The following is a 72,089-nucleotide window of genomic DNA, read 5'->3' on the forward strand; positions in this document are numbered from 1 at the left end:
ATCCGGAATCGTTGACTGCGACGCACCCATACTTAACAATGGAACGTCGTCGACAACGAATACTATACACGCGTACTATTCAACAGTCACACCCGTTTCCTCTGGCAACAGCACCACGTGGTACGGTTACCAAGTGAAACGTACACAATAACAATAAACACTCAGGGAATTCCCGTACACACACAGCTGTTACACCAGTCACTATATAATCAATATTATGCCCTTTGGCGTAACTATACAGTCACCCACGCTATAATTCTCTATATACGAATTACCCGTCTATAACACACCCCAGTAACATCGTCTTTTACAAATAGCGGTTACAGTACGGTTAGCATAGGTCAAAGCACAAGTTAAGGTCACAATACAATTATTAGTGGTTATGGTGTTAAACATGCAATGGACGACAATGATTAGTACTTATATACAGTGTCAGTAAATATACAGGGTTATGGTACCGTGCACTATAATACAGCAACACACTATTAACACTCTCGCTAGACGGCTGAGCTCGCGCTATCTAACAAGATATACACTTTACTAAAACAATCGTTAACACATTTACAATTCCCAACTAAACTATTGGCCAGTACCTTGAATGGACTACCTAAAACTATATACACCCGTTTTGGTTAGCCACACTGCCCAATCACCACATATATAGCGAGCTAGAGAACCGAATTTACACAGGCGCCTCTTAGTCGCACTATCAAAAGTCTAGTGGGTTCCAAATTTACACGCCTTCCCACTTAGCCCAGATAGGATGAGAACTAGCGAACCGAATTTACACAGGCGCCGCTTAGTCTCCCGGTCCCTCCGACCTAGCGAACGTAATATACACCCTAGAACGCTAGTCTAGACAAGACACCGGTGTCCGGCTAGGGCTATTTACACCAGAACCCCGCCTGACTAACCAAATCAAACGGTCTGACTAAAGAGCGTTCGATCGAGCGGTGCGCCTTCGCTCCTTCCCTCCGACAGAGGGGGCAGATACACAGATTCAAAACCCCTTTGGGCCTACCGCACAATCGGTATACCCCTAGTGGGTCCTGCCGTCTAAAACAGCAGTTATCTTACCTCCTCGTTCCTGAACCTGAGTTCACACTCATCGACGGGGACACCCCAGCACTTCTCACGTAGAGGCCGATGATCTCCTGGACAACGGCCCAGTGGCGCCGAGACGAAGGGAGGTCCACGCAGAAGTTCAGGGGTGCAGCCGTAGAGAACGTGGGCAAAGATAGACCGTCTCACGCCTCTGCCTCTCAGCTACCGTTGAACGATGAGCTTCCCGGCCAATGCACCAAATGATACCGGAGAAACTGACGGAAGCCAAGCACAGAGAGATGGACACAGGTTTCTTCAGGAAGGAAGAGATTCTTTATTGGATCACCGATCGGGACTCAGAGGGACTAATGTCACCAAAATACAGCAAGTTCTGAGCCCCGGACAATAGTGCAGGCTCCTTATATAGGCATATAACTCCTCCCATATTAAGCTCCACCCGCACATTCTCTTAACCAATCAACATAAAATAAGAATTAACTTCCTGTTTGACCGCATGGCTTGTCCAGCACAATGGAGGAGGGGGAATACTATATCCTGTATTCTTGCACATGCTCCGTACACTACTGATCGTATCTTGCCTCGTGCAACCAACTGATCGATACGTCAGCATATGCACGTACACATGCCACGTGGTAATCTCGGCCTACTAAATTTATTTTTACCGAGATTCCACCACAATTACTTGTCGCCATTTTTCCAAATTAAATGTGAGAGTGAGGTCCTTGCGAGCATTGCCAGCAGGGGGACTGCCTGTAATGACAGTTAGTCCCCCTGCTGGCTGGAAATCAAATCAAATAAAGTTAAAGTCAGTGTAAAAAAAAAAATATATATACTTAGATCATTTATATATATTTATATATACAATATACTGTCTAGGTGTATTTTACTATTAATATATATAGTATATATATATATATATATATATATATATATATATATATATATATATATATATATATATATATATATATATATATATAACTGATACTGATTAAATATATATATAATTATTGTTATATATATATATATTTATATATATTTATATATAATATAAAAAATATGTAAATAAGTTAAAAATAAAATTAAAAAAATAATTAAAAATAAATAATTAAAACATATCTAGATGTGTGTTATTTCGTTCTAACTGTATTGTGATATTAATATATATATATATATTTATATAAAAAATACACAGAACGAAATATATATACCTATATACATAAATATATATACGTATATATGACAATATATACCTATATATAAATAAAGATATTTAAAAAATATTATATATATATATCTATACATATATATTTATGTAATATTTTTACATAATTAGGTATTTTTATTAATTACAATTAGCGGGACCTGCCTGACAACCCATGCCGAAAGTATAGGGAATTTAATTTGCTAGCACTATATTTAACCCTATAACTTTCGAAGACACCATAAAACCTTTACATGGGGAGTACTGTTTTACTCGGGAGACTTCGCTGAACACAAATATTAGTGTTTCAAAACAGTAAAATGTATTACAATGATGATATCGCCAGTAAAAGTGATGTTTTTTGCATTTTTCACACACAAACAGCACTTACACGGACGATATTATTGCTGTGATACTTTTTACTGTTTTGAAACACAAATATTTGTGTTCAGCGAAGTCTCCCGAGTACAACAGTACCCCGCATGTACAGATTTTATGGCATTTCATTTTTTTCACATTAAAATTCGCCAGATTGGTTACGTTGCCTTTGAGACCCTGTGGTAGCCCAAGAATGAAAATTACCCCTATGATGGCATACCATTTGCAATAGTAGACAACCCAAGGTATTGCAAATGGGGTATGTCCAGTCTTTTTTAGTAGCCACTTAGTCACAAACACTGGTCAAAATTTGTGTTTTTTGCATTTTTCACACACAAACAAATATTAACGCTAAATGTGGCCAGTGTTTGTGACCAAATGGCTACTAAAAAGACTGGACATACCCCATTTGCAATATCTTGGGTTGTCTACTTTTGCAAATGGTATGCCATTATGGATGTAAATTTTATTCCTGGGCTACTATACAGTCTCAAAGGCAACGTAACCAATCTGGCGAATTTCTATTTCAAATATTATGCTATATTTGAGCCTGTAACTTCCCAAAACACCATAAAACCTGTACATAAGGGGTACTGTTTTACACGTGAGACTTTGCTGAATACAAATATGTGTATTTTATTGCAGTAAAAGCAAACAATAGTTAAAATGTCATGTAGAACTAAAAATAAATAACAAAATTTCCTATTTTCTCCCATTTTTTTCATATTAAATTATGTTTCATAGCTAAATATTTGATATTAAATGAAAGCCCTGTTTCCCCTGAATAAAATTATATATAATAAGGGGGGGTGCATTTAATATGAAAGAGGTGAATTACGGTTGGACAGACATATAGCGCAAATGCCAGGTTTTGTTTCCGTTTTGTTTTGTTCACAACATGTACATTTGGCTCAGTCCTTAAGGGGTTAAAGTTCAATTTAATGAGCAGGAAATACAAACTTCAAAGGTAAGTTAGCATATTATTGAAAACGAAACCATTTTATTCATGCAGGCTGTGTCAGTCATAGCCAGAAGAGGTTTGGCTAGGGCTGCATAAACAGAAACAAAAGTAATGTAACTCCTAAATGGCAGAGAAATGAGCAGTGAGACTACAGGGGCATAATCTACACACCTAAACTACTTCTTTAAGCTAGTTGTTTTGATGCCTATAACATCCTTTTAATTGACACTTATGCTTGATACTTGTATGTTTATGCCCTAAAATATGTAGCCATCAGGAATCTTGTGATTGCATGGAATTATACAAGAAGCACCATGGCTTGAGTTTTCTAAGATCAGAGCACCTATAACGTAAGTGACTTTCCAGGTTCAGGAGGGCAAGCTAAAGTGACAACGCTCCAACCAAAGATGAAAGCATAGGTTGGCTATACCTACAGCCATGCCAAAGTAGTCAGAGGTGTCTAGAGTTGTTTACAACAGCTGTGGACAACCCCCTGAAAATACTGGATGTGTGTGTATGTTGGTCGGTAGGTGTAGTCATAGATCCGTAGTTCCCTTCAAGGCTCTGCTGTGACAGTGCTGGTGTACGTTTATCCAAGACCATCGCTCATCATCTGAAGTCTACTCTCATCTTCTGACACTGGCGTTCAGAGATGATTGTCCGCTCTTACAGTCAGCCAGGGTGGGGTGTCACTTGATTACAAGGTAGGTAGATGAAGTGGAAGGGAAAGAAAAACAAGAGTAACAGATAAGAGTAGGAGAAGCAAGAGGGGGTAAAAAAGGATGGAGGCACTAATCACTCCCATCTGTCAGGATGTTAACCTTACCCAACCTATTACCAGACCTTGAAACTGAATTGTTCTTGTTGAAACTAATTCAGATTTTTGATTATTTAGAATCATACATGTTTTTAGGCACTCAGAAGGGGTTTGGAAATCCTGAAGATGGTTTGTTGCCAAGTCTGCTTTCAATAGCCAATTGTCCATGTAAGGGTCAATGTGAATACCTTCTTTTTTTAAAGTAGCAATCACTTCTAGAACTTACGTAAAAACTCAAGAAGCAGAGGCAAAGTCATAGGGAAGCCATCTGAACTGGTAACGAACAAGTTTAATTTTTATCGAAATACCAAATTTTTAAAATCTACTTTCCTTTGCAATAGGAATACGCAGATAGACATCCTTGAGATCCAAAGAACTCAACCAGTTCCTTTCTTTGATGATATTTGTGGCTGAAACAATGATCTCTCTACCTGATCTTTTCTGTGTAATGTGAAGATGTACTTTTTTGAGATCTAAAATTGGTCTGAATTAGCAGTCTGTTGATGTTTCTTTACTAAAAATAGTCTTGAGTAAGTCCCTTTGAAGTAATCTGTGGGCAGACGTTCTTTGATTAATCTTTTCTGGTTTAGAACTTCTAGATGGAAATTTCTTGACATGATGGGAGATTGAACTGTGGAAGAAATGAACCCACTTTGAGGAGGACTCTATGTAATAACCTCTTTTACCAACTGGGTGTACCCATTCATCGGTTGTAATATTGTGCAATTCTTCAAAAAAACTCCAGTAGTCTTCCCGCTACTGTCAAGGCATCAGAATTTTTGTGCTTTCTGCTTTCCCATGAATGTACCTTTAACTTTGACCATCTTTGATAGCTTTGTGAATTGGTCCTGCAAAATGAATCTCTTTTGTTAGTGAAGAATCGCTTGTTCCAGCGGTCCTTCTTTATCTCTTCCATAAGTGCTTTTTTCCCCCCATTCCGCTGGTTTAGAAAATGGTCTAGTTGGGAACCAGTCTCCCTTGTTTGACTGGCATATCACATAATGAGTGTTTAGATCTGCAGACTATCTTCTCAGCCAGACCATCCTTCTTGTTACTGTCAAAAGTCCCATGGGTTTGGCCACCAGAAGTAAAATCTGCCCGCCCAAAAAAAAATCAGACATATTTTGCAGAAGTCCGCATGTATCATCTTTAGATTCCCCCACATTTTTTCCAGTGAGTACAGCCAGGCTCTATTGTGGCTGTAATGTGGTGCCTTAGCTACAAAAGATCCTTTAGTTGAAACCTTACTTATGCAGCGTTTATTTTAAAAAAAGTGTTTTAAAGCAAATTCAACTTTCTTGTCAATGACATCCTGCACCCTACTTCAGTCTCCAATAAGCAAAGAGGTGTTTTTTTCTATAACTGCGCAATGGATGTCAACTTTCTGGAGTTCTTCCAAATTTTTGTAGTCTTCTTCTTTAATAAAAAATATAGTTTTAAAGTGTTTGGTAATAACAAAGCTTTCTTGGAAGGATATCTACACTCTCTAAGCATGAGATATTTAAGCTTAGGGTGAGATCTTTAATCTTATCATCCATAAGTACGAGCTTATGTAAGAAGTCATCAGGAGATGCAAATCCTTCATCAGAAGAAGCATCCGCGGAATGCAGTGATACAAACAAAATACAAGTGACACCTAGGGTGTATTTTGTTTGTATCACTGCATTATTATTTTTGTCCCTGCAGAAGTCCACATAAAGTGGAAGAAACGCGTTGGAACAAATCTTTTATATATATTTCAATTTTGGAATATTGTTTTTAATATTCATTTGTACGAAATAAAGAATTTTTTATGAAGCTGAATATTCCGATTCTCTGATTTAATCACGGACTAGACCTGCACCAGGAGGGACCAAAAGAAGGTGATAGCCCCCCAGCCTATACCAGGAGAGGCAACCTAAGGTGCAACTTTTCCCAACACACTGTGAATGCATTTTTTTTTAAAGTGCAGTTACATTGTATCCAACAGTATCACACTATGTTTTACCTATCTGTGAATTCTGCAGGCAACATATGCCCTATGCTATGGGAATGAAAAGAAAATATGTTCATTATTATTTTTTTTTTTGGTTTTCTCTGTTTGTATAGATTGATGTGAAAAATTGTACCACATGGCTGCAACAATAAAAATGTGTGTCACAATGAAGGGGTCTAAATACTTTCTGGTGAATATATATAATATCTCACACATCCATTTTATTTTAATCCCAGTTGGCTATGGGAAGGCATAGGTAATTAAATTAAACTGGAAGTAATCAATCCAGAATTAATAACATGCAAATTGAAGTGTTCATCCTAAGTTAACACCTATTTCAACACCTTACTTTATAAAGACTTGATATGTAGGAAAAGTGTACAGGCCTATAATTTAAAAAGAACTTCATATCTTTGGATACTATTTAAATCAAAGTTTAGGAAATTGCTACCCAGCACATGTGCAGCTCTACTCACTATTTTCTGGGATGCGAAAAGGGCCCTGACCTCACAGTCCAGTATATAAAATTAGGTAGGAAGATGGTTCAGCATGCTTCAGTAGTAGAAAAAAAAATATATGCAACATGTCATAGAAATATAGAATGTGACGGCAGATAAGAACCATTCGGCCCATCTAGTCTGCCCAATTTTTTAAATGCTTAGAAAATTTAGTCCCTGGCCTTATCTTATAGCAAGGATAGCATTATGCCTATTTATCATACCCCCCTCCCCCTCCCCATCTCGTCTTTCCACCAAGCTATACATGTTAAGATCATTGAACCTTTCCTGGTAAGTTTTATCCTGCAATCCATGAACCAGTTTAGTAGTCCTTCTCTGAACTCTCTCTAAGGTATCAATATCCTTCTGGAGATACGGTCTCCAGTACTGCGTACAATACTCCAAGTGAGGTCTCAGCAGTGTTTTGTACAATAGCAATAGAAAGAGGGAAGTGCTAATGCTAATACCTCTCCCTATACAACCAAGCATTCTGCTAGCATTTACTGCTGCTTTATTACATTGTCTGCCTACCTTTAAGTCATCAGAAATAATCACCCCTAAATCCCTTTCCTCAGATGTTGAGGTTAGGGCTCTATCAAATATTCTGTACTCTGCCCTTGGGTTTTTACCTCCAAGATGTATTATCTTGCACTTATCCACATTAAATGTCAGTTGCCACAACGCTGGCCATTTTTCTGGTCAACCTGTATCTAGGTTAATAACAATCTTGGCGCTTGACAATGTCTGTTTAATCCTTCAATCAAAACACTGTCCTACCTACTAAAACGGCAATGTCTTAGACTGAAGGGCTAAAGTTAAAGAGCAACTGCAACCAGATGGAGTGGTCTGGGTGACAATCGTGGTTCTTTTGAACTCTGGCACAGTGCTACCACATGTGGATGTATGTACCCTTTTCTCCACATAGCCTCCAGCAGGTGTCTGTGGGGCTTAGTTGCATGTGACATTGCTTGACAGGGGTCGTGTACCACCGTAGCAGTATTTTGTATGCTTGTTCCTGGAGGGCTGTGCATATGGATACTTTTGCATTCGCCTCCCAAATGTCTTGCCAATCTGTCCCCTCCAGTGTCTCACCTAGGTCTGTCTCCCATTTGTCGGTGTATGTCTGTGTGGACAATCGTGGTTCTTTAAGGTTTCAAATTAAACATTTTCTGAAATGCTGTGACTATAATCAGAGCAAATAGATTTTTTACTTATTAAATATACGTTTGTACTATAAGTGTCATTTTTATTTTTTATTTTTTAGGAGCGCACATATTTTCCCATATTGTGACTATAATCAGGTCATGAAACCCAAACATGTCATATATAGTGTAGATACAAAGGCATTATATAACTAAACTTGGTAACAATATTCTGCTTATTTTTATACACAGGGGTGGAACATTGCACTGCATCCATTGATTATGCAAACCTAAAAGGTGCTACTACAATAAATTAGAATAAACTGTAATCAGGCTTGCTCTGTATACAAGGACAAATTCAAGACTGCAAATTTTACATTTGGTATGTTGGAGTCAATGTTTCAGTCAAGGCAGTTTGGCAACGCACAACTGGAAAATGTACTAACCGCCCCCTCCAACACCCCAAAACACATGTACGTTACACTAGGTCATATGCCATGGTTCTCGAAATCTGTACTATTTTCCTTTTCAAGTTTTACACACTAAATGTATAGTCACTGGAGATTTAGAAGACTTTTTAAATATATTGACTGACACAGAGTATTGCAAATACCCCTTGCACGTTTAGAGATTTCACATAACTCTTAAATCTACCTTATAACCACTTCATCTCATTGAAGTGATTACAGTGTCTGGATACCCCGATACCATTCCTCTGTTCAGCATGTGGAGTAAAAAGACGTTGTTGGGTGTGCCATACACCAGTGGAATGGAGTAGATCTCGCCATTTGGAAATCTTTTTTGTTTAGTTAAAGTATCAGCTACCATTTCAACCTTTGCCTGAGGAGGCTTTCTTTCTTTCTCGTGCGGAGAAGAATTTAATTGTTGTAACATTTCATCAGAAATTAGTTTAATAATCATAGAATAAATTGCTCCTGAGGGCAGATTTAAATGTATTATACAGTTTAAATGATGTGTCGTTTTCTTTAACAGCATAAGGTAGGGTAAGAATGATAAAGACACAAAGATAAAGCACCGCGCTTACAGCAGCAGTAGCTTAGTATCCAACAGCTTAAAATACATAGTAAAACCAAGAAAACGTTACCTGCGCTCTGGCCTAAATCCCCATGCGCATTTAAACAAAATGGAGGCTCTTTAGTTTTATTCCAATGGCCATTTGAATATATAAGCTCACCAGCCACGTCAAGGCAAACCTCAATAGGTGAGTTCCTACACTAGCCATTAGATATGCTGATATCAGCCAAGAATCTCCAGTGAGACAGGAAGGGCATTTTATAAACTTTGTTTAAATGCACATGGGGATTTAGGCCAGAGCGCAGGTAACGTTGTCTTGGTTTTACTATGTATTTTAAGCAGTTGGATACTAAGCTACTGCTGCTGAATTTTGTATCACACAGCTATGTTACATTGCTGCCAGCCTCCCCACATTTGTCTTATTAAGACTTTATAATTATGTAGGGGCAGCACCCCTTCCTGTCTCATTAGAGAAATTTGCCTTTTAGCTGATACCAGCAAGATGATTTGTATGTGTTATAGCCCTATTCAGGGTAAAGTATGTGGGGGTTTATAAAACACCCCATCATGTCTCATTAGAGACGTTAAAACTTTGTCTGATACCAGCAAAGTTTATTGAATGTTTAGAAGCCCTATAAAGGGTTAAATGTTAAAGGGTTTATAAAACACCCTTCTTTCTCACTTTGTCTGATATCAGCAAAATATATTGTATGTGTAGAAGCCCTATAAAGGGTTAAATGTTAAAGGGTTTATAAAATACCCCTTCCTGTCTCACTTTGTCTGATATCAGCAAAGTTTATTGTATGTGTAGAAGCCCTATAAAGGGTTAAATGTTAAAGGGTTTATAAAACACCCCTTTCTGTCTCACTTTGTCTGATATCAGCAAAGTTTATTGTATGTGTAGAAGCCCTATAAAGGGTTAAATGTTAAAGGGTTTATAAAATACCCCTTCCTGTCTCACTGGAGATTCTTGGCTGATATCAGAATATCTAATGGCTAGTGTAGGAACTCACCTATTGAGGCTTGCCTTGACGTGGCTGGTGAGCTTATATATTCAAATGGCCATTGGAATAAAACTAAAGAGCCTCCATTTTGTTTAAATGCGCATGGGGATTTAGGCTAGAGCGCAGGTAACGTTTTCTTGGTTTTACTAAGAATGATAAAGAGTGTTGTTTATAAGTAAGTAAGAGAGGGTGTAAAAAAGGAGGAAAGGGATGAAATGTCAGTGTACATGTTTTGTTGGTGACGTTTAACCAAAACTTCTGAAAATAATTGTCCGTGTAAATGTCAAGGTTCTCACCGTGACATCCAGACGTGGTTGCCCCAGAAGTACCCAAAAGGGGATTTGAACTCTGGACTCTTTCTGCCTTAGTCCTGCTGTCTTGCCTCTGGGCCACACTTTAGTTTTTGTTTCTGCCTATGTTTATCCTCACCTTGTCTCCAGCACTGGGGGCTGGACTTTTCCTGTGGCTGCTCATGCCTATCTAAGCCCTACTGAAGCAGTAGGGTTTAGTAGCTGGGTACTGAGAACTTTGGCAGTTCGTTGTTTCAAGTTTCCTGTTGCTTATAGACTGACTTGGCTTGTGACCCCTTCTTCTGGATCTTCGTTATTGCCTGTTCGCTGCCTGCCCTGACCTTTGGAACCGTGTCTGACTACTCTTCTGGATTTGCCCTTATCTGTACTGCGAATTGGAACACCTTTCATGCACAGCCCCCATGCACAGATTCACAGTCCTTGTGGTTTCTAATCTTATCACCTTGGACTGTGTATATCTGCAAGGGTGAGCACAAATCTCTACCTACCAGACTCCCAACTAAGGTAAGTCCTGACAGTAAATAAAAAAATAAAAATTGCTTCTGACAAGCACATGATTTGTGTGCCTGATCTCTTCATTGGCTTTTAGCCATGAACCTAAATGCATTCTAATTCGAAGACAAAACTTTGCAAATTGAAAACACCTAAAAGTATACATTTCTGCGAAGCCCTATATACTACAAATGTTGGTACTTGCAGCTTCTGTACAGCTCTTATCTGAAGTTCAAGTCTTCTTGTATTATGCAGATAACTGTTATTGATGGAAAAACAGGAAAGTTTAACAATATGTAAAAAAAATTAATAAATATTTCTTTATATTCGGTCCAAGCATGCTTCTAGATCAGGCATAGGCAACCTTCGGCACTCCAGATGTTGAAGACTACATCCCCCATAATGCTCTTACACCCATGATGCTGGCAAAGCATCATGGGAGGTGTAGTCCAAAACATCTGCAGTGCTGAAGGTTGCCTATGCCTGTTCTAGATGGTTAATGCTTTGCAAGTCATTCTTAAGTGCTGTAAAGCGATCCTGTAGTTCTTGTTCGAATGATCGCCACTGGCTGGAAGATGTACATCATTTCTATGGAGATCCACAGTAAAGCTACCAGCTACCATAGCAGCATTACCATCACTCTAACCAAGTAAAACCCTGGTCAAACTTGGAAAATCCAAAATATATATAAAAAAATAAAATACAATGATTCTTTTTTTCTTTGCAGAATTCATGTGAGCACTTCTTTAACCTATCTGAACGATGTGTCACTGTGTCAAATTGGCAAATGAAGAATTAAGATGTTTGGCAATTGTTTTAAAAAAATAAAAAATATCCCACAAGTTATTATACAGATTATGGCGATCTGAAAAGATGATAAACATTTATTTAGTAATTGAAATTTAAAGACAAATGTTTAACCTCTTTTTACATTTTCCTCAAGAAACTAGAACGATTGAAGTGGGTTTGGTATCCTATGGTGGCCTTTCAGTACAAATAACATGCAATAAAAAAAAACCACTAAAACATGTTACTGTTGGTAATTGCGATTCCTCCCCCCCCCCCCCATCCAAAATAGCCTGGGACAAACAAACATTCAAAGACGCCGCAGTTTGTCACATCAGCAGTTAACAGGACACAGTGCAAAAGTGAATTGCTTTGGGAGTACATTCATGGTCTCTTCCAAACTGAAAGACAGCATAGTTAAAGACCGGAACATGAGAGCATATTAAACATACAAGCTTTGGAAATCATTGAAAAGTTGAGACTCCTCTTAGGCATGCTATACAGTATAAAGAAAGCAGGGAAAAATATAATTTTGATTATTGTACAATTTTGTTTCTTGCTTTGGCTTATAAACAAAGGAAAGTTTTGATTAAAAGAATATAATTTTACAAAGGTGGAGGGGCAATGACGTTAGAATACAAACTTATTTTGCAAAAGAATGATTCATGGTGAAACAGTAGCAGATACAAAAAACAAACAAAAATGGTTTTGGTGTCACACACTAACTGTTATTCACATAACACATTATACAAAATATGAACTCAATTTAATAAGCTTTCCCATATGATTCAATACAGTTAGAAAATCAAATGATTTATCTTCAAAAAGTCACATGGATACCTGGGGACTTCTGTACATACATCATATGGAAAGCTTATTAAATTGAGACCCAAGTCTAAAAAGAAAAAGTAAGGCTTAATAAACCATTTTTAAAAAAAAAAGAAAAAAAAGAAAGAAAAAGTGGTCTCCAATGCTATAGCTACAGCGTGGCTATTTTACCCCCTTCAATGCTGCCTTTCAAAATTATTGGAGTAAAATTTGGTGTTGGAGAATAACCTTGCCAATCAACGCAAGACTTTTAGGCACTTCTGATTATGGATGGGATAAAATTTACTCAAAAGACAAACAAACAAATTGTCCAGACCATTGGATAAGATTGAAATGTAATTAAAACAGCAAATGAAAGATGTATAACAGTCCAACCTAAACATTTTAAATGTCTACATACATGTTTATTCAGAGATTTTGTTTTCATTTAAATAAAAATCCTGGTAAAATCAGTTTTAAATAATGGAAATGTTTGGAGACTGGAAATTTTAACCTAAAATTTACTTTACATGATTCATCTGGGCCATCACTCAATATTAGGAACCACAAGGAAAGGACCTCCATGGGCACTGAAGGGAGTAGAATATTGTTGAGGGCCAACATTGTGTTCCCAAAGAGCAAAATTGCAAATCTTCCACATCACATCTGGAGGTTCAGCATAAAAGAAAACATTCAGATATGTGAGAGCAGAAAAACTTACAAGGGGATGTGTTCAAAATAAAAACAAACCTCTGTAGGTGTTAAATGCCAGAAAGCGTTAGGTAAATCAATCATTTCCAGTTTGGCTTGAAAACAGGAGTGCATCATTACTCTATTAGGTACAGATACAGATAAACCCCTTACAATAACCCTCCAAAATGGGGTACATGTTTATTCCTTCATGTTCTGCACCAACCCTTGAGGAATTCATGCTGTGGGTGTTTCCTTTGTGAGCACATCCATCAACAAGGTAGGATGCAAAACTAGACAAATGGTGATCGATGGCCACGATGATAATAGATGGCAAAGAAGTGGAGACAGGCAGGGCTGGGAGCGTGTGATTCCACTCCTCTACCTGGTGGTACGAGGCATTAGAGGATGCAGGAATTGAGAGCTTAAGTTCAGCAGCCCCCTGCAGGAGCCACACATGCTCCTTGAGATTTCACTTTATGCCTCTGGCCTCCACGTCGCCTTCCTCCACCTCCTGTTTTGGACTGTAGGATAGAGAAACAGAGAAGTGATAAGAAGATTTGAGAACCAGTAAAAAAAAAAATTCAGTTTGATTAAAGCAGGACTTGTGATCTTCCTTATAAAATGTGGTCTCTTCCATGCTGGTGACAGAAGACTAAGTAATACTATCTTCCCTATGAAGAATGTACATACTAACATGAAGTGGCATCATCATTCCCCAATGGCAATCTCTTGGTAGCCCTTCAATATCATGCAAGCAGATAACTCTCAATCGACATTAAAACTAATCCGCTTTATAAACGTGCATGCAATTGCAACCATATGCGTCTGTGTTTTTTCCCTGTTACCAAACCCATTTGTTTCCCCACAATGATAGCCCTACTAGGACCTGTCATATGCTCTGTAACAATGGAAATCTATACAGATTTTACACATTCAGGACACAAAGTAATCATAAACTCTACTCCTATCATAATCTGAATGAAGACATAGCCCAGCTTTACTTGCATCCACTACACTATACAAATGCAAATATATATAGGAAACGTTATTGCAGTTGTCCAAGAAGAAATCAGTTGTTTGACAGGGTGACAGTCATTCACTCTACATACATAACAAGGGGATGGCAGCCTAGACTATGGATTGCCCAGATCTTCACCCCAGAGGTAATAAACACAGCAATGTAATCTAATGAATATCGGCCTGCAGTCACCATTACAGCAATGACCATTAAAATACTCCACAGGAATATGGCCTGGTAATCCAAAGTGGGTTTATCTACTGAGTACCTAAAGTGTTCAAAAGGAGGGCGCATTTCACTTTCATTGCCTATGGAAGTGCCTGCCCACTATGGGAAAAAGTACATCAGTTTGTAACAAGGATATTGCAATGTCGCTCTACATGAACTCCTTTGTAACCATGTTTGGCTTATTTTGATTAAAGGTTTGAAAACAAAATAAAGAAAAATAAAGAAGTTGGTAAAGATTGTGTTGCTTTAAGTTAATATATGAGCGAGAAAAAAAAAAAAAAAAAAACACACCACTCGACATTTTAAAACATAAGTAGTTTTTACTGAACAATGAGCATTATTGGCTAAACTGCAAGTGTATACATTTTCTGTAGTGTTACCTGTGCTTGCGCTGGAGTAGCTCCTGGTGTTGCTGCAACAGAAGCGGTAGGAGAAGCCTCCTCCACCAAGGCTGCTCCCGGGCTCTGCTCTTCTTTCTTCCCAAGCGGGCTCTTTTTGGTAGACTGCATCTTGACTTGCTGTGGTTTAGAGTTCATTGGCTGATTGTTTGTGCTTTGTAACAACTGCATAAAAATTCGTAGAAAACAAATAAACCGTCTAAAAACCATCTGAATATCTGGTAGTCACCCACACCACATCCAAGGACCACAATGCATTTTCAGAAAACAACAGAGAATACTCAAAAAAGGGATAATAATATTTGCCAGTTAAGGCTTACAGTAGTTCACGTGAGAGAAAAAAGAACCTTGTGAGATGTTGCACATTCCTTAACAAGAGTTTACCCCGTAAGGACGGAGGCAATTGTCTAAACTCTGAACCAAAACAAAACCTAGAATTTTGGCTATAGGTTTGTTAAACCATAATTTACCTCTTTCATATTAAATTGTACACACACTTTTTGTTATTTGACAAGTGCTCAATTAAAAGCCTAATATTGTAGCCTGTCCTACTGGGGTGCAGTTCTAAGCGGGCACTGAAATGGAGGATATGGAGAAGCTGTTAATGCCTGTCCCTCTTCATAATCCCAAGAGAAGCTAGGATGGGATGCATATGCCAGTAACTCCTAATTCTGGACTTTCACATAATCCCCATAACTAGCATCAGCGTCCGATATCTTAATTTCAGTGTGGTTCAGTGGGGTGCTGCATATTGCTCCTGCTGTAGTGAGATTTGGGATTGGCAGCAAGATTTTGGCTACAATAAGAAATTAATTTGTGCAGCAATAAACTCAAAATATGCCATTCGTCATAAACAAATTAAAATAATGTTCTGTGTCACGAATGTCAACTCTTGTTGGGATGCCAGGGATTGCCAAAAATGGGGGGATTTCAGAGGCACTTAAAGGAACACTATAGTTACCTAAACAACTTTAGCTTAAATAAGCAGTTTTAGTGTATAGATCATGCTTCTCAGGTTTCACTGCTCCATTCACTGCCATTTGGGAGTTAAATCACTTTGTTTATGCAGTCCTGACTCTGATTGACAGTCAGAATGGAAAAAAAAACTGGTTTCACTTTCAATCAGATGTAATTTCTCTTAAACAATTGTATCTTTCTCTCTGTAAATTGAACTTTAAATCACATACAGGAGGCTCTTGCAGGGTCTAGCAAACTATTAACATAGCAGGTGATAAGAAAATCTAAATTAAACAGAACTTGCAATAAAGGAAAGATTAACTTTAGATAACTCTTTACAGGAAGTGTTTAGGAAGGCTGTGCAAGTCACAGGGAGGTGTGACTAGGGTTCATAAACAAAGCGATTTAACTCCTAAATGGCAGAATTGAGCCGTGAGACAACAGGGACATGATCTATACACCAAAACTGCTTTATTAAGCTAAAGTGGTTTTGGTGACTATAGTGTCCCTTTAAATTTGGTGGTGCCCAATTATGCTCAGACACAGTGTAGTGTTCTGCACACCTCATGATAGATGGTGTTACGATGGAAGCACCATCACCAGAAGGCTCACTTAGTGCTCTAGACCTGACACAGTAAATGTCTCACTGTCAGATATGTCCAAAGAGTCACATTTCTCAGACGTCAGCATGGTACAAGCATTTTTATACCATAACGTGGTAAAATCCCATGCAGTTCCGGATGTAATGACATGTCCCAACTGCGGCAATTTGTCAATGGCCAAACAAATGCAGCAGGATGGTATAGCCAGATTTGTTCACAATATGAACAACCAGTATGTTCCACTATAGTGATTAAATAAAAATAGGTAGTAATACTACCAGTAGTACAAGAAAAATAAATAAATATGCAAAACAAGTGTTCGAGACAATAATTGATTAAAAGCAAATTTGTTATTCCCCCTATCTAGAAAAGGAAAGGGTGGGTTTTTTTGTATCCTTTTTACATTTTATCCTTATGGAAAAAAAAATAGAATAGTATTCATAAAAAAACTAGTCACCTAAACAGCAACAAGAACTTCAACAACACGAAACCTCCACACTCCCTCTCCTCCCTCCCCACCAAAATAAAAAACAAATGAATGACATTGACAATTGTTCCACCACGATCTACCTTAATTTTAGGATATAGTATCAATGTTTTAAGCTATTTCTCGGGACTTCAGTAAAAATTGTATCAATTAAAAAGCATAAAGAAGTAAAAAAAAAAAAAAAAAAAAATTAATGAAAAACAAAATAGGCAAACTACTTTCAAAACTCATCCAAAACACAGATCCAGAAACGCTTACCTTTGTTATAGTACCCACAGCTTTTGTACGGCCTTCTCTGAACACCAGCCTCTGATCTATGTGCAAATACTCTGGTGTTTTGATGAAACGGAAGTGAACTGTAGCTTTGTCTCCAGTACGCAGACAGTCACGACTCATGCTCAAGATGGTCGCAGTTTGTCTAATACTGCCACAATGAACTAAAGAAAAACAAAAAACATTTGAAATAAATAAATGGATTATATAATAAACACACACTTAAAATGCTTAAAAGTCCTAAGCATGTGTCCATGGCACTTATCACAGGTGAATTTTTCATTCATCAATGACTAGTGGACATTTTGTGCTGTAACAATGGCATTTTTAGTTTTAGATTTCTATGAAACAGGTTAGGAATTTAAAGGCATAATACAGATGAAAGATAAGACCAAAAAGTATACTTCTGTAAGCTGATGAATATCACAGCTGGCTACAAACACAGACTGTTAGCCTTACAAAGTCAATAAACTACTTGTGTTTATATTAAACTTTTCTATTGCAATTATTTCTCTCTCACTGATCCCAATTGCTGCTCCATCTAAGCAGTTCAGGATGGGAAAGAGATCTAAAAAGCGCCGAGCGTATTGCGACCATGTCAGGAGCTTTCCTGCGGCAGTTTCAAAAGGTATATGCTTGCTAAGATAGGGTCAAAAGAGGCCTACTCCTTGGCATCATCGAAGGATGACAATCTACAAGCCTTATTACAGGTGCCAGGCTCCTCAAACAGCCCTCCTGTGCTAAAGGATAGTGCTCCATCTACCAAAAGCATACATAAAAGGCTTTGTGCATGATATCAAAGCCACGTTCCAGGAAGACATGGTGGCAGTAAGGAAAAAGGTCGCCACACTATTCGGCCGCACTGTGGAGAAAAACGGTGTGAACACTACGGTGACCCTAAGTTTTTTACAGGAATGATGCACCTGGAAGATAGGTCCAAAGTCCGTAATTGGGCTCAAGGGACTGAGGGATTCTGACATGGTAATGCTTTAGGGGTCTACTAGGGGATCCCCCTTGTTGTCTTTTGGAGCATCTAAGTTTCTTTTTTACAGAGATGTCCCCGAGCACACATTTCCTATGGCAACAATCATTCCATCTTGTCATTCAATTGCTTAGAGTGCATGAAATTTCTTACAAGTGGGGCCCTCGTCAACTGCTGTAAAAAAAAGCGACAAACATATCCACTCTCTCTCTAAACTATCTATAGCACGTGCTCTTATCGATTTGCTGAAACGGCCAGTGGAGTCTATACCAACTATAAAAACGTTCTAAATTGGACAATTGATTAGAGTAAGCCATTAGTGTCAGGAGGGATACCATCTGGGAAGGATGAGCCCCCAGCTGAAGAATTACTGATCTCTCTCATGGCCCTATTTGTTATGATGTTTATGGTTTTAACTTTGACAATTTTTTATTAAAGTTTTATAAGGGTACAGAAGAGAATAGGGATGGGGAAGCAGTGGTATCGAAAAGTATCGTCTATACATTGACATGAAGACATTCTACTATTTATTGTGTACAGTGTTTTGGTATACAAGCATTGTGTTCCTCTAGGTTAGCCTAGTGTTTTGGTTATAACATTGCAGTGATAAGGTATTATGCTAAACCCTTCAGGGTTCACATTCGCCTGGGTTTGTCTTTGGTAGTGGTTGTAGAGTCTTACTCTTCTATGTACCACCTGGGGGGGTTAACAATGGAGTGGTGGTGGGGGAAACAATGGAGTAGGGGGCGGGGGAGGACGAAGGGGGTTCTCCCAGGCATTCGCTGCCTTGCCGTTACTTCCATTGTACTGTTATACTTTTTTTGCATGTTGTTTTTATTTACAGTTTTCACTATCTAGAAGGGCACAGCTGTTTGCCCGTAGTCACATGCCACTGCCATCTCATTTGGAGGGCATGATATCGGCCCTATGTATAGCTGCCAGGTATCCCAGGCTTGTGACCAGTCTTTTTTGGAGTGACTCGATCGTCTAGCTGCCAGCTCAAAGAGCTTAGTTGTTTCTATCGTTTGTATGCATTCTGTGATTGTGGGATGGTTGATTTCCAGTGTCTGCTAATGACAGTTAGTGCAGCCATAAGTATGTGATAAATTAAATATTTCTGTCTTCCCTGCATGTCCTTCGGAAAACAGCTGGAGAAGGTATGTTTCTGGTTTACGAGGTAGAAGTGTTTTTGTGCCGTCATCTATAATGGTAGTTATGTTATCCCAATAGGAGGTTAGGAAGGGGGTGTTATGATGTTTTGATGTGTGCTTTTATTGATTTACTGGTTCTGCCTCTGTAGGCTACTGTTCTCTATGTAACATACAGCTTAAATCGACCTTACCTTTACTAAACATGCCCCTCCCTTTTTAAGTGGGTTTCATTATTTTCCAGGTAACTTTAAACACACGGATATAACAGATTATGTCCTCTAATATTCTCTGTCTTTTAAAAACAATGTTTCATCAAGATATCGGAGGATCTAATTACATAAAAAGCTTACAAAAACACTTAATTTTGTAAAGTATCTAATTTGTGAAGCTTTGTCCATTTGTTTTTGACATTTTGTGTTATGTGTAATTCTCTTGCCTGCAAAAGTAATAAAATAAATAGCACACTTTTTTTACTCTTGCACCAGAATAATCTATAAATGATAAATATAAAAGGAAGTAAATCAACTAGGGATCAGGTGCATATTTTTATCAAAATACTGAAAAAAGCATCAACATGTTTCCCTGGGTTTTGATTTTATGCAGTTGATATTGTTCTAATCTTTGCTTTTGCATTACAATACCCATAAATACAGTGAACTACTGCACTGAATCTTTTAACAGCTAGACACAGAGGCAGAATAATTACCCATGGCCTGGTAACGAGGGCTGATTGTAGTAGGATGGTGCAACACAAGAATCTCTGCTTCGAACTCCCATGAAGCTTGTGGGTTAAGACGTGGGGAAACCATTACCATTCCTTTTCTGATAGAGGAGCGTTTAATCTGGGGGAAGAGAATCATATAAACAAGATAAAACTAAAAGTTACAAAGTAGACTGCATTATTGGATAACCTTAACAAAATGTATACTGGAAGGCATTGATGGGTATTACGTAATAAATGCAGCCAGTTAAAAGTTACAAATATGATAAAATATACAGTGGTACCTCGGTTTAAAAACGCCTTGGTTAACATAATTTTTAGGTTTACAAATGAAAATCCATTGAAAATAATGCCTCGGTTTACGAATTGTTTTTGCAATACGAAGCAAGTTCCCCAGGATGCACTGTGCCTGCAAGGTTTATAGCGCCGCACCCGTGAATGCTGGAGTCTGTAGGTAGCATGTGGCGTTGAGTGTGGAGGTGTTGCAGCGATTTTTGTATTAAGTATTGGAGCCATTCTGGAAAATTTTTGCAGCCGTTTTGGAACTTATTGGTGCACTTCTCAAGCGGTGGAAAGGTAGGGAGCTGAGCTTTGTCGTTTGCATGCCTTTTACAGTGTGTTCTGCATTGTGGGTTGGTTTCCATGCCAGCTCATTTTGACTTTTTTCTGACCTCCGGAACAGATTGATTAGTTTTCAATGCATTCCTATGGGAAACCACGTTTCGGTTTACAAATTTTTCGCAATACAAAACGTCACAGAGAGTGCATTAAATTCGTAAACCGAGGTACCACTGTACAATAAAATGATCCATTTGCAATTTATACAACTCCTAATGGAAACAACAAGCTTTATAAAAAGAGAATTCCAATTTTAAGCCTTCTATATCACCAGCAGAGTCTATGATAAAATGACAATATAGTAAGCATAAAATAAACATTAACTATTAAATATTTAGCTTAGCGTTAATGTACCCTTTGTACAGCGCTACGGAATCTGATGGCGCTATATAAATAATAAAATAATAATAATGTATTCTAGAAAAAATGAAATATAATGTTTAACAATGGGGACTTTGAGGATTACTCAGGCTGTTTCCTCTTCTCCCCTCCCCAGCTAGATACTAGGTCTGACGATTTTTTTGATCTCTTTTTATTTGTGGTTCTACTGGACAGTTTTGTGCACATTTTGCTATTATTTTCACTGTCCATATCCACATTATTTTGGTGGTAGCACACCTATTTTCCATTTTTTCTTTTTTGGTTTATATTATTTTTCAATTGTGTATTTACATTATTATTTTATACTATTATTATTAAAGGTTAAGTTTTAAGCATTACATCTAGGACGAGGTTTCCTTGTTAGGTTTATCCATCATAAGGGTGTGGAGTTTACTCCTCTACTCTTTGGATTTTCCTTTTTTCTTTGTTAATGTTTAACAATGTCCTTACCTTTTTCAACGCAAAAGATGCAGTCTGTCCACCTCGAACCTCCTTAACTGGCATTCGTTTGCGGTGAATGGACTTTACTGCAATGGAAGTGAAGCTGCCAAGTGGGTCAGGTCCCAGAAGCAGGAGGTCATTTAACTTTATTAGACCTCTCAGTGTTGTTCCAGAAACAACTGTGCCCACACCCTGCAGGGAGAGAAAAACAAACAAGCTTAAGGACATGGAGGTAACTCTCATCAAGTAAGTCAGACTGAACATCCCATGTTTGGACAGTAAAATGAATTACCCCCTCCCCAGCAAAATATAATAAAAATAATATTTTTTCTGGGTGTTTATAGGACAAGGTTTGATCTAGTGGCAGTCTGTATAAGGTTATTTTTTATTTTATTTTTTTTAAATGCATACCGGCACAGAGTAGGTATCGTCAATCTGAAATTCAGCTGGTTCCTCCTCTCGTGAGCTGCTGCGAGGAGAAAGAAGATTCAGAAACATCTTCAGAAGATCCAGGTTTTCCCCTGTAACATTTGAGATCTGGAAGATCGGACACATCCTGTGCAAAGAGAAAAAGAAAAAAGGTTAATAGAGAAATGCAGAATGTTGCTATAGTAGACGGGTTATCTATATTCCAGTCTCACAGCCTCATGCATACAAGACAGGATATCCATCAATGTATGTTTGACTAAAGGAACACTGAACTCCAATTCTAAAACAGGACCAAAAACACAACAGGTTTCTAAACACACAAAAGCAGACAGGACAGTAGCCTCATGAACAAAGTTGGGCACACATTGTTCAAAGATCGTTTTCTCTCTACATTAAGATTATTGTAAGCAACAGATTACTACAGATTTCAAATGTCATCTGTAAAGTTTGTTAAATGACAATGTAGAAGAAACATTACCTGCACATTATGTAACTGTATAGAAACTATTTATTTTGAATAGTCTAATGTTATAATGTGTCTCTACTTCGGATGCTAATAAAGTTTTCAGACGCACAATTTTAGCCACGCATGCGCATCGGTCATTCCCGACAGATACTGGGGGCGGACACATCCATGTTGTGTTCCGGCAACATTTCCGACGGAAGCTGATGTCCGTTTTGCGCATGCGTATAGGGCTAATTTGCGCGCGAATTTCAGAAGATAAGAAGAGACCCCGGAAAGAACAGAGGCCATCCACAGCTCCTGAGGAAGTCCCGAATACAGCGGGACGAAACGCGTTGAGCCACATCTATCATCCAGCCGACGTCCAGAGACCTTAACATCATTACCACTGACCGAGTTGCAAGTATATTTCAGCCCTGGAGGTCGCGACCAGGAGCTGCTCAGTCTATCTTACACTTCACTCTGGTTATATAGTGGTTTATGCAGGGCCTTTTTTTCCCCAGGTCTCATAATAGGACTGTTCACTGTGTATTATTTGTATATTGGAGATTATTATATTTTGTTTTTATGTTTTTTTACATGGTTTTACTGCACTGTGATGCAGAATAAAGCTAATTTTTTCTAAGAGATTACTCTATTGTATATAGAGTTTTATTGCTTCACTATTCCTTACAAGGGTACCTTTTATTCCTTGCGATTAGCGCCCCCATTAGGTGTGATTTATTTCCACCTTTTTTGTGTGACTATTTATTTTGATGCTGACTTTAGTAGTTATTTGTATGGCTAATTCATTATAAAAGGCAGGTAGATACATGTTTCTACAATATTTATTGCATTTGTGCCACAGTTGCCCAACGTTGTTATAATACTGGAGATCACAAGGGACAAAGCAAAAGTCCATAATTGTAAGGTTGTTTGGGCAGGACCCTCTTCGCCTACTGTTCCCATACATCTTACATGTTTAATTAGAATTCATTGTTCATCGGATTTACCTATTGCGCAGCACTACAGAACATGTTAGTGCTACATAAAATTGTAATTAATATACGGCTATAGTAAAACAAGCTCAAAATTAATTAAGGAGTATTGCTAAAAACCATACAAAAGGAGTGGGTGTTAAAAAAAAGGGACTTTTTAAATAATGCAACATTAGCAACTGGACACATGGTCAAAATGGTTTGCCAATAATGACATGACAATAATAGCTATTCTGCAGCCTTGATGTCCTGTGATTACACTGAATGAGGACCTTGTTGCAATATCTTTTGGTTGGCACATTGAGTAATGGTTTCAAAAACAGCAAGAGAGCAGTGAAGAATAAGTCAGAAATGTAAGTGCCACATGGTACAGAAATTTGAGTTAAAGTTTTACCGTCTTCAGTAGTGATCTGTAACATAAAACCATTTTAAAAGTGAGGAGCTGAGAATTTCATATGGTTTTACATTAATTGGCTTACCCTCAGCAAGTTAGATAGGTTGATGTTAATAGGACAGGAGGGCATTTATTGGGTAAGTGGAATTGCTACACTTTCCTGAACAAAAATGTCTATAGGAAAAGTTTAAAGGAAGACAGACTAGAAGAGAGTCTGACTATGCGGGGAAGTGTGTTTCAGTGGGTTGACATTTGACAAGAGGAAACAAGGCAGTCCAGCATGAGAAAGGTAGATGTAAGGAGCATTAAAGCCCACATAATTATTACAGCACAGGAAAGGAGTTAAGTGGCAAGAAAGAGATTCCAAATACCTCTCAGAACTAAAGTTGGAAGCAGTGACAATCACGTCATCTTTATTCTGTACCAATACTGGGATTTTCCTACAACCTGGAGATTTCAGCAGCCTCTGCAACAGCTTTAGTGTTTCTGCAGATAAAAAAAACAAAAAAAACAAGAGGAATACTTTATATATCTGCAATTAAATTTGTTTTCAATTCAGATAGATATATGGAGTAAAATTAATTTATAATTTTTTTAATTTTTTAGCTTTTTGGTTTTTAGGTTAATGTTGGAACACACACAAGTAATGCTTGTATCCATTTTTGTGCCACTGCCTCCTCCAATGTGAGAGAACACCTGTCTTCCAAAAGGTACCCCTTATTTGGGCACGTAGAATGATCAAGTATTTGGGAAGGGTAAGGTGGCCATATTGGAACTTTTTATCTCAATGCCATTGGCAATTATTGGCACAGAAATATTAACTACAGAAAAACAGATTGCCAAGTGTAGAAACACCTTTGCCTGAAGGGTCCTTAGCTCAACAAATAAATACATTGTTTAACCTTTAAAATAATAAGGCATATTTGCAGGTCACTTGCAGCCAAGACATTTGTTAATGGACCAGATGGTTCATGGAACAATTCCATCAATCCAAAATACTTCTTAAACATAACTTCTACTGAAATAAGTCAAATTTAAATTAAAGAATTGGAAAAACAAAACAAAAAATATAATTGAGCAGGTCTCTATGCAACAGCTCACCTTGCAGTATATTCGCTGGACACATATCTATTTTTGTTACAACAACAAAGACAGGAACATTTAGTGCCAATGCTAGGCCCAGATGTTCCTTGGTCATTCCCACTATACCAGCATTGCTGCCCACCTAGAAAAGAAAAGGAAAACCCTTATATGTTATAGTATTTTGCAACTTTTGTCAGAACATTATTTTATTGGCCCTATCCTGCAATTTTACATTTTCTATTAAACAAAATGCCAATCTTTCATAGAATAATTTCAAATATTAAGTGGAAGTGTTTGATTAGTGATATGATCACTTAGAACACCGTCCACTGGAAACAGGATGATTGACCAGTTTATATGTTCAAAGGTGATAGGTTAAAAACAAAACAAAAAAACACACCTGTTTTTGTATGTGAAATATAAACAAAGCTATGTGTGCACATTTTGGATTGAAACACCAATTAAGGAACACTCTAAGCACCATAACCACTAGTCGTTGTAGTTATGGTGCAAGGAGTGTCCTGGCTCCTCTCCTCATTGTAAGTAGTCAAACTTTTTTGGCTTCTTATCTGGGGTCCGCTGCGCACTGCTCTCTACCTTCACTACGAAAACTGTAGAGCTGAAATTTCCTGAGCTTAGCTCTGCAGTATCAGTTGATCGATCTCACCATTCTAATTGCTGCAAGCATTAATCAAGGCTGTATGCTCTCTGGAAATGGTTGAGGTTTAATTCCCAACTAGATTGTGCACATTCCTTACTTTGTTCCACTTTGTTCCCATATGTAATAAACAAAAATAATCGCTTATGTGCAGACACGGCACAACACCACATCTCACCATAAGCATGCAGAAGTCAGGCAGGTGGCCGGTCATTCCAAACACTGTGGTCTTCAGGTATTTCTCATGGCCAGCCAAGTCAATAAAAGTGATAATCTTGGATGACTTCTCACAGATCTTGGTCCACTCCAAACTTCCTCCGTGGCTGTCAGGCTTATTAACCACTTGACCATGGCTGTCAAAACCAAGGATGTCATTTCCTACACTACTGGTGCGACCTGATTCAATCTCATGCTTATGACGGAAGAGTTTTTGTCTAGCAAAGCCACGTCCATTGTCCAACTCTCCATGGGTCAGGACACCTAGCAGCGTGCTCTTCCCTGCGTCCACATTGCCAACAACTGCAACTCTAGAGAAGGGGGTAGGAGGGAAAATAGAAAAAATAATAAAAATGGAGATTAACATTTTGTTTTAGAAGTAGCAGGTTTGCAACACACCCAAACATGAGAGGGAAATTTTGTTCTAAATTGAAATCTCATTATTTCCATGGTAAAAATATTCTTGTCTGGAGGCAAGAAGCCACGATTTTGTCATAAAAACACGAGTGCCAAAATTTCAGTAAGTCTGTGTACAGGAAGCAGCATCTCCACAGTCTTTCACCACGGTCTGCTATAAAATTATGATGCACTGCTCAGGGCTCCATTATTACAATAGTCTGCTTCCTGATATATAACATTTTACAGTATGTGCTGCTTTTTAAACTTATCTTTAAATTCAAATACATTTACTGACTGCCTCGTGCCTTGGCCGTCAGCCTTTATGACAGTATTTACATTTGCCTTTGTATAGTAGATTATTTCAGAAAGGGCACACCTGTACGATTAGTTTTCTTAAAAGACTACTCCCATCCTTTGGTGAGTGGGGTGACGGGATGGGATGGACAGTCCTTTTTTGGTGTAAAAAACGCTATTTGGCACTATGCAAAAAGCCCCGTAACCCTCCCGCTAACAGAATAGGCTACAAAAGAAGGAGTTTTACTTACCTTGAATCAAGTTCCTGGCAGTGACTCCTACGCCGTCTAACGTTACATGTGCTTTGTGCAGTCCAATCACTGGACTCTCATAGAGAAGCCCATGATTGGATCATTTTATCAGCTCAGAACGCATGGGTTGGTGGGTGGGGGCTTTTATTTATAAAACAAAATTAAAAAAAAAGTGTGCAATGGAAGAAGCACCCAGAGACTGGGAGGGAATAGATTAACACATCTGTTGACAGCACGCTGAAGAAAGATGTGTTTTTGTTTTTTTATAATGCAAAGAACTGACATTTGAGGCCCAGAACAGAGTTGTCACGGGTGCAACTTTCCCCAGCACACAATTAAAAATATCTTCTTACGTGCAGTGTTTCAAACCGAAACACTGCAAATACATACACCTAGCACCTCGATCACTTCAATTCATTGACGTAGTCAAAGTTGGAGTAACCCTTTAATTATAATACCTCTTAACTAAGGAGTGAATTGTCAGGAATTCAACATGAATTTCAAATTTTAGGCTAAAATAGAAAAACCAAAAACATAACTAAGAATATTTCAAATGTGCCTATTGTGGCCTCAAATGTGAGAAACGCACAGAACCATTAAACTCCTGATAGTTCACACATTGGCAAATAACTAAACACTTTCTACAGTGAAAATTTCAGAGGCCAAAACCTGAACGGAATACGCTCATAATTCTTTGAAGCCCAAAATCAAAGTGAAGGTAAATCCTGCTAGACGCTTAGAAGGATTTATTACAATGTGACCTGTGAGTGGATGTTAGTTTAGTACCATTTATTAGCTTGAGACACAGCATCAAGGCACAAAATATACACTCAAATGTCCAATTTGGACCTCTTGGATAAATTGGACTGATTTAGTGTCAACATTTTTAATTCAAAATAAACACAATTTATGTATGGCTTTATAAGCTAGGGAAAACACAGCTGCTAAATGAGTTGGGGATCTGTGTTTCAAACGGTTTCGGGAGTGGTCCAGCATTGTAACAGCTAAGGTATCTATTACAGCCGTATCATTACATCAGCATGGGAACACAAAGGTATTCAACTTAAACATAAGGGTGTGGTTGTTATACAAATTGCTTCGATCGTTTCTATGTTGGACCACTAACAAAATCTACTTAGGATAAGCACTAATGGATACGGCACTGTAACGATTGATGATTAAAGCATTTAGAACAGATCTGTTATGAAAAGCTGTGATCTGTCAGCAGAGACAAGGAAGTTTACACTGAGAAATTCATGCTGCTTTGCAAGAAGTGTTCTTACCGGACTTCCAGGAAGTCATTATCACCGACCCTCTTGCGCACCAGGTAGTCCTGTACTTTGCCTCCAGCCTCTTGGTGCTCTCGCAGCTGGATCATGTCAGCACCAATCTGCTCTGCCATACTGGTTACTGTAGCAACCGATGCATCCATGTCTGCCTCATTAAGTCCATATTCTGTACCATCTGTAAAAAATGAAAAAAATAAAACTTAAAATAATACATTCAAAATGAGTTACATGCGTCATAGAAAAAGCACATGCCCTAGATGCATTTTAAGTCAGAGACTAACTTTGAGTAATGCTTTCCTATGGGGAGGTCTAACTCGTGAGGCCATTGCCGCGCATTAGGTCTGCCCCGCCGGCTGACGTAGACAGGAGAGGAGCGTGGGCGGAGCCTGACCCAGCATTGAGGGACACTGGCGCTGTATTCAGGTAAGTGGCTGAAGGGGCTTTAACCCCTTAAGCCCTGCGGGAGGGTACACACACACCTATTAACCCACTATAGGATCCCTTTAACATTCTTTCCATTATCAACTGGAAATTAAGTAGTTCTCTAAACTAGGGCCAAGGTGGTGATCCTGAAGATTTCCAATTTCTGGCCATTACAATTTTTGTTGCTATCATACAATGTATAAAGAGAAATACATTTTTTTGCAAAGGAGGGAGTTTTAGATGGAGTAGAGCAGCACCTAGTGATTTTCAAATTTTAACATTTGATAATAGCTTAAAATAATCAAAAAAGTCCTTTTGCATACTGGTGATATTATTTCATAGCCCCACAACATATGGATGTGACTGACACAGCCTGCATTAAAGCAGGTTTCATGTTCAAGCAGGTGTAATTTGCTTTATAAGTTAAAGTTTGTATCTCTACTACTCTACTCTGTAAATTGAACTTTAATTACATATACAGGAGGCTACTGCAGGGTCCAGCAAGCTATTAAAACAGCATATAAAGAAAATCTAAATTAAACAGTATTTGCAATAAAAGGAAATTAAAACAGTATATGACTCTTTACAGGAAGTGTTTAGAAAGGCTTTGTATGTCATATGCAGGAAGGTATGACTAGGGCTGCATAAATAAAGTGATTTAACTTCTAAATGGCAGAGAATTGAGCAGTGAGACTGCAGGGGCATGATCTATACACCAAAACTGCTTCATTAAGCTAAATTTGGTTTGGTGACTATAGTGTCCCTTTAAGTTACACATACTATTTGGCAGGCTTCCCCAAACTCTGGCCCTCCAGATGTTGCTGAACTACAACCCCCATGATTCTCAGCCTATATCATTCATAGAATCATGGGAGTTGTAGTTCAGCAACATCTGGAGGGCCAGAGTTTTAGGAAGCCTGCTATACAGGCACATTAGAAGGAGCTCACTGAAGTTCTTTCGGGGTTAAAAGAGCGCCCCCTATTTCACACCTTATCAATATATCACTCTCTCACCTCTCAGACAGCCTGGAGGGTGATCTTCATAATTAATTTCTGCCCCAGCAGTAAAGCAATACTTCTAATGGAGAAGCCTTGGATTCAAAGCATGGCAATTGCCGTGCATGCTCTCTGCATCCCAAGGCTTCTTAATTAGAAGCAGTCTATTGGCAAAAATCCCTTCAAGTGGCCTGAACTGCAGAGGAGACCCTCACAAGTAAATAAAGGGTTGTTTGAAGAAAAAAACAAAACAAAAAAAAAAAAAAAAACACAGACAAACGACAACAAAATTACAAAAACACACATTTAGAATGCTAGAGTATTCCTTTAATCTAGACAGTAAAACTGTTGAACTATAAAAAGATTGTTACTCCCTACTGGCCAGGAAGCCCTTGAAATACATTAGGGCAGGGTGTGCTTGACAAAAAATTTACAGACGTTGTAAAACTAAAAATCTCATTATGTTTTGCCATTCTAAAGACTGGCAAAGAATCAAGGGATTTGCAGTTCTAAAATCTGGGGATCTACATTTTGAGCCCCCCTGCTTTTTGACGCCTGAAGCATCATTCTGAAAGAGCGTGAGTGCAGCTGGCATATATTTTCCCCTCATTATGCTGCAGACAAGACAAAAAATGTAAAACAGTTTTAAGATGCAAATTTGTACCAATATTTGCAAATGACAGTCCAGCAAAATGGCAAAGTACAGAAACGTAAGCATGATGCAAGCATGGATTTTTAAAGCAATTTAATGAACAATATTAAAAGTTTTCCTACAACGCAAAAGCAATTTAAAATATTATTTCAACCAATCTAATTATCCATACATACATACATACATATATATATATATATATATATATATATATAGATTCAATATAGAATAAAAGATGAGGCACAGACAAGGTACTTGTAAAGTGTTTGTTTTTGACCAGAATAACTACAGCTCATTGTCCCTGCAGGCTTTTTCATGCAAAAACTGTCCTTTCAGAAAAAGGCAGTGTTTACATTAAAGCCTAGGGACACCTCCAGTGGCTACCTTTAATTTTATCAAGGTCTAAAGATTGGTAAAGGTGTACTTACTTCAAGTTACCTAATGGTTATTATATTGTAAGTACAATAATGAATAATGTATATCTAGATTAATGTAACATTGTATGTATGTATATTTGTTTATATGTATAATAAAATGTACAATAAAAACAAAATACATTGACAGGACTATTTGCTAAACTCATTTTCACAAAGTAAATCTGAATGGAAAAACGGAAGCAAAAATAGCTGGAAGTTGCTATAGATCTATGGTATTTTTGCTTCCCCGTTGCCATTTGGATGTATTTTGTAAAACTTTGTGAATTACCCTGTGTGTAGTCTCTCCCTTTGTCAGAGTGTTTGTGCTGGCTTTATGTACTGTGTTTGGTGTTTGCGCTGGTTGTATGTACTGTCTGTATTTTTTTTTTTTATTATGAATTTTTGGTGCACAATCATATGCACTAACATAACAACATGTCGACATTGGTATCCAAGTAATTAAAGGCATTTACATACTTTGAGCAATCTCAATTTCTATATCATCTAAACTGTTAACATATTTCAAGGTTTCAGTACACTGTTGTGGACACTTACATTTTATGATTGTGGGTTTATAAGATAAAGAGAATGAGGAGGAGGGTGGTAGTGGGGAGGGGAGAGAGGTTTGCAATTTGGAGTAGTGCCTAGAATGAGTAGTTTGATCGTCCCTTGCTATGTAGTTCGATCTCAGGGCATGTCACAGGTTTGGTGGGAAATGATAATTGCGGGAGGAGAGATATGGTGTGAGCATTATTACACAGGCTCCATTCAATCATCTTACATGGTTCTTCCGCTATGGGCACAGCTGTTGAGGATTCTGAGAAGTAGTTAGTTATGGGTTATGGTCTTAAGGACCTCGTCCTATTTGTCCCATGCCACTTTCCAGAATTAGTTTTTTTGGTTGGCTGCTAGTCTCACCGTACTTTCAGAGATTTGTTTTGGTCCACTAGATGGATGCATTCTGTTAAGGTCGGGGGGTCCCCGCTCCTCCACTTTCTGCTTACTATCTTAAGTGCTGTTATGTTAATTTGATAGTTAAGGTAAGTCATGGCTTTAGGGAGTCCTGGCGGATAGTTTTGCAGCAGAAAGCATTCTGGTGTATGGGGATGCTCAGTCCTGTAATGGAGCGCATGAGCTGTGCTACATTTTTCCAGTATGGTGATAACCTTGGGCTTGTCCATCAAATGTGGAGCATGTCTCCTATTCCCTCCTGGCATCTCCAGCATCTGTCAGAGACTCCAGGGTTCATGTGGTGTAGGCATGCCGGCAGTAGGTACCAGCTGTACAAAATTGTTCTGGACAATTCTATTTGGTTTCAGCACAGTGTAAGCTTTTTATGGGTCTTAAACAATTTGTACCAAGTTGATTCCGGCTTCGGACAACAAATGCCACACATACACACTAGACGGCCAGGTAGGCGAACCCACCCCGAACAGAGCACCACATTGAAAACACTGGTCTCAGGGCTACTGAGATCACAATCACACAACCTCTGCGCAGACCTCAAACACAGGTAATCTGAGGTATCAACCCCACAACCGCCCCTGTGAGGGCATAATGCCTCTTCTAGAACGCTATCATGCCACTCAGTCCAAAACGGTTGTACCACACGCAATAAGTCATAACATACACAACCGAAATATGCCTATGCATAGGCGGCAAAGCACCTCTACCACACAACTGCCTATGTTAGTTTCCTGGTTTGCACACAAATTAACACGATTTACCACAAAACAGACAATATTACAGGCAGGACAGGAGGAAAAGGTAGCGACCATACGACACTATGACTGTTCTCTTATAGGATATGCAGTATATTAGCACCGTCCCCAACGCGGGAAACCTACGTACAGTTAGGATTTCAATTAAAAGCGTCGCTGAATTAGGTGATCAAGGCAGGGGTAACGGGAATGTCTATATACTTGTCTAGACAGGGTAAGCCATGATATGCCTGCCCCTGACATTCAGTCTTTAAGTCTGCAAAACACACACCAGCTTAAGCAGTATAGCAGCTCCTGTTATACTCATTTGCTCCGACATATGAACCTCTGCATAGGTGACCATATGCCCTATATCGTAATTTGCTGGACACCAGCATATACGCTGAGACGACAATAAAAACCATTTAAATCAAAAAGCCACTTTGTCAGACAACACTGAAGACAGGACAGGGAAAACAGGTAGCAGACACACGACACCGCATATGTTTTCCCATTTGATGAGCATTATCTCAACACCGTCCCCTGCGTGGGAACACTGTTTATTGTTATGAATCTTTTCCAAAGGTTTGATTAAATCACACAATCGCAGCTTGGGAAACAGGACAATGTACATACATATCTAGACATACAGAACCATGCGCTACCCGCCCCCGACAAGGTGTCTCTCAGTTCGTACAGTACACACCTGCTTCATCAAAATGACTATACCTGTTCATTTATTTTGCTATATATGCCTCTGCGTAGGCAACCATATGCTCTATACAGTAACTTGTCTGTTGACTGCTTTTACACTGAGATGCCAATAAAAATCATTTAAAACTAGAAAAGCTAAAATTTCTGGGGAAATTGTGTGAAGTGTTCTTGCCTCCACCAGTAGTCTACAACTGGAGTGGGCTGAGTAACTGGGTGGAGTAACTGTGGAAAGGTTGGAGCAAAGGCAGAGAAGAACTTTCAAATCCCTCGAACATTCCACCAACTGCTAACAGGAACTAATAGATTTCAAATAGGGCAGAGAAGAGCGGTTAAAAACAAACTGCTCCAAATTGCTCACTTCACTGGCGGTTGCCATCTTCAAACTGTCGGATTTTAAATATTTTAAATCCTACAGTGAAGAGCTTTATATTGTGAGAATCACAAGACCCAGACTTACATTGTGATGCATAGTATGTCTCTCTAATATTAAAAGTTGCAAACAAATGGTCATATTGTGAAAACTATCAGGACTATGGCTTAGCTGGCAGCAGGGATAGCTGAACGTTTTGATATAATGTGATGTAATTCCAGTAAAATACAAGTTTAGCAGGCTAAGATTGCCACAAGGCATATGTATGTATATGTGTTTGTAGTATCAGTTAGTTAATTACACGTAGCTAAGATACTGTCATCACTGTACTGACCAGGTGCAGGAATGTAAGAACTGGAATTACGCGTCCCTCTCCTTTGTATCAGATGAGCCACGTGGTTAGACCGGATGGATGAGTTTAGACTCTATTCATTAAATAGGTTAAGGGTATGTGTGGGTGTAGTTAATTGTGGGAGGAGCTACAGTGCTATATAAGGAATGTACTCTATGTATTCAGTACTCAGACTTTGCTGTATTTTGGTGACGCTAGTCCCTCTGAGTCCCGATCGGTGATCCAATAAAGAATCTCTTCCTTCCTGAAGAAACCTGTGTCCATCTCTCTGTGCTTGGCTTCCGTCAGTTTCTCCGGTATCATTTGGTGCATTGGCCGGGAAGCTCATCGTTCAACGGTAGCTGAGAGGCAGAGGCGTGAGACGGTCTATCTTTGCCCACGTTCTCTACGGCTGCACCCCTGAACTTCTGCGTGGACCTCCCTTCGTCTCGGCGCCACTGGTCTGTTGTCCAGGAGATCATCGGCCTCTACGTGAGAAGTGCTGGGGTGTCCCCGTCGATGAGTGTGAACTCAGGTTCAGGAACGAGGAGGTAAGATAACTGCTGTTTTAGACGGCAGGACCCGCTAGGGGTATACCGATTGTGCGGTAGGCCCAAAGGGGTTTTTGAATCTGTATCTGCCCCCTCTGTCGGAGGGAAGGAGCGAAGGCGCACCGCTCGATCGAACGCTCTTTAGTCAGACCGTTTGATTTGGTTAGTCAGGCGGGGTCCAGGTGTAAGATAGCCCTAGCCGGACACCGGTGTCTTGTCTAGACTAGCGTTCTAGGGTGTATATTACGTTCGCTAGGTCGGAGGGACCGGGAGACTAAGCGGCGCCTGTGTAAATTCGGTTCGCTAGTTCTCATCCTATCTGGGCTAAGTGGGAAGGCGTGTAAATTTGGAACCCACTAGACTTTTGATAGTACGACTAAGAGGCGCCTGTGTAAATTCGGTTCTCTAGCTCGTTGTATAGTGCGACTAAGAGGCGTCTGTGTAAATTCGGTTCTCTAGCTCGCTATGTATATGTGGTGATTGGGCAGTGTGGCTAACCAAAACGGGTGTATATAGTTTTAGGTAGTCCATTCAAGGTACTGGCCAATAGTTTAGTTGGGAATTGTAAATGTGTTAACGATTGTTTTAGTAAAGTGTATATCTTGTTAGATAGCGCGAGCTCAGCCGTCTAGCGAGAGTGTTAATAGTGTGTTGCTGTATTATAGTGCACGGTACCATAACCCTGTATATTTACTGACATTATATAATAAGTACTAATCATTGTCGTCCATTGCATGTTTAACACCATAACCACTAATAATTGTATTGTGACCTTAACTTGTGCTTTGACCTATGCTAACCGTACTGTAACCGCTATTTGTAAAAGACGATGTTACTGGGGTGTGTTATAGACGGGTAATTCGTATATAGAGAATTATAGCGTGGGTGACTGTGTAGTTACGCCAAAGGGCATAATATTGATTATATAGTGACTGGTGTAGCAGCTGTGTGTGTACGGGAATTCCCTGAGTGTTTATTGTTATTGTGTACGTTTCACTTGGTAACCGTACCACGTGGTGCTGTTGCCAGAGGAAACGGGTGTGACTGTTGAATAGTACGCGTGTATAGTAATCGTTGTCGACGACGTTCCACTGTTAAATATGGGTGCGTCGCAGTCAACGATTCCGGATCCCTTAGGATGTATGGTTAAGAATTTTAAAAAGGGATTCAAAGTTTGTGATTTTGGGGTTAAGATGTCCCCTGTACGTTTGGTCACTTTGTGCACTAGGGAGTGGCCTACTTTGGTTGCGGCATGGCCGCCACGTGGCAGTTTGGATCCAACTCTGGTACAGCGCTTACACGTGGCTGTATCAGGTAGGCCTGAACTTTACGGCCAGTTTCCTTATATTGATTGTTGGAGACAGGCCGTAAATGACTCGCCAAAATGGCTCCGGACATGCCACGAGGAACAGTGTCGCCTCATGGTAGCTAGGACTTGTTCGTCCACTAGGGCTGGTGTTAGGCCCATTTTGGACACGCCCCCTGAGTCCGAGATCCCTTTGCCGCCCCCTTACTTTCCGGTAAGAGGAAGTGACGCAAATACAGGAAGTCCTGTAACCCTTCCCTCATTACCCTCATCCACTTCCGCTTCCTCCTCCAGTACAGGATCCACCCCCCCTCGTACTAAATCTCCCCTTCCGGAACCAGAACCCACCCCCATTAGAAACGAATATCCTGATTTGGCGCCACTTCAGACTTCCGGTCAAGCTTCATCTAGCTCGGCCCGAAGTGTTCTATTCACTACCTTTTCCCAAAACCAACCTCCCACATCCCCATACCCTATATCTCCCCGACCGGAACCCATGACTGACGCTTCCCTACGTAGCCCATCCAAACCCGACAGTTGACTGGTGCCCAACAATTAAAGCACTATCAGATGCCTCTTCGCTTAAATCCCGGGTCAGCTTATATCGATGCCGCAGGTCAAATGGCACACGCTGACCCTGTCTTCGTATATGTCCCTTTCACCACTACCGACCTTTTAAACTGGAAGACCCATAATTCCTCGTATACTGAGAAACCACAAGCCATGACTGATCTGTTCACCTCAATAGTACAGACACATAATCCGACATGGGCTGATTGCCAGCAGTTATTAATGACTTTATTTAACAATGAGGAAAGGACAAGAATAAATCAAGCAGCCATTAAAGCATTAGAGGATAGAGCCCGTGCTTTGAACCAAGCTAATCCAGCAGCATGGGCCGCAACACATTATCCCAACACTGATCCCGATTGGAACGTAAATGGTGCTGATATGGTTCAACTCAGAGCCTATAGAGACGCTATAATTGCTGGCATGAAAGCCGGAGGAAAGAAAGCCATTAACATGTCGAAGACAGTTGAGGTGATCCAGAAAAGCGATGAAGCGCCCAGTGTCTTTTATGACCGATTATTGGAGGCGTACCGCTTGTACACCCCCTTTAATCCGGAAGACGCAGACAATTCCCGAATGGTTAACTCCGCCTTTGTCAGCCAAGCTTACGGAGATATTAAGCGCAAGCTACAAAAGTTAGAAGGGTTTGCAGGTATGTCAATCTCCCAACTAATGGAGGTAGCTAATAAGGTCTATATGAATAGGGAAACAGAAAGCAAGAAAGAGGAGGAGCGCAAGATGCGTAAAAAGGCTGATATGCTAGCGGTAGCGATCGCAGGCGTAGATAAACGGGGCCCAGATAGAGGCAATAATAGATGGAGTAGGGAGCCTTTGAGTAGGGATCAGTGTGCGTATTGCAAGGAAGAAGGGCATTGGAGGAACGAATGTCCGCAAAGAGAGCAGTACGAGAGAGACCAACCCAGGGCAGGCTACGGAAACTTTAGAGGCAGAGCGAGAGGTAGAGGAGGTCCCGGAGGGAGTAATGGTTATAGAGGGAGTAATGGGAACAGAGGAAGTGTTAGGGAAGACAGGTATATTCCAGCAGCGCAAAGGTCTCGCGATAGAGAAGGTAGGGACTTTGTAGGATTGGCTGACACGGTCATGGAGGACTATTGATACCGACCGGGCTCCATCCCCCTTGGTCGAGCGGAGCCTATGGTCGATGTATCAATAGGGGGGAAAAGGAGTGCGTTCATGATCGACACTGGTGCTGAACATTCAGTGGTGACTAATCTAGTTGCTCCTCCATCTGGAAGGACTATTACTGTGATAGGAGCAACTGGAAGAAGTGCTGAAAGACCGGTTCTTAAAAGTCGACTCTGTACATTGGGAGGCCACGTAGTAAAACACCAATTCCTTTATATGCCTGAATGTCCAGTCCAATTGCTGGGACGTGATATGCTATCCAAATTACAAGCGCAGATTACGTTCCTACCAGATGGAACAACATCTTTAAAGTTTAATGGACCTTCAGGTATTATGACTTTATCCGTACCAAAGGAAGAAGAGTGGCGACTTTATACAGTGTTGACTAGCCAAAACCCTAGGAGTGATGAGACATTGTTTAACATACCAGGAGTTTGGGCAGAGAACAACCCACCAGGACTGGCCCGCAATATTCCACCAATAAAAATTGAACTGAAACATGGGGTTTATCCAGTGAGCCTAAGACAATATCACATTCCGCAGAAGGCTAAGAAGAACTTCCAATCCTATCTGGATAAGTTCATACGGTATGGTATCCTAAAATTCTGTACTTCCCCCTGGAACACCCCATTGCTGCCTGTTCAAAAGCCCGGCACAGATGAGTATCGACCTGTGCAGGACTTAAGAGCAGTCAATGATGCGGTTGTTAGCATACATCCAGTTGTACCCAATCCATATAACCTGCTTGCTTTAATTCCGGGCGGGGCTACTTACTTCACAGTCTTAGATCTCAAAGATGCCTTCTTTTGCCTCCGAATTGCCGCAGAAAGTCAATGTATTTTCGCTTTCCAATGGGAGAACGCTGTAACGGGCTCAAAACGCCAAATGACTTGGACAAGACTGCCCCAAGGGTTTAAAAATTCACCTACCCTATTTGGTTCAGCCCTAAGTCAAGATCTATTGGATTTCGAGTCCATCCCAGGAGAGTGTGTATTGTTACAATATGTAGATGACTTGTTGATAGCAGCAGTTACAAAAGAAATCTGTCAGCAAGCAACGCACGATCTACTACACATTCTCTGGAAGGCAGGATACAAGGTGTCTAGAAAGAAGGCTCAGTTGTGTTTGCCAACTGTCAAGTATCTAGGATTCCATATCTCTGAAGGTCAAAGAATTATGGGGCCAGAGAGAAAAGAAGCTGTCTGCCAAATACCAATACCCAAGAATAGAAGACAAGTGCGAGAATTCTTGGGGGCAGCAGGCTTCTGTAGGATATGGATTCCCAGTTATGCGATACTAGCAAAACCTCTGTACGCAGCTATCAAAGGTACAGAGCACGACCCCTTCTTATGGACCCAAGAACAGCAAACGGCATTTGAAGATGTGAAGAAGGCTTTGATGAGTGCCCCAGCATTAGGTCTACCTGATCACACACGACCATTCTACTTATATGTACACGAGCAAAGAAGAATGGCTGTGGGAGTATTGACACAGTACTTGGGATCATGGCAAAGACCTGTTGCCTACATGTCTAAGCAACTGGATGCAGTGGCCAGCGGACTTCCACCTTGTCTAAGAGCCGTAGCTGCAGCCGCCCTGCTAGTAGCTGAAGCCGATAAACTCACTCTGGGTCAAGAACTTTATGTACGAGTCCCACATGCAGTACAGACGTTGTTGGATTACAAAGGAAATCATTGGTTTAGTAATAGCCGTATGACCAAGTATCAAGCAATGTTGTGTGAAAACCCAAGAGTGCATTTAGAGACTGTAAACACCTTAAATCCAGCTACCCTTTTGCCACAACCTACTGAAAGTCAACATGATTGTTTGGAAGTAATGGATGAAGTATTCTCAAGTAGACCAGATCTTCGTGATTTTCCCATCCAGAACCCCGATGTTCAATATTACACCGACGGCAGTAGTTATGTGAAAGAAGGGATCCGCTATGCAGGATATGCAGTGACAACAATAGACAAGGTGATAGAAGCTCGGCCACTGGCGAAAGGAACATCAGCACAAAAGGCAGAATTAATAGCACTAACACGAGCGTTACAATTGGCTGAAGGTTTAAGAGTAAATATCTATACGGACTCTAAGTATGCGTTTTTAACCACTCATGCCCACGGAGCTTTGTATAAAGAAAGAGGACTACTGAATTCAGAAGGCAAAGAAATCAAGTACGCAGCTGAAATCCTACAACTATTGGAAGCAGTGTGGGAGCCGAAAGAAGTCGGTATCATACATTGTCGAGCGCATCTGAGAGGAGATGGTGATGTAACCAAGGGAAATCGGATGGCAGATAGTGCAGCTAAGCGTGCTGCTGAATCAGGAAGACAGGAGTATGTAGGGCATATAGCTGCTCTTATACCAACTCCACTGTCCCAATGGACTCCAGTTTATACAGCTCAAGAAGAGGAGTGGTTAAAGACTGAACCGGGAAAGTATCTGGAGAACAAGTGGTATCAGCTAGAAGATGGAAGAATAGTTATACCAGCATCGCTAGCGGTAGAAATTGTCCAAAATTATCACAACGGGACACATTCTGGGAGAGACAGTACTGAAGAATCTCTTAGAAAACATTTCTACATACCAAGATTGTCCAACTTGACTCAGGCCATTGTACGCAGATGTGTAACGTGTGCTAAGAATAATGCAAGACAAGGACCAGTAAAGCCACCAGGAGTTCAGTTTATGGGGGGACTCCCCATGTCCGATCTACAAATAGACTTTACAGTGATGCCTAAATCGGGTGGACATCGTTACCTGCTGGTAATTGTGTGCACCTATTCAGGCTGGGTAGAAGCATGTCCTACTCGTACAGAGAAAGCAGGAGAAGTTGTGAGATTCCTGCTACGAGAAATAATACCCCGATATGGACTACCCTGTTCTATAGGATCGGACAATGGTCCAGCTTTTGTTCACCAGTGCCTACAACAACTGACTCATATGCTTGGTATAAAGTGGAGGCTTCATACTGCATATAGACCCCAGAGTTCTGGTAAGGTAGAGAGAATGAATAGAACTATAAAGAACCAGTTGGCTAAAATGTGTCAGGAAACCCAACTTAAGTGGAACGTTCTCTTACCCATAGCTTTATTGCGAATCCGCAGTACCCCTACCAGAAGGATGGGCCTCTCTCCTTTTGAAATCATGTATGGGCGACCACCTCCCGTACTTGGTAACTTAAGGGGGGACTTGAGTCAGTTGGGAGAAGGAATTACCCGGCAGCAGGTTGTAGAGTTGGGTAAGACTATGGAGGAGGTACAGAAATGGGTACAAGATAGATTACCTGTGAATATTTATCCCCCTGTTCATAGTTATCATCCAGGAGATCAAGTGTGGATTAAAGAGTGGAATAATGTACCGTTAGGGCCCAAGTGGAGAGGTCCTTATGTTGTTCTTTTGTCTACCCCTACAGCAATAAAAGTAGCAGAAGTGACTCCGTGGATACATCACTCCAGGGTTAAACCAGCAGCAGTCGATTCTTGGCAAGTTACAGCAGATCCAGAGAATCCCTGCAAGATCCGGTTAAAACGCACTACTCAGTCGGAGTAACGAGGAATTATTGTGGATTACAAATTTTATTGTTACAGGTGTGAGTGAGAAGGCCATAATAAAGCCTGTCCGCTTACCATCACATAGTGTATAAGCCAGGAAAGTCTCGAAGGGACACCTGTGAAGATGAGCAGAACTCCATTCCCTGCAGCCCCTCACATCCTGGAAGCTGAGGCGCCATCGCACGGACGAAGACTGAGGATGACGGCGAAAGATGTGCTTTTGATAGTGTTTATTTATATGTGTTTTTATATTCAGGAAGGTAGAGGTACGCATTAAGACTACGAGAACAGGTAACCATATTTCCCAAACCCTAATTTGGCATTCACAATACGAATGTAAAGGAGATGTATCGAGATGTAGATACTTAAATATAGATTATAGTGTGTGCCATTTAGGAGTAGGAGAACCTAAGTGCTTCAGTCCGGAGTATCAGCCTCGTACAATTTGGTTGACTCTCAGGAATGGAGATCCTCAGGGGACCCTAATTAATAAAACGGTGTTAGAATCCGTACATTCTTCGGGTGTTCTGCTATTTGATGCGTGTAAAGCGATATCGAGTGGTAGAAAGCCGTGGAATGTATGTGGGGATCTTAGATGGGAGAGGACGTATGGGTCTAACGATAAATATATTTGTCCCAGTAGCAAAAATAAATATGTAAGTCCTAGATGCCCAAATAGAGATTATAACTTTTGCCCATATTGGTCTTGTGTGGGGTGGGCAACTTGGGGACAGACAGTAGACAAAGACATGATAGTGACTAAGTTGCCGACTAGCCCTTATTGTAAGTCTATGGAATGCAACCCAGTCCATATACTCATTAATAACCCCGACAAGTTCTTAGATAAGTATGGAAATTTATTTGGGTTTCAAATATACGGGACGGGTTTAGATCCTGGGACATTATTGTTTATAGGAATAGAGACTGATACGGTATCCTCCCAGACTCATCAAGTATACCATTCCTTTTACGAAGAGATGAGTATAGATAATAAGATCCCCCATAATGCTAAAAACCTGTTCATCGATTTAGCTGAAAGTATTGCCGGTAGTCTTAATGTTACCAACTGCTATGTGTGTGGAGGTACTAACATGGGAGACCAATGGCCTTGGGAAGCAAAGGAGGTAATGTCCGGTTCTGAGGCAGTTGACCAATTAATATCTACACAAGCCGATTATCATATGAGTGTTAGAGGTAAATCTGAGTGGAGATTAAAGACCTCCATCATAGGTTATGTTTGCATAGCAAGGAAAGGAATAATGTATAATACTTCTGTAGGAGAATTAACTTGTCTAGGGCAAAAAGCTTATGATGATGATACAAAGAATACAACTTGGTGGTCGGCTTCAAATGTCTCAGAACCATCTAACCCGTTTGCTAGATATGCCAATTTAAAGGATGTGTGGTTTGATCTATCCATCACATCTACTTGGAGAGCCCCAGCAAATTTGTACTGGATCTGTGGTAAGAAAGCCTATTCGGAGCTGCCACAGGACTGGGAAGGGGCATGTGTGTTGGGTATGCTCAAACCATCCTTCTTCTTGTTACCGATTGAAACAGGTGAGACTTTAGGTGTTAAAGTGTATGATGTGAATCATAGGAAGAAAAGGGGACCCATAGAGATAGGCGCCTGGGAAGATGATGAATGGCCTCCCCAGCGTATTATAGATTACTATGGGCCAGCCACGTGGGCTGAGGATGGTACCTTTGGTTATAGAACCCCTATTTATATGCTCAACCGTATTATAAGATTACAGGCGGTGGTTGAGATTATCACAAATGAGACATCACAAGCGCTCAATCTTCTAGCGAAGCATAACACCAGGATGAGGACAGCAGTCTACCAAAATAGATTAGCCTTGGATTACCTTTTGGCAGTAGAGGGAGGTGTATGTGGGAAGTTTAACCTAAGTAATTGCTGTCTTCAAATAGATGACGAAGGGCAAGCAATAGCTGAGCTTACTAGCCATATGGTTAAACTAGCGCATGTGCCTACTCAGGTATGGAAAGGGTACAATCCAAGTAGTTGGTTTGGTAGCTGGTATGAGTGGTTTGGAGGGCTTAAGGCAGTGGTAGGTGGAGTCCTACTGATTTTACTGTTGTGTCTACTCCTACCGTGTCTTATACCCTTAGTAGTTAGGTCTGTGCAAAGCCTGATAGGAAGTATAGCAGAGAGGAAGGCTGCTGCACAGATAATGGCGATATATAAGTATAAGGCTCTAGATCAGGGAGAACCAATGCAAGAAGATGAATGTTGAAGATTCACATCATAAGATAAGTCTGGTCTGGTTCATGGTAACCTGAGGTATATGCAAACCAAGGTTAAGTGATGCCTCAAGTAATTGTGAAATATCAGAGGCATCAAAGGGGGGAATGTGATGTAATTCCAGTAAAATACAAGTTTAGCAGGCTAAGATTGCCACAAGGCATATGTATGTATATGTGTTTGTAGTATCAGTTAGTTAATTACACGTAGCTAAGATACTGTCATCACTGTACTGACCAGGTGCAGGAATGTAAGAACTGGAATTACGCGTCCCTCTCCTTTGTATCAGATGAGCCACGTGGTTAGACCGGATGGATGAGTTTAGACTCTATTCATTAAATAGGTTAAGGGTATGTGTGGGTGTAGTTAATTGTGGGAGGAGCTACAGTGCTATATAAGGAATGTACTCTATGTATTCAGTACTCAGACTTTGCTGTATTTTGGTGACGCTAGTCCCTCTGAGTCCCGATCGGTGATCCAATAAAGAATCTCTTCCTTCCTGAAGAAACCTGTGTCCATCTCTCTGTGCTTGGCTTCCGTCAGTTTCTCCGGTATCAATAAGATTTGTGTAGGTGGGCTTGAAAATGAGGGAGTGGTGGCAGTTTAGAAATCATGTCCTGATTTTTCAGCTTTTGCCAGCTCCCACTCTAGTTTTGAACATTCATTCCTATGGGACCAATTTCGCCACAAAAACAACGATATTTCATGAACCATTCGGCGAAACGTTCCACAAAGTAATAGCAATCCAATCGGGAACAATCTGCACGTTTCGGTATATTACTGTCTAGTAGTTTAAAACCTGTGGGAGGAGTTAGGGTGGTAAATTTGGCTATAATAAGAATAATATATATGTGAGATAATATTAAGTGGTCTTGCTATGCAAGAACACTTAACAAGTTGATTGCGGGAGTGTGAGATCTAGCGCTCGTTCCCATGCCCGGAAAAACGGTAGTTTAAGTAATTGGTGGGCTGCTGTTCAGGCCTGCATAGAGCATGGAAAGAGTTTTATTTGCTGGCATTTTGTTTAACTGTTTCTCGAAGCTCGCCAGCTGTTGCCCATGTACAAGATTCATTGCTGGTATATAATGTTTAAATAACTATGCCCTTAATTGGAGGTATGAAAACTTTGTGATGTTCGGGAGGTTATAGTCTTTTTGCAGCTGTGCAAAGTCTATGACTTTACCTCCTTGGGTTACTTGTGTAATGTATTTGATGTGGTGCCTTTCCCAAAGTCTGAAATTGAAATTAGGGATCACGGAATCTAGGGTAGTAACGGTCATTGCCGAGGAGTATTCTCTGGTCAGACAGAATTTGGCTCTATGGGTCTCCCAGATCCGCTTTGTTAATGCTGTTGTGGGCAGCATTTTTAATCCTTTGGGTCTCATGTGGCTGGGGAGCCACAATATGGAAGAGAAGTGATGCCCCTGTGTCATTGCGGATTCCAGCCCCACCCAATGCAGGGGTGTAGTTTGGGTTAGTGCCGTGACTATGGGACTAATATTTGCTGCCAGGTAATAGTAGCACACATTGGGGAGACTCATTCCGCCTTCTGTGTGGTGCCTGTACAAAGTGGAGATGGAAACTTTTGTCTGCCCAAATAATGTGGTTAATTCTTTTTTTGGTTTTCTTTGAAGTTGTATGTTGGTATCTGTATTGGGAGAGTTCTGAACAGGTATTGGTAATTAGGGATCACTATCATCTTTACGACAGCCACCCTGCTCGACCATGATATGAGGTTTTTGTGCCAACTATGCAGGAGAGTTTTCACTTGGTTTTGAAGATTTACGTAATTTGCGTAAATTCCACATCCCTGATCCACCTACACATGCTCATCCGAATATCAGTTTCTTGCAGGACCTGCCAATGACCAAGAACTTTGCATTGTCAGTCAGCAACTAGAATTTAACAGAAACACAGATGGCAACCGAACACATGTAAAAATGGTCTACATGACGAATGTAGTGGTCAAGATTTACCGGATTGAACTTGAAAATCTTCAAACTGTTTACCCAAGAAGTTAGATACCAGCATGATTATTTATGGAATAATGAGATAATTGCAAGGAATTCAAAGTGTATTTAAAATGTATGGTCAAAATTATTTAACTCAAAACAGAAAAGTTACTCTAAAGTGGCGATTTTGTCCAAAATGTTTAAATTCAACTTGAATTCCAGACAATTCCCACTTTGGTGAATAATCATGTTGGTAAAAGGAGGTACTACCAGCTTTTATGTATGGAAATGGATTTTTAGTAGTTTAGAAACACTAAGGTAATTTTTCTGTAGGGGAGAGTGGTAAGCCAAAAAAAAAAAAAAAAAAAAATTACATTTTTTAAATTAGTGTCTGTTGAATTCTGTAATAGGGTCAGTTTTGCAGGGCCCCTCCCCCTCTTTGGTAGCAGTTTGGAGAAGGTTACTTAAAAGTCTCTAGTCAGGCCCCCCATAATTTTTTTTGGTTGCCATGCGGGAAGCAGAGCCTCTGTATTCACTGGTCATCATTGGCCGATAACACCGGGGTGTTGGGTTACAGTGCCCAGAAAGAGAAGCAAGAAGCCATCTTGAAAGTAACATAGGAGCAAAGCCGCAGTAGCGCCTAGTATCTACCAAATGTAATATAGAATATATTTATCTTTTTCTCTCCCCTAATAGCCCCAGTGACTGCCTGAGGGAATTTACGCAAATATATATGAAACTAGGTACGTGAAAGGGTGACTAGGAGGGGGACATTTCTGACACAGAGCACAGTGTTTTAATAAATCCTACTGCACAGACCCACCATTAGTACAGCCGAGACCTGAGACACTCATACTGTGGCTAGTTGAAAAGTTGTGAAGCTTTAACTGCAGGACTGAGGCTGATCTGATTCCAATCTGTAATAATTGCTGATTCACTTAACCATCTCAGCTACTTCATGGCTCCATATTACCAATGTAGATTAATTATATAGCCAGCTGCAAAGGTAATAAGTCTACAAGTATCTTGTGGCTTTAACCCTGTACGCTGAGAGCTAATGGAGTAGCCAATATGTTTCATAACTGCAGTAATATTTAAAATAAATCCAAGTTTGTCATAGCAGGGGCACTACTGAAGAGGAGATCATGTAAGGGAGAGCAAAGAGAAGGCTAGGAAGATAGAGAGAGATAAGGTATCTTCACATGTACTGTGTGGGTATCTCTGTATTGAAGAACTGTGTACTACTGGCTGTGAGGCATAGTTAGGAGTCAGTGGTGTATCCTGGTTTTGTGCTGCCATAGGCAGTACAAAAACTCAGGCCCCCCCCCCCCCCCCACCTTCTAAACACACACATTCACTGACAGATACGCATACATTAGCTAACAGAAACACACACACTCACTGACACTAACAGACACACTCACTCACTGACACTAACAGACACACTCACTCACTGACACTAACAGACACACTCACTCACTGACACTAACAGACACACACACTCTCACATTAACACATTTGTTTTTTTAATTTAAACCCCCCCCCCCCCCCCCCCCCAGCCTCCTTACCTTTGGGAATGCTGGGAGGGTCTTTTTCTCCCTGGGGGTCCAGTGGCTGCTGGGCTGGCGGCTGGCGAGGGAGCACTTCCCCCTGAGCGCTCTGCTCAGCTCCCTCGCGCGCCGCAGAGTGATGCCGGGAACCGGAATATGATGTCATATTCCGGCTCCCAGCCTCACTCTGCGGCGCACGAGGGAGCTGAGCAGACAGCTCAGAGGAAGTGCTCCCCCGCCAGCGCTGCCCGCCCAGCATGTCAGTTAGCCGCAAGGCTAACAAGACATTTGCCCTGGGCATTTGGGGGCGTCTTTTTTGCAGCCCCCTGGAAAATGCCGCCCAAGGCAAATGCCTTGTTTGCCTCGCGGCTAAAACGTCCCTGTTAGGAGTATCTCCTTATTGTGTCCAGCTCTGTGTGTTATTTTCTTTGAATTTTACTCAGCTCTACCTGTTGTACTGGTATCTTTGATGTCTAGCCAGCTCTACATGTATCTTTGTATTGTGCCAAACTCGTTTTTTTTTTCTCAGATCTGCTTGCAATATGGTTTTCTCTGTATTGTACTCAGCTCTATGTATTTTATAGAGATCTTTATGTTGTGCCCAACGTGTTTAATTGCATGAGTATCTCTGTATTGTAGGAGTATCTTTGTACTGTATCGGGAGGAGTAAAATTCTGGAGGAGAAGTCTGGCACCCCACCATCTTAAAAACATCACCAACCACCACTACCCCAGTTAATAAAATATTTTCGATAAATGTATTTTCAGGATATACAGAGTATTAAGTCGAAATGAAGCTACACCTGCCAATTCATATGGCAGCTATTATAGTGCAAATGTCCTGCTTTTTCTCAAACCAATTTGTACAAAAACACACACACACACACACCACATCTACAATGTGAAATAAACTTACCAGATCCTTGCCCGATGACATATATGGTTTCCCCTCTGCCTTCATCCATCCTATCCCGCAGCTGCTGTAGGAGGCTGTCATATTGCTCCGCACTGGGACTTACCAAGACATGCTGCAAAATAAGACATCAAGAATTACAGAAGAAGGCCAATCTAACAGCATGTTGATAACCTGTACCTGAAATGCAGAAAAACAAACTAATAAAACAATATTTTTAGGACCATGTTATTCCCTACTTAAAAAGTACCTATAAAATCATACTTCTACATATAAATCCTGCAGGTGAGCAAAGTTTTGCTTTGCTTGAGTCATAATAGGAAATCTCTTTTAAATACAAAATTATTTAAGTTGGATGAAAAAAAAAAAATTAGAAAAAAAAAGCCTTCTGAAATAAAAGGTGTCATTTTACATCCATACAAGAACCATAAATTTCAGTGTGATTGCTTACAGATTAGACTACAAGTACGCACTTCAAAGGGTAAATACCAGCATGTCTCCATATTTTTCTTGCACAGAAATGTATTATGTACCAAGACTTTTAACTGTAGGAGCCTTCTATAAAATAAAATAAAAAAAAGCCTGCACACCAGCCATACACCTGATTGTAAGTGGTCCCCCCTCTCCCCACCACATGTATGGATATGTCCAACACTTTCAATTAAGACAAAGAACTGGGAAACGGCTGGAAAATCTATTCCGGTCTCTCGCAAAAGCAGCAGAAAACTAGGCAACTCTATAAGGGAGTAGTTCTGTTTTATCTTGTTAATATATTATCCCATAAATTCATTAGAGATGGTGGTTGGAATCGTAACATATAAAAGCCCCAGTTAGTTATGCTTGAGGAGTTTATTTAATTTTGCTCCATAATTTCACCCATCTGCCCCCTTCCTCCCAATCTGCAGTGTTTGCTTCTTTGTCTACAATAATACAGGTTTAATTGACGTATTGTATAGAGAGCACAGACAAGGTATCAGACGGTTGCTGTTCATATAGAAAGCTCATAGCAGAACTATGGCATCCAGAAGCTTGGGTTGTGCACACAAAGCAAGGGTGTGCAGAGAAACTCAGCATTGACAAAAGTTAAAGATTATCATGGATTACCAGTCTAACAAAGTCTTTGTAGATTTGTCTAACTTAATCTTCAGCCAAGTTACTGCTACTGTTGACTACAAACAGTAACAGAGGTTCAATTCCAAGTTACCAGTTAGGAAGGATAATCTACATCAAATGCCCAATATGCATTGATGGTTCAAACATTTTTAGATGGACATGTTTAGATGGATTTTGATGACTGCAAACCACTGTATCTGTGTAATCTGAAGAGCTCTGATGTATTTATTAGATCAAAATTATTAGTTATAGCTATTGTGGTGGGTACACACTGTGTTAGATCATATTTAGCACTGTTCTCTCCATATGAAATTCTATTCATAGTGTATCTATTAAACTTAACTTGAAATTAGGAGATGAAAATTACACAGTCCAAATTGAGAATAGCTGATAATGCCAAAATTATGGTAAATGCTGTAGAAAGAAATAAGAAGAAGAAAAAAGTGGCTAATCCTACTCTGTAAATAAAAGGTATTCTTATGTAAAACAATGTATGTGCAAAGTAATGACCCCTCCCACACCCAAAGTGATGTCAAATTACTTGCAGACAGAATAATTGGTTAAGTTTTCACATTATGCACAGATACTAATGTAGCGATCTACATTAGCTTATGGCTTATTTTATCCAGTCTCTTTACTAGTTGGCAGCAAGGGAGGTAGGGTGGCTCAGCGGGCTACCTGGGTCACCCCTACTAGCAGAAGTAAATCTCCAGTTTCTCATTGATTCTCCATGTCTGTACTCTCCTGGTATTATTGGCTTTCAGGCACTGGATACTGGCTAGTCTGCGTGCGGCGGGGTTCATTTAATGAGAATGTGTTTTTATTTTTATTTAACTTTTGCTTCTCCAATAGATATTTATATAGGCTATTGGAAACCAACCATTTATGGATTTATTTGACCTTTTATTGTTGGTTTTCTGTTCTCTCTGTACTATCCACTACAAATATAGTGAGAACAGGGAATTCTCCCATTTATAGAGCCCTCTCACACACATGCGAAGAATAATGGCCAGACGGCCACCTCTTTGTGTGTTTTAGCTTACTTTAGTCTCCCATTGACAGTCTATTTTCACTAGCTCGGTAGTTTAATTGCAACTTTGACCCCATAGGCAGCTACACAGTAAAACCTGATTAGTGCCTGCTCACCAAGTAGGTTTTTCCATTGACCATTGTTTGTGTTGCTAGTGAGCCTTTGATTTAGACAGAATAATTAGTTATCACATTGAGTGAGGAAAGTCATTATTTTGTACATACATTGTTTCACATAATGTTAGTTTTATACAAGGAGACATATTATCCACTTTACTAATGGCTTGTTTTCCTTTATTCTGACATGGGTAAAAGTGAACCATTTTATTATAGGAGAAATGGACTGAAAGGACCCTCCCCACCCCAAAAAAAAAAAACCACACACACACACACACCATCTATCACAGTGGTTACCAAACTTTTTAGGTTCAATGCGCCCTTAATATTTCAATATTTTTCCATGGCACCCCAAGTGAAAATGTCTAGGTTATAGATCTGGGCAGCTCTACCGAATTTACTGGCGCAATAGTGTAATGTACAGTGTTGATGTTTGAAGGGGTGCTTGTATATAGTTTAAGACAGGGGTGTATTTGTATGTAATGTCCACTTTTAAATGCAGATGTACATTTGTGTGAAGCGGCGTGTTTGTATATCCTTTTGGTGTTTGAATGCAGAGGTGTGTTTGTATGTAATATTTGTGTTAGATTGCAGGAGTGTATTCGTATGTTGTGCTATAGTATGACTACTTGAATGTATGCACATACATACTTACACAGATACACACAAATTCATAGACACCAACCCAGACACACAAGCGATAGATACACACCAAAAAAAACAGATACACAAGCACACTGACATACACACACTATATCTCCAGCCACCCTCCTGTTAGCTTACCTTATGTGTCCAGGAGGATGGCTTGGAGTCCTACTTGTGTGAGTGAGGGGTCGGGAGCAGCTCTTGCAGTGCTCCTCTCCCTCACATGCTGTCGCTCTGTGTGATGCTGGGAGGAAGTGACAGGCTGTCCCTTCCTCCCAGCCAGGCCAACATTACAGGGGCCCAGTCGCGGTCTTGAAAAAGGACTGTGGCACCAGACCAGGCCTGTGTTCAGCAGTAATGTTTCCCGGTGCTATCATCATAGCCCCAGGGAACCATTCCGTAGCACCCATGTGCTGGTCACGGCACTGCAGCACACAGTTTGGGAACTGCTGATGTATCACAAAGATACAGGATGTATTCAACGGAAAATTTTGAGGTTTTATCATCTTTTCTGAATTCAAGCATCATCAGAAAGATTTGTGGGCATCACTCACGTAACTGCCACCTCCAGGCGGTCCCCACACCATCTACGTTCTTTGACTTTCTCTGCTTGGAGACGCATCATGAAGCAAACCTCGGCACACTGGCTTCATTGCCAAAATAGAGTGATATGTCACTCTGTTCCTATACGCGATAGCCAGTGCTTGAAGTGCCAGCTAGAGGTTTCCATAACAACCACCGCACATATGGAGATACTGATAAAAGCTGGATGGTTGCTGGCTCATGAAGAATTGTTTGGAAACCACTGATAAACAATACATTTTCTAGTGCTGGTTCATTTGAATAGGCAACAAAATGGATGACAATATGAATCTGCTGCATACACCAGTAACAAATGCGTGTATGGATAGTACTCAACCTTTACCAATCCCAGTTGCTCATGCTGTGCCATTTGGATATTACACAAGTGTTATACATGTACCTATTAGACAGGTTTTATGGTTGAAATGGTTCCTTCCCCGCCTGCCATTTTATGACACTTTTTTTTTTAGAGGAAACTCCCTCAGCTCCTGTTGTAGATTTAGGATAGTCAGTATAATTACACTTAAGTATATATAAATAATTAAAAAAAATAAAAAAGTTTACATTGAAAGAAAAAAATAAAAATAAAAGTACCAAGAGGTTGTGTGAAATGTTCCTAATCTGTACTGGAACAGGTGCATTTCTAATGGACCTGTATTCTTAAAACGAGCACTTTAGGCAGAGAGAACTAAAACATAAAAGAAAATATAAGACCTAGATTAGCTATACTAGACAAAAGATGAGACATACAGCATGGAATGCATTTTGTGTCCCACCCACATTATTACAAGGCATAAACAAGTTACTCGCTCAATAAGTTAGAGACATCTCATCAGCTGAAATCTTTCACACTTGACCTTTTCCTCTTCAGTAAAATAGAAATTCACCTGTCCATTAGGTCTGCCTTTCTACATAGATATTAATGGACAGGAAAAAATAAAATTTTTGTTTCCTATGTTAATAATTTTAGAACTTGTTCTTTTGAGTTCCATTTAATACAGCGGAGGCCAGTGAAAGGGAGAAGGTAAAAAAATAAAAAAAATGTATTTTATTTAAAATGACTTTTTATCCTTTGCCAGGAAATAAAACTTAAGGACCATTTATTTTTTGATAATGTTAAAAAGTAGAAGAAAAGACAAATTAAATGTATTTATAAAGGATGTTGCATACATGCACCCCCTTAGAACTGTGGAAGGTCCTCCACAATGTGCAAATCCCTGATGCATGTTTGTTTCATGAAGAAGGGTCACATCCAGTTGTAAATTCCAGAATTGAGAGACGATTCCTTGGCCTGAAACAATACCTTTATATGCATTTCTCTTCTGGAGGATGCATGCAGTAATACTACGTGATGGAAAAGATTTCCTCTCAAGGTGCTTGTGATTACCTAAGGTCAGCTACATTTGATGATAAAGCAGGAGTAAGAAGGTGGTAACTAACTGCATAAAGCAGAACACATTTACACACCTGCAGCCTGAAGGGGGACGGGGACATGTTTGCTACAGACAGGTGAGCAGTAATGTCCTCAAGGATAGGTTTTATTTATATTTCCTTGAAATATTGAATCTTTACAGCAAATGTCTGCCAAGTAGCAAAAAGGAAGGCAATGTAAAGATTACCATTCTGCCATGTATATAATACATTTAGATACAAAAAAAATGAAAAAGCACATGAATTCAGCTACTTAACATTTGGACTAAGATCTACTATGTGATCTCTAGGTAATGCCACTATCCCCCAGTAGAGTGCAGGCATCTGTATATCAGAATAATCAGAAGTTTAAGTGGCCACATAGGAAACTACAGATTAGGCCTTCAGTGAATAAAAGTGTATCACACATAGCATCCACTTGTTCCACGTACAGATATTACAGACTAATAAAAAGTTACTCATCCACTAGAACTAGATCAGATGTTACAGACACATTTCATCAGCTGTTAGAAGTCAACATACAACCTAATCAGACTGCCAATCATTTAATAAACTGATTAAGAATCAAGGCACAAAGATTAGAGGATACTTTAGTTCCATAGGTAAGCATCAAGGAAAACATGCATTTTGTAGATTAATTCAAAAGCTCTGTAACAGACAAATCAACAGATGGGCAGAGAGACGTACATACCACTGACTGTCCTAAAAAAAAAAAAAAAAAAAAAAAATGAGACTGCTACTTTAAGAACCAAGTTTTTCCTACTATGAGAATCACAGATATCAGAATTAAAAAAAAAACACAACTTTTGCTACAAAATTATGTGCAAGAGGACATCAGAAACTAAAATTCATATTACACATTAGAATATGGCCTTTATTCCAGCATTCCACAGTTAACTTACCTAGAACATTCCCAAAACCCTGAATGTCATTCAAAAACCATCTACAAATGTCTGCAATGGAGAAGAGAGTTGAAGTCTTTTTTTGAAGAAGACCCCAGTGGACAACAGATTGTCAGGGCCATAGGAGAATAGTACCACGGAACCAGAGAGCTCTATTGCCATCTTCACCATGTTACATGTAAATGTTGGCCAGGCACTACAGCTCACAGAATGCTTTTATAGACAGAAAGCAATGAAGTCACATCTATTTGTCTGCTGACAGTGCAGGAACAGGGGAAGAGAGTGTAGCCTTTATCAGAATCTGTAGCCCCCCCCAATTTTTTTTATTTTTTTTTTAAACACACTAAATAAATAAAAAACACGTGTGGAGAATATATTGCACACTTTGGTCAATTCATTTAACATAACATGTTTTGATTAAGGTGGATCATACTATAACAATGTAGTTCGATAGAGCATGCAAGAGGCAAAATAGAAATGAGTTTATAGCATTATTAGTAATGGATTACTTTATGTTCTGTATCCATTTAGTAAACACGATTAAAAACAGCTGGGACTTAAGAAAATCCAAATCAGGCCAGACCAGCGTTTAAATAACAAGAAAATACATTCCTAGGTTAGTTTAGTAAATAAAGTAAGCTTTTACATAAAAGCAACATTATCCTCATTTAAAAACAAAAAAAAAACACACACACACACACACACACACACACACACAACACCCTACACACGCTACATCTCATCAGAAAAACCAAACAAGAAGTTCTTTAAATGTAGGGTGTTTTTTTTGGGGTTTTTTTAAACCAAAACTAATTTTTCTTGATAGCATATACATATAATTCAAAACAAGGTGTCCATTTTTAATGCAGAAACTTACGAACATATATACCTCAGCCCAGCCAAGAGAGCTAAGTTTAGTTACAGAGTGCCACGTGATCATATATATAGTATAGCTGAGTTTAGGGTTTTTTTTTTTTTTTTTTCCCCTTTCACTCTGATCCATATGTCCTGCACTAGATAACACACAGAGTGCTGACTGGGTCCCATACTTTAGGAGTGGCACCTGTCTCACCCACGGACAGATCAATACAGAGTATGAATGAATGGGAGGCTGGGTGTTGGAGGATAGTTAATATACAGTATCCATTTATATGGCTGTATGGACTCCCATGCCATGTAATGTACTAAGGCTGTATAGACTCCCATGCCATGGAGTAAGACTGCTGAATGAACTGCCACCATGTTTGTATCGGGCAAGACACCACGTCACTAGTGTGATCGTATAACAGACCCATAGAAGGGCACGGTAGACCATAACGGACGGTGAATACCGTCCCGGGAGCCGTCAGTCCGTGCCCGCAGAGCGGTGACAGCTAGAGGGCCTCACATCCCGCCCTCTCCTGAGTGACACGTCCCCCAGCCCAGTCCCTCCGCCGGCTGGCTGGGAGCGAGGAGGACCCCCATGCCGTGCCTTACTTTAGAAGTCAGATCTAGATCTGCCTCCCCATTCCGCATGGGCTCCCCGTCCAGGCTGCAGTCTGAGTCCTCGGCTTCAGGCTCCGGGGAGAACATGGACGCCGGGACCGGGGACTCGCACAGGTTCGGCTCCGGTTGTTGTGCTGACGGAGACGCCATCTTAAACTGACTGTTTGCCGTCCTGCAGGCAGCACTAGAATCTACCTAGCAACCGCGGCTTTCATAGCGCAGGCTTCCCTGCTATTGGTCGGGGGGTGGAGCTATGTGAGCCTTGTAGGACACGCCCACCTAGCATATCCGTTGTCACTGCTACTATATATTAAATAGGCCACTCCCTGTGTCTCCAAGAGTAAATAACACCTCATGTGGCCTGAGGAAAAACTCTCACACTGAGAGGTGCTAGTTATAATTTGGGATTTACCTAACAGTGAATTATTTTTCATTGAAAATTAGCCATTCCCATATTAAAGGGAAACTCTGAAATAAACCATATGTTGCTTAGAGTTACCTGGTAATGCAAACAACATTTTGAAAAAAGGATGGAAGCACCTCCAAAACTGTGTGCAACAAGCATTACAATTTTAATTGAAGAACAAGATGCATTGAGAAACGGCTTTGCCCGAAATGTTTGTATAGATGCTTGTTCTTCAATTGAGCGCTACGGAATCTGTTGGCTCTATATAAATGGCAAAAATAATAATAATTAAAGCTGTAGCACACACTTGTGGTTGCACTTCCCTTCTTTCAAAATTCTGTATGCATATATCATTGCAGGGGCCACAGTGAGGTGGGATAGCAGCACCTGTACCTTGTTATTTTACTGCCTATTTGGAGTACCGTAACTCCAGCTCCTATCTTTTTTTATGTAAACAGACCCTATCTTTACAAGACCTTCCCCACAGCTGTATTGTAATGTAAAGTTAAAGCAGATAAGTCAATTTCGAGGTCTTTAACCCCTTAACCCCTTAAGGACCAAACTTCTGGAATAAAAGGGAATCATGACATGTCATGTGTCCTTAAGGGGTTACGGACACATGACATGTCTTACACGTCATAATTCCCTTTTATTCCAGAAGTTTGGTCCTTAAGGGGTTAAGGGGTTAAATATTTCGCAAAGACTCCCAAAACAGATATATCCAATGTGGATTTGGTGGCCACGTGGTGCAGGGGAGGTGAGTTTTACTTACCTCAGACTGTCCCTCGCAACTTCCACCATCGTCACACTGCACCATGTTCAAGCTAAAGTTGCTAGGAGCCATATTAGTGTTGTACTCTTGCGCATGCGTAACCTTTCAGCCTGCATCAGTATTTTTTTAATAGCATGATCTGATTGTGAGTTGTATGTTGACTTCTAACAGCTGATATGGAGCTTTTGAATTCAGCTACAAAATGCATGTTTGCCTTGGTACTAACCTATGGAACTAAAGTATCCTCTAATCTTTGTGCCTCAATTCCTAATCAGTTTATTAAGTGACTTTCAGTCTGTATCAGTGTTTTAACAGCATGATCTGATTGTCAGTCTGATTAGGTTGTATGTTGACGTATGTTGACTTCTAACAGCTGATGAAATGTGTCTGTAACATATGATCTAGTCTAGTGGATGAGTAACTTTTGTTATTAGTCTGCAATATCATGGGTGGAACAACATTCCGTGCTGTGTGTGTGCTACACTTATATTCACTAAAGGTCAAATCTGTAGTTTCCTATGTGACCTTTAACCGTCTCTGATTACTCCTCAAATGAGCCCATCCAGATGCTTCTTTTTGGGCAATCTACTGGTGGATAGTGGCATTACATAGAGACCCCTCAATGGGTTTTCGTCCAGATGTTAAGTAACTGATTTCAAATGCTATTCATATAAATGTAGCTTATGCATGGTAGAATAGTAACCTTTACATTACATTCCTCTTTGCAATTTAGCAGGCATTTGCCATAAGGTTTTACTGTTTGAAGTAAAAATACATAGGGATGTGGAAAGAGCACAGGTAACTTTTTTCCTTTAGTTTTTACTATATGTATTTCGGTTGATGTGTACTATGGTCGTAACTGCCGCCCAGGAGTAATAGGAGTTTGAGCGCAGGACTTGTTTCTTTGTATTTGTATTCACTTTTGTATCACACAGCTAGGTTACAATGCTGCTGCACATCCCATGTGTTCCCTATTAAGGGTTAATAAGTATGTAGGGATGTATATAAAAAAATACCCCTTTCTGTCTCATTGGAGATATCTTTGCCAGAAGCTCAAGGAAGCAAGGCAAATGGTTAAAGTAGGACCCACCTAAGAAGTCTGCCTTGACGTAGCAGGTGGGCATACCCTCTCATGGCCAGTGGAGGTAAATAAAAACCTCCATTTGTTTAACCCCTTAAGGACACATGACATGTGTGACATGTCATGATTCCCTTTTATTCCAGAAGTTTTTTCTTTGGTTTTTACTATATGTATTTTGGCTGATGTGTACTAAGGTTGTTGCTGGGAGTTTGAGCGCAGGACTTGATTCTTTGTATTTGTATTCAAAAAAATAAATATGACTACGCTTTAGGCAGTCACTGCTCTCCAGAGCCTGAATCCCACAGCTGTCATTTGTGGCGGCTGCTGGTTTTGGACAAAAGTTGACGGCAGAACTCCGCCTTTTGTAAACCTCAGGCTTTACCATAAGACAAAACAGCCCTGCTTTGTCTTATGGTATCTTTGGATTGAGTTGGAAAGTCAAAGAAATTCACAAAGAAGTATTTCTTATGAAATACTGAAAAGTGACAGATCCACTTTAACACTTCAGCATTATTAATTTGCGTTTCAACTAACACTCTATTGTACACTAAAGACTGTGGAGAGAGGCTCAATCTGCAATATACTTGTATTGAATCTGATTATTGTAGTGAAGCTCAAATCTGTTTTCAAGAAAATTAAATATAGGTGTGTGTGTGTAGCACTCAGGTAAGCGCTAAATTTTGGTGCCTGTGCACCAGTAGCTTGTGTTGCGGACATCAATGGTAGAGGATTGCAGTGGCAGAATTAAAAAATGGCATTGGCACGAACCTAGCATTTGTACTTCAACACGTCACCTATCCTCCTTCCCCCCCCCCCCCCAACCCACCCACATTCCCCTTCATACCCCCTTTCCCCTTTCACTAGAACAGCACAGACTAAAGCAAAGCTAGCACACGCTACCCTTGGTGTAATAGCCTATCCCCCTACCGAATGGCCAATGAACCCAAGGGCTGAAGGAATGGCACTAACGCTACATACCTGAGGCACACAGACAGCACCACGCAGGATAACTCTGGCACTGGAAGCGCCCTCCTAACCCTATAATAACTCAAAGAATGAGTAACATTTAAACCTACGCAAACCAGAGTAGATAATCTAACATGACAATATAAACAGACATAAAGGGTTAACCACAAAATCACTAATAATGTGTACATACTGTGTAAGCTTGCATGTCTGTTACAAAGCACCATTTGCAAAAAAAGAATGCACCCACTATGTAATTGTCTACATACAACTGCTGTTCCCCCCTCCTTTTTCTTTTCTGTATCCCCTATACCTCACAACCCGACAAAATAAAAATTGTCAAATAAAAAAATAAAAAAATGGCATTGATCGGAATACTGGGGACTAAAACAAATTAGAATCTTGGTATTATGGCTTTACTTAATTAATTTGGTAGGTAGTAGGAACTTTTTTTTATTATTATTGGTTACTCTAGTTATTGGCATATATATAGCATATGCACCAGCTGCTAATTATTTCTAAATACCTTTAAAGGATTACTGATTGACAGCCACTAGAGGCAGTCTTAGCCCTGGAATGTAGTGATGGCAGTTTATCTAAAACTGCAATGATTCATATTGCAGGACTAAGTGGGACAATGAGCTGAAGTGGTCTGGGTGCCTATAGTGTCCCATGAATAGCATCCCACTAGGAACAAGGAAGTCAGCAATTAGTGAGAGGCCCAGGCTAAATAGAGTTCATAATTTTGCCCTTGTCTGTCTCTCCAATAGTGCTGACTTTCTTGTTTTCTATGAGTTGTGTGTCCTAATGAGTTTTTCTAATGTTGGGAATGTGAATAATATATTGCAGAACTAAAAGTAATTAAATAATGAACACACTCAACCAATGTAATGTAATGTTGCATAAATTGTGATCTAGAGATCTTGATTATGTGAAATAAGTAAAATCGGTGGGTGTATTAATCTGTAAATAATTAGATCTATTATAAATGACCACTCTGGCAGTAAAGAAAAGAGATACCACCCAACAGGTAATTATTGTATAAAATGAGAAAAAAGTTTATGTGGCTAGAAAGAAGTAAAATAAAAGGCAAAGAGGTTGGGTAAGCTTAAAACATAGGGAACACCAAGTGAAAGTAAAGTCTGGGAACCATATCAGACCTATACATATGGACACCCTGGTTACATTGGAATACTTGGATAATATGGAAATGCAATGTTGACTGAAAGCTGCAGGTTATGTTAGCCTGATGTCAGATTTGCATTATTTGCTATTAAACACTTGAATACTGGTGAAGCATTAAGGTGCAACATGTCTGGATACGGCCCAAAATATGGAGACGTTTAATTCTAAAAAGACATGTATGACATATGGGAACAGTAGATCAACGGGGCCCTGCCCAAACGAGCTTACAATCTGAAAGGCTGCGAGACAAAAATTTAAAGGGAAGTGAGGGAATCGAGTGATCTAAATGTACCCAAGGATGGGAGGGGTGTTTGGGAGGAGGGGGCACAGTAAATGGGAGATGAGGTTGTATGGGATGAGCTGATAGGCTTCTCTCAAGAAGTTTTTTTTTTTTTTCAGGAATTTTTTTTAAGGACTGCAAAGATGGGGAAAATCAATGTTCAATCCATGAAGAGGGGGCAAACCTGGAAAAGTCCTGCGGGTGAGAGTCTGGGATGCAGGTGCAAGAGCGGGATAGTAACAAGTATATAATCCCCCTATCTGTATAATTACCAGTGTTCTTGTTGCATTTGAAAGGCGTGTATTACTTACCTTTCAGCCCTCAATCCGGCCACAGTACCTCTATAGCGGAGTTCCTCAAGATCATCATAGGCAAGCATTGGAAGGCTAGTGCCAATCAAATGCTATCCTAGGAGCAGCAATTGACCGAGAACCGTGTTTGACTCGGTTCTCACAGCCGAAAGCGCTTCCATGGCTGGCAAATAGCCACTAGAAATATATTTATCACTACAATGTAAGCAGTGCTATAACTAAAAAACAAAAACAAAAAAAAAACAGGAATGTTTTACATTGTAGGGTTAAAACAAAAGGGTCACTTGCACCTAGGCCACTTCATTGAGATAAAGCGGTCTGGGTGCCTTTGAATAAAATTTTGAGGCACAATAGCTGAAGTGGAACATTTCTCCAAGTGTTTAGAATTCCAGCTTAGCTATTTTGGACTAACATTGAAATCCCCCAAATTCACAATTTAGTGATTAACCCATTGTGTGTAGGAACTCTCATATCTTCTCCTCAGTCACCTGCTACTAACATTTAACCGTAAAATGACCTAATTGTCTATTTCCTACAAGTAACTGTATTTTTAAATTTAGAAATATACAAAAAAAAAAAAAATAATAAGAAAAACCTATATAACTGGTCACGTGAATACGGAAGTCGTGCGTCCCAGGAAAATCCTTCCAGACGCGAATGACCAACCAGCCAGCACATAGCGCCGAAGTGAGGGCTGGAACGCACATTGCGTCACGACAGCCCCAACCAATCAGCGTGCTGAGCTCGAACAAGGGCTGGTGCGGTTGCAATGTTGGGGTCGGTGACGTCACGCGCGGTGCGTGTAGCCCTAGACGCAGGGAATCGGCGTCTGGAGCTGATTTAATGACGTGAGCTGTCGGTTTGGTTGAGGCGGTGGATGGTGAGTGAGTCACGGGGGAAAGTGTGTAGTAGCAGCTTGGCCTAGAACAACCACTCGGGGCGCTCTAAGTCAGGTGAGTAAAAGACCCTTAAAGACCACCTACCCCCAGGGTGGTCCTGGCCCTCTAACCTTGGGCTGAGCAGCTCTATGGCTTTATTGTATTTATATATTCTGTAACATTAGCCCTGCTGGCTCGTCATTGCCAACACCACACTGACAGTATGATACAGGCCATGGGTGCCCCCAGCCAAGTGCTGTGACCCCCTGCACCAGGGACCCCTACACAGCATGGGGGTTTATATTTTAGGGACTAACAATGCTGCAAAGTAGAGGCGCAATAGGCTCATCCACACCCCAGACATTACTCACATGGACACTGCTAGTCATGTGATTCAACACTTTGTTTTTTTACTTCCTTTCCCCAAAACTTTTTTTCTTTTTTGTATTGTTAATAATGTATGGCAGGGTTGTACAAAAGCTATAGCAACCAGATGTTTTTAGAACTACAACTTCCATGATGCTTTGCCTTTTCGATGGCTGGTAAAGCATCATGGGAGTTGTAGGTCATTAAAAAACAAAAACAACCTCTGGAGTTCTGCATTTTGTGCACCCATGTACTACCGGTAGAACGATTAGACATGTAGCAGCACTCCTCTAACCCATCTAATGGTATTATTGTGTGGATATCCATGCTGTTAATATCACCATTTATCTATACAATATGAACCCTTGTACATTGGACTTTCATTGATTGCACACATTTCTGTGCAGCAAAAGCTGAACATCTCTCTGAACATTGCACAATATCTCTACAGCAATAATTATTTACATATCTGTGTTATGAATTGCGTATACTGCAGATGGTGTGTGTGTCATGCATTTTTTTTTTTTTTTTTTGGTACCACTTTTAAATTGCCTGTGTTAATGCTAGTTCTAGAGATCTGGCACTGGTAAAAAAAAAAAAAAAAATGCAAGCTACTCCTCTGTTTTAGACGATGGCTATGCAAATCCTCAGCAATTGCCAGTTTAGTGAACAGGACTGTAAATAGCCATAATCAAAGGACTGTAAATAGCCATAATCAAATCCGGTTGTAGATGCTTAGCTGAGGGCACTCTGGGAAATGCGTATTTAGGTCCCAGATGCATACAGATGTTATGGACCCAAGATTCGATACAACTTTAAAATGTCAAGGCAATATTTCACAGTCAACCTTCTAGTAATATAAGATAGATATATCTTATTTTTTTTTGTTCATGTTCTGGGTTACTCTTGCTCTTTATGGATGGCCATCTTTAGCGCTGTTTGGTCATAAGCACTACTTTAACCAGTAAAACTATGTGTAATTTCAAGGTCCTACAGTATCTGAGTTTTTTTTTTTATTTATAGATAACCTGTGTGTGCTGTCTTGATTAGACAGGCTATGCTTCTGACAACGACTTAAAAATGTCTGCCCATAATAGAGCAAGGCTAAGCCAGGATATGCACGGAAAATAGTTACTTGTTCTTATGCAATCTTAAAAGGGTTACCCCATTCACCATTACCACTTCAGTGACTTTAAGTGATCACGGTGCCTGGAGTCTACATGTGCAGCATTTTTTTGTGAAACGCTGCTTATACGGAGTTTAACCCCTTGGCTTGTCGGGGTATATCCACACCTCTGGCAGCGTCATGGTGTATCATATATTGGCTAAAAGCAGTCCACTGACACTCTCAACCAGGGCATCATTACCACTACTTGCAATAATCCTTTCATTTTTCATTTTATTCTTGCTTCACAGCTTAGGGCAACTTATCCATTAGTGAATCATAGTGTGAATCTCCGCTAAATTATTAAAAAAGACAATGTGTTATCCTAGCCAACTAACTTTTGACATAGACACCAAAGCAGTGAAATCTGTTGTGCATCAATCCAGTTACAGTGTAGATTAGAAATATAGTAATCCTTATACAGCACTGATTACCTAGTTACCTAACAGAATGTCCTCCAAACACCTTTTTGTTTTTTTTGCTATTTAATTGCGCTTGTCAATCTGGAGGAAATGTAATAAGTAATCTAACGGTGATGCTTTAATATGAACAAGTGAAAAAGTAGAGCTAATGGACTGACATTTACTGGAGTTAAAATAATATTTAGCACAACTATGTGAACCTGAGCGGTATAATCCCTGTTTGTAGATACAGTGGAGCTTGACTTCCTATTGTATATGTCCTTAACAGAATATGAAACATCCCAGTTCTCTTGTAATGGAGTAAAGTGGTACAGTTTCTATTTTCTGATATGGTACCAGTGGATATTCCCAGCTTATATATGGAGCAGAAAACAATATGTATTTAGTGCACACTGTTTAAATTTAAAAATCTACTTACAGGTTCCAGAGCAATGGGAATTGCTTATTCCTCGCAGCGTAGGTGGTATTATCCCCACCAAGTATGATTCCAAATAAGCTGCAGTAGAATATAATCCAAGTTAAGGGTTTAAAAACCATTTATTAAGCAAAAAAGCCATTAAAAACCTACACCAATGCGTTTTCCCCCATAAAAGTAGGCTTTATCAAAAATTTAGAAAAAAAAAAATGAAATGCCCATGATGCCTAGCTGGTTGTGGCCGTTACATGTTTATGACCATTGATTGTAACCTTAAACTTACATTTTGGAGACCCCACATATATTCTAAATTAATGCGTTCTTTTGCCTCAACATTTTCAGATTTGTATTTTGTCATGTTTCCGTCTGAACTAATTTCAATTGCATGTATTAGGTTAAGTATTTTGTTTTCTCTTTCTGTTCCACTGCAGTATATACATATATTATAATTATTTTCCTTTTGTAGGTTACAGAGCACTGTGTGATCTGAAACCCTGCACCAAATGCAGAGGCTCTAAGCTGAGGTTGGAATGGAGGAAAAAGAAAGATGTGGTAGAGCGTGTCTTGGCTTGTGATTTATTATTTTTGCAAGGGCGACCAGTCTCATTTTGAATTGGACACTGGAACGCACCTTAGCCAAGTTCATTGTTACATGTTCTTGCTTTGCCTCTTATAAGATATGAGCTACAACTTCTACATTTGGACCACTGACTCCAGTGTGCACTAGTGGACTCTTGTAGCTGATTACGCTGTACCACAGCCATATCCTAATTTTGAGCACCCGCCATGAGCTGTGTGCCGTGGAAAGGTGACAAGGCAAAAGCTGAAGCTGAGGTGCAAGAACCTCTTCCACCACATATTTACCATGAGAAACAACGTCGGGAGCTGTGTGCCCTCCATGCCTTGAATAATGTCTTCCAGGATGCTGGCGCATTTACTCGGGACAGCTTACAGGAAATATTCCAGAGGTGGGTATTTTATTTAACTTTATGATACTGCTAGCTCTTTTCATTCTTTGCTAGCTGGGTTTTGATCTGTAATATAGGTCTTGGTGTTATATATTTTTGAAGTTTTGGCCTTCTATGTTAAAACCGTATTTATTTAAAACAACCGTAATTATTTTTCTTTGAGTCAAATACAAGTATATTGTAGTCCCAATTGTGATAGGAGCACTTGGTGGGTGCAACCCCCAAGTTGGGAGAGCGGCTTCAGCAGATTACAAGTGGGACATCTGAGATCTCTGTCCAGAAGGGTGCAGTTCTAGAAACCACTAAGATTCTAGAATACTATATTATAAATATATATAATTTTTATTTATTTTTACATTAAGGTATTAAAACCTTTTGGTGACTGTTTTTTTTTTTTTTATAATTTACTTTTTTAACCCCTTCCCGACCACGGACGTACCAGGTATGTCCGACAAAAAAGTGCCCTTAAGGACCTCGGACGTACCTGGTACGTCCGCGGCTATTTGGAGTGCTGGAAGTGATTGTGATTGCTTCCAGCAGCTCTTATGGTATTACACGATGCCTCGATATCGAAGCATTGTGTAATACTCCCCTACACTGCTGGGGACCCGAGTGATCGACCTACCCGGAGCAATCCCTTCCGGGTTTGCCGCACGTGATGCCCGGCAGTGTAGAGCGAGCATCTGAAGCCATCCGCAGGCTTCAGATGCTCTAACTTTTACTTGAGTGACTTGAGGGGTCGAGGCACTCGGTAATAGTTTAAAAAAATAATACATTTTTTTTTAAAAATTAACCCATACCCTCCATCCCCCTTCCCCATGTACTTACCGATCGCCACGTTCCCCCGCCGGCGATCAGTCTTCTTCTTTGGGGGGACTCTCTGGACTGAGCCCAGAAAGTCCCCCCTCTCCAATTTAAGACCCCCAGGGGCCATGTGATCGCTCCAAAAGACCGGTCACATCCATAGGTGTCCACAGTACTGCCAGCAGGGGGACTGCCTGAACTGACTGGCAGTCCCCCTGCTGGTGAAAAAGTTAAAATAAAGTTTTTCTCTCTATCTATCTATCTATCTATCTATCTATCTATCTATCTAAAAATAACTTTAAAAAACTTATGTATATAAATGTCATTTTATTATCACTGTATTTTAATATAGATATATATTTTTTTTTAAATAAAAATACACTTAGAATTAAATTATTTTTATTTATATATCTATATCTCTATGTATAATATCCCCTTAACGACCGAGGACTAACTAAGTACGTCCAACAAAAAACAAAAAACGTCGTTAAGGACGTCCGCGATACGAGCCTTGGACTGACGATCTGCCTTACTCGGGAGATTGGAAAACTGGAATGCACACCCTCCAAATAAGGTCCTTTAGCCACCAGAAAACCCGACACACCTATACATGGGTGGTATCGCTGTACTCGGGAGATGTTGATGAACACATATTGGGGTGTTCTTTGGCAGTAACACCTAATAGGAGCTGATAATTCATGCCTAAAGTAGAATGTGTGTGAAAAGTAACACAAAAAAATGACTACCCAAACGTTTGACAGAGACTGGGGGTAGAATTAGTGCATGGAAAGTGTTAAAATACCCCCATTTGAAATACCCTAGGGTGTCTACTTTTCAACGATATATGGTTTGATGGGGGTAAATTATATTGTCCGGCTTCAGAAATGTCCCAAATGGGTGCATGATGACTAACTGTGAAAATTCCAAGTTGGAAAACTGGAATGCGCACCCTCCAAATAAGGTCTTTTATCCCTCAGAGAACCCGACACACCTATACATGGGTGGTATCCCTATACTCAGGAGATGATGCTGAACACATATTGGGGTTTAACCCTTAAAGTTCTCAGTACATATATTCTTAAACAAAAATCTGTACACCAGTCAAGCCATAAGACTTGCTTTTCCCACAGGAATCGCAAAACTGCAGTGATCTTACTACCGCAAAGGATTCTGGGTGGGCATATGCAAATTAGCTTAAAATGGAATGAGGCAAAAATGTGATTATTTTGTTAAACTTATTTGCATATGTCCATCCAGAATCCTTTGCTGTAGTAAGATCACTGCAGATTTGTGATTCCTGTGGGAAAGTCTTATGGCTTGACTGGTGTGCAGATTTTTGTTTAACATTGCATTAATTATCCAAAATAACATGTATTAACTATCCACAGACTTCAGGTGGAAGGGGTTTTCAATAACCATTTTCCCCACCATAACCTTTTTGGTTTTTGCTTCCCAAGCACTAGTGGGAAAATTGTATGGGATCTAATTAACCCATTGCTAAACAAGGGGTATACAACAGCATCCCTCTTCTTAGGATGCTTTATTGCTTCGAAACTGTTGCCTGCGGCACTATCCGAAAAACACGTGTCGGTTTCCCAAAAGCCCTGGCACCAAGAAAGCTCGAGGAGAGGAAATGGCTGCTCTCTGCTAGGACGAACTGCTGGCTCTCAAATTTAAAGATTAAAAGGTGTTCATGCTAACATGAACTGTCAAAAAGGCAGAAAAAATGCTAATTGCTTCCAGTCTTGGTACAAACTAGCAAAAAAATGATCCTACCCTAGGGTTTAAAATATGCCATTTGAAATAGCCTGGGGTGTCTACCTTTATAAATGTTAGGCTTTGTGGGATTTTTTTAAACAGTCAAACTGCTATAATGCCCCAAATTGAAACATAGGCCCATCAAATCCATCTCTCAAAATTCTACTGTAAATACTGAAACTGACAGGTCTCCTATAGGGCACTGTAGCTTCACAAAATAGTGCCAAAGACATACAATGGGGGTAACATTGTACTCAGCAGATGTAGCTGAACACAAAATTAGGTTTTGTACAGGAATAGCACACACCAACTTTATGAAATACACACGAGAAGTTCTTTGTTATAAGTTTGTTTGTCAAAAACCAAAAGAGAAACCCTAAATTTTACTCCAATATTTAGAGATTGGCGGTGAAATGGCTACGTAAAAAGTGTCAATATAACATTAGTTAAATAGCCTGTGATGTCTGCTTTATATAAATATATACTTTTTGTGTGGCAATTTTGTTTTCTGTGATGGCTATTTGCATACAAGACAAACGTACCAAATTCTAAAATCGCTCCACATTATACGTTTATTTCACTCCATGTTATTTGTGACCTGTAACTACCAAAAAAAACAGAAAATCCTGGACATATTATATATTCTGTAAATCAGAACTAAATGAATTTATTTTTAATTACTTTCCTTAACCTGCACTAATTATGCACACATTATTATTGTAAAAAAAAACATTTTTTTTTTTTTTTTAAATAATAAATAAACATTTAGATATGTATATGTTACATCAATTTAAAGCCCTTTTTTGTCCTTTAAAAACGGTATATAATATGTGTTGGTGCAATAAAATTGTAAAATGCAAATTGCAGTTGAACGCAAACAGCAAAAAAATGTGAATTACTTGTGTCCTTAAGTGCAAGACAAGCTTTTGAAGCTGTGTCCTTAAGGGGTTAATTCTAACAAGCCATGTATGACATATGGGAGCAGTAGGTTACTGGATATCTTTATTCCATTCCGTTCTGATTTAGGGGATTGCTCAGCGTGCAAGTAAAGTACATGCCATTTTACAATAGAATTGCAAACAAAATAGGATTTAATTAATATTTTTTAATTTTCTTCATATTAAGAGTGTGAAGCAGTAATGTTTAAAGGAGCCTTTTCCTATTTTCATGTTTTTATTTTTTTTTCATTCTAGATTGTCCCCCAACACTCTGGTGACCCCACACAAGACGAATATGCTGGGAAATGGAAACTATGATGTTAATGTAATCATGGCAGCACTTCAGACCAAGGGATATGAGGCTGTATGGTGGGACAAAAGGAGGTATAAGCCCTCCCCCCTATTTATTACTAACATCAGTGGCAGGGACCTGATTTCTATGCAGTACTGTGGCATTGCAGTCTACTAAATCTGTTGGAGTTATTTCCTAGGCTGTGAATGTGTGTCTAAATTGCAACACTTCGGGAAGGAAAACTCAAATTATTCCTGAATGTGAAAATGTGACTCAGAACAACGTATTGTTTAAAACAAATATGAAGCAAAAAGTATCCTAAATTCCTTACAAAGTGAAGAAATACATGCTGACATTCACCAAATGCTGAATTGCATCCAGATAGACCTTTAAACTTGTTAAAGGGACACTATTGTCACCCAGACCACTTCAGCTCAATGAAGTGGTCTGGGTGCCAGGTCCCTAAGGTTTTAACCCTGCAGATGCAAACATAGCAGGGTAAGCCAGCCTCTAGTGGCGGTCTTCCGGACAGCCACTAGAGGCGCATCTGCGACACTGGAGGCATGTTATGCCTCCATCACGCAGAGCGTCCGTAGAAATGCTTTCCTATTGACAGCTTGTATGCGCGCGGTACTTGCCGCGTATGCGCATTCGGCTCCACTGACGTTGGCAGAGGGAGCTGATGTTGGCGGGGGAGGAGAGGTCACCAGCGCCAAGGGAGCCTGGCGCTGGAATAAGGTAAGCTGCTGAAGGGGTTTTAACTTCTTCAGCGCCACGGGAGGGGGACCTTGAGTGTGGGGGCGCTATAGTAATTCTTTAACTATGGGCATGCTAAAGGAATTGTGTGTCTGCTTTTTAATGTTCATTAAAATAAAAAAATAATAAAAATATAGTTTGGCTCCTTAAGATACAAGGGGCATAGAGAAAAGTGGCGATTACTTTGCTTCTTTTAAGAGTGCTTGTGTCCTGCTGAGTCTCTAACAAATAAGGCCAGTCTTCCTACCATAGCCAAACCCCAATGTCCATCTGCATAGGCTTTAAAATACATAGTGGGTTTCCAGCAAAAGCCCTAAAAGTAAGAATTTTCTATTCTGACTCCTTTATATGCTTGCGGGCTACAATAAAATAAATATTTAAAAGGGCTACAATATGCTCCCCACACTATTTGTAGAGAATGTCTACTTCAAATAATCGTTTCCTAACAATGCACAGTTCCCATGTGATAGTGTAAAAGCCTATTAAATGGTCACCATTGGTCTAATTGCCCGCTACCGCTCCTTAAATATATATAGATTTTCTCCAAGCTATCCTCCCTTTTCCACTGCACTAAAAATTACAAAAACATGAGTGCCATTGTACAAAATAGATATTTGCCCTCTAAGGCCTGTACGGTTCTTTTTGGAGAGGTGGGCATTGTTTGTGCCAAATGGCCGATGCACCCATTTGCTCCTCCCAAGGGCCATCTCACAAACCGTGCCAGGCAACTAAGGCCTCAATTTAAATATTTTTTTTTTTTTCTTCAAATTATTGTAATCAGTTTAGAAAATTAGTGTTTGTGGTTTTGTGTGTATGTAACACTTTTCTTCTTTTTTTATTTAGGGATGTTTGTTTGATTTCGCTTTCCAATGTAACTGGGTTCATCATGAACCTTCCATCTAGTTTGTCTTGGGGCCCCCTTAAACTCCCACTCAAACGTCAGCACTGGATATGTGTGCGTGAAGTGGGAGGCACTTATTACAATTTGGACTCAAAACTAAAAAGGCCAGAACGGATTGGAAATGAGGAAGATCTAAGGTAGGATTTTACTCTATGTACAGTAAGCTGTAGTGGTTATGTTGCCACTGTTAAAAGGTTACTCCAGGGGGGTGGACCATTACAATGTAAAATGCCCTACTTGGCACTATGGATAAGGTCCTGACCATGATTTGCAGTAAATTACAGGCTTCTCATAGAGGGCAGGGAGTTTTTTTTTTTTTTTAACTGTCTGTAACAGAGGAAGGTTGGAGGTAGAAGAACCCACGATTATTAAGTTGGCAATGTGCACTAACAGATGTAAAATATGCACAGAATTGACATTGGCGGCCTGGAATTCTGAGACTTGGAATTCCAAGTACCTCCGCCCAATCTGCCTCCTAGCCATTGGGGAAGGAGCTTGAAACGCTTTAGCCCCAGTCACCGAAGCTTGACTGGGTTCTTTCTGGAACTCTTCCACCCGAACAGACACTTAGTCCAGGCAGGTCCTCTCTGCCTATTCCTCTGCAGCTTTCCTGCGAGGGAGGTATGGCCTCCTTTGCCTGTTCCTCTGCAGATCTAGTTATAGTGATTGTTCCTGTCTTTACAAAGACATTTGCGTCTCTCAGGCCTAAGTCTCTTTTGATTTGCCACTGGGCTTGAGTGATCGTGGAGCCAGCCAAGAGGTCCCAAGACTCTGTTACTGGGACCCCTAAAAATCCACACAGGACACACTAACGAAACATTCCTTATCTTTTACTTAGGGCTAGCTCATATGCTCGTAACACACAGATTGCTTTGACAACTTCAATAAAATACAAATATAAAGAACATATAGCAAACAAGCTATTAATTACATAAACTATATAACGCAAATAACATTTTCAAACCCCATAATATATACATTTAACTACTTATTTTATTGCCCCATTATGCAAATATACAGTCAGGCTGCAGAGTTATAAATTAACAATGTACTCCTGGGACCAGGTCCATAGTCTATGGGTAAGAGGCTGGCCTTTAAGCCTTTCCAAAAGGCCATGGCATGGGAGCTTCTGTCACCGTGTGCAAATAGCCCTTGGCACACATTTAACAATATTCCTGTATGTGCAGTGTTTCAATTCAATACATACTCTTACCACTGTAAATCACTGAAGTGGTCATGGTGTGTGGGGTGGAGTAGAACTTTAAGGCTGTGTTATGTGCTGTATATATTTTTTTTTCTTTTTCTTAAATACACTTGGAACTTTCTGGTTTTGCCTATGAATTCTTCTTGGGGTCTCACATCCTTTCTACTCTGGAAATTATTATTGGTTCTTATGTCAGAAATGGTAATCATATAAAAACATACCAGTGCGGAATGTTAAACCCTTTTTTTTCTCTTTTAATGGCGTTACCAATTAAATATAAAGTCTCAGTTGTAAATATAACTGTTTGCCTATAGTGCTGGTGCATTTTTGTATTTATTGGTGCAGAAAGATCTTGCGTGAAAATGTCCAACCTGTTTATTTAAAAAAAAAAGCATGTTTTCTTTGGTGGTATATCTACTAAATTGTTGAAGCTCTTAATCTTAATTAAAATGTTTCTTTAAAGTCCCTTTATCCCCTCGATAAATAGACATTTCCTCCTTTTGCATTATAAAATGGATATTTCTTTCTTTACCCAGGAAGTTTTTGCAGCATCAGCTAAGAGGTAAAAACTGTGAGCTGCTGCTGGTGGTGCCTGAAGAAGTAGAACTTCATCAACGATGGCGGGCCGATCTGTGATCTACAATTTGACTTTTTTTAAATTATTTTTTTGTTCTCTCACTACATTATTTTTTTCTTAGCTCTTCTTGACAATCTCTATTCTGGAAAGATCCTGTCTCCAGAAAAGATTTTTTTTTTAAATCTTCTAGTGCAATACAGAGGAACAGGATAAAGGACTTCTTAATGGGAGCATGCGGAGGCTTAGGCTGGTACTTCATCTCAGTGAGGTTTCTTACAGCATAGCTAGAAAGAGACCTCTGTGCTGATGCATGTGAAACTTGGACATGATTAATTACTCAGCTACAGCAGACTGATGGAAGTAGTCATATTATTGCAAACCGTGACCACAAATTCTGACTACACAAGCCTCTTCTGTCTAGAGGTGTTTCCATTATAATAATGCGGAAATATTGCTTGTTACATCGACTGTCTATAACCCAAGGAATAGAAGAAATGGCTAAATATAAGCAACCTGACGGATAAGCTGCCTAAAACCAAACTGAGCCATCTTTTTTTTATATGTGAGAACACTCTCGTAAAAGCCTCAATCCTTAAAAGCTACCCTTGTGTCACTATATATAAAGTGCTCTTTTTAAAAAGAAGAAAAAATTCTGTCAATCTAGTGTGAGATATGGTGTTCCTTTTCACAATGTATAGAAAAGAAAATAGCACTTCATTTTTATTCACTGGTCGTTTTTTTTTTTTTTTTTTTTTTTTTATATAGCGATGTGTGGTGCTGAAAAAGTATTCCTTTCCTGATACACCATCATATTTTGTGTATAAATAAAAGATGGCTATTAAACATTTGTGTAACACTAGGAGCACACTTATAGTGGCATTCATTTTGCAAATTGTGTTAAGGTAAGTGGCACAGGGGAAATGTATAAATTGGTCAGATATAAACGAATCACAAATGCTGTCTTGACTTCTTGAAACTTTCACCAGAAATATTATTTGCCAGTGCAAGGCTCTTGATTTTTGTACAGCCTCACTAAACCCACCCTGAAATG

The 72,089-nt window shown here is 39.9% G+C and overlaps 2 protein-coding genes across 4 annotated transcripts in view; one reads left to right on the forward strand and one right to left on the reverse strand.

Moving 5' to 3' along the window:
• Positions 1-12,818: 12,818 nt before the first annotated feature.
• On the reverse strand, positions 12,819-54,789 carry GTPBP1 (GTP binding protein 1). Its single transcript, XM_063426376.1, has 12 exons — positions 54,585-54,789; positions 47,293-47,404; positions 27,872-28,052; positions 25,607-25,955; positions 24,789-24,912; positions 24,059-24,173; positions 21,836-21,980; positions 21,434-21,616; positions 19,970-20,105; positions 17,116-17,294; positions 14,794-14,976; positions 12,819-13,688 (listed from the first exon to the last, which is right to left on the reverse strand). The coding sequence occupies exons 1-12, from the start codon at positions 54,741-54,743 to the stop codon at positions 13,596-13,598; spliced, it is 1,959 nt and encodes a 652-aa protein (XP_063282446.1). The 5' UTR covers positions 54,744-54,789; the 3' UTR covers positions 12,819-13,595.
• A 5,582-nt stretch (positions 54,790-60,371) lies between these two features.
• The window catches only part of JOSD1 (Josephin domain containing 1), a 12,730-nt gene continuing 1,012 nt past the window's right edge, over positions 60,372-72,089 (forward strand). The window contains exons 1-5 of one of the 3 annotated variants that reach the window (XM_063427414.1): positions 60,372-60,547; positions 63,307-63,808; positions 67,564-67,692; positions 69,200-69,394; positions 70,998-72,089. The exon at positions 70,998-72,089 is cut by the window's right edge and continues 1,012 nt beyond it. In XM_063427414.1, coding sequence (XP_063283484.1) covers positions 63,627-63,808; positions 67,564-67,692; positions 69,200-69,394; positions 70,998-71,097 — 606 coding nt within the window. In that variant the 5' untranslated portion in view covers positions 60,372-60,547; positions 63,307-63,626 and the 3' untranslated portion in view covers positions 71,098-72,089. The remainder of the gene's footprint in view (positions 60,548-63,306; positions 63,809-67,563; positions 67,693-69,199; positions 69,395-70,997) is intronic. The other 2 variants (XM_063427416.1, XM_063427415.1) reach the window with 2 other exon arrangements.

Source organism: Pelobates fuscus, chromosome 7 (genome assembly GCF_036172605.1).
Source record: "Pelobates fuscus isolate aPelFus1 chromosome 7, aPelFus1.pri, whole genome shotgun sequence".
In the NCBI taxonomy this organism is placed as follows: Eukaryota; Metazoa; Chordata; class Amphibia; order Anura; family Pelobatidae; genus Pelobates; species Pelobates fuscus.

Excerpts from the sequence above, each read along its gene's own strand:
- GTPBP1 (XM_063426376.1), bottom strand. The coding sequence starts at position 54,743 with ATGGCGTCTCCGTCAGCACAACAACCGGAGCCGAACCTGTGCGAGTCC. Across the intron at positions 28,053-47,292 it reads TGTCATCGGGCAAGGATCTG|ATGGTACAGAATATGGACTT; the intron begins GTAAGTTTATTT and ends CATTTTTTACAG. Across the intron at positions 21,981-24,058 it reads TCCAACTTTAGTTCTGAGAG|GATGTGTCCGATCTTCCAGA; the intron begins GTATTTGGAATC and ends CTCTTTGCACAG.